This window comes from Molossus molossus, unplaced genomic scaffold (assembly GCF_014108415.1).
Source record: "Molossus molossus isolate mMolMol1 unplaced genomic scaffold, mMolMol1.p scaffold_m16_p_1, whole genome shotgun sequence".
Lineage (NCBI taxonomy): Eukaryota > Metazoa > Chordata > Mammalia > Chiroptera > Molossidae > Molossus > Molossus molossus.
Window position 1 is genome coordinate 799,363 of NW_023425344.1, and position 67,926 is coordinate 867,288.

The 67,926-nt window shown below is 58.5% G+C and overlaps 3 protein-coding genes across 5 annotated transcripts; 1 reads left to right on the top strand and 2 right to left on the bottom strand.

Annotated features, from left to right (window-relative positions):
- Nucleotides 1-5,560: 5,560 nt before the first annotated feature.
- On the bottom strand, nucleotides 5,561-17,829 carry LOC118642216 (stem-loop binding protein). The gene is made up of 8 exons (XM_036279826.1): nucleotides 17,771-17,829; nucleotides 17,556-17,681; nucleotides 15,291-15,395; nucleotides 13,076-13,135; nucleotides 12,649-12,786; nucleotides 10,938-11,087; nucleotides 9,883-9,967; nucleotides 5,561-6,470 (listed from the first exon to the last, which is right to left on the bottom strand). The coding sequence occupies exons 1-8, from the start codon at nucleotides 17,827-17,829 to the stop codon at nucleotides 6,354-6,356; spliced, it is 840 nt and encodes a 279-aa protein (XP_036135719.1). The 3' UTR covers nucleotides 5,561-6,353.
- Nucleotides 17,830-19,619: 1,790 nt separating this feature from the next.
- TMEM129 (transmembrane protein 129, E3 ubiquitin ligase) lies at nucleotides 19,620-24,511 on the bottom strand. The gene is made up of 4 exons (XM_036257677.1): nucleotides 24,105-24,511; nucleotides 21,697-22,171; nucleotides 20,824-20,983; nucleotides 19,620-20,686 (listed from the first exon to the last, which is right to left on the bottom strand). Exons 1-4 carry the CDS (start codon nucleotides 24,307-24,309, stop codon nucleotides 20,438-20,440), a joined length of 1,089 nt encoding a protein of 362 aa, XP_036113570.1. The 5' UTR covers nucleotides 24,310-24,511; the 3' UTR covers nucleotides 19,620-20,437.
- Nucleotides 24,512-24,953: 442 nt separating this feature from the next.
- Nucleotides 24,954-36,998, top strand: TACC3 (transforming acidic coiled-coil containing protein 3). 3 transcript variants are annotated; one of them, XM_036257656.1, is made up of 16 exons: nucleotides 24,954-25,008; nucleotides 26,359-26,521; nucleotides 26,690-26,832; nucleotides 28,447-29,370; nucleotides 29,921-29,996; nucleotides 30,198-30,354; nucleotides 32,471-32,523; nucleotides 32,876-32,979; nucleotides 33,652-33,739; nucleotides 33,998-34,084; nucleotides 34,466-34,542; nucleotides 34,645-34,688; nucleotides 35,325-35,485; nucleotides 36,144-36,250; nucleotides 36,323-36,443; nucleotides 36,641-36,998. In XM_036257656.1, the coding sequence occupies exons 2-16, from the start codon at nucleotides 26,360-26,362 to the stop codon at nucleotides 36,704-36,706; spliced, it is 2,370 nt and encodes a 789-aa protein (XP_036113549.1). In that variant the 5' UTR covers nucleotides 24,954-25,008; nucleotide 26,359; the 3' UTR covers nucleotides 36,707-36,998. The 3 variants fall into 3 exon arrangements, 2 of the variants coding, with proteins under 2 accessions (XP_036113549.1, XP_036113538.1); XM_036257645.1 differs by lacking the exon at nucleotides 24,954-25,008 and adding an exon at nucleotides 26,124-26,269; XR_004959192.1 differs by lacking the exons at nucleotides 24,954-25,008; nucleotides 34,645-34,688; nucleotides 36,323-36,443; nucleotides 36,641-36,998 and having other exon boundaries at nucleotides 26,124-26,521.
- Nucleotides 36,999-67,926: the final 30,928 nt, after the last annotated feature.

Here is a 67,926-nt window from a genome sequence, read left to right on the forward strand (position 1 = left end):
ACTGACATCCATCTTTCTGGTTCCGACAAAGCCAGCTGCCACATGGAGAAGCCCAACTGGCAAGGATCAGAGGACAACCTCTGGCCAACAGCATGTGAGGAACAGATCCTGCCAGCAACCACCTGAGTGAGCCCGGACATGGCTCCTTCCCCAGCGGAGCCTTCAGGGGAGGCTCTGGGCCCCTGACACCTTCTCTGCAACCCTCTCACGGCCTGGATGAGAGGACCCAACTCGCCACAGAAGCTCAGATAAGAAGCCTCCCTTGCAAAGCCACTGGGTTTGCAGAATGTTATGTAACGACAGATAACCAAGACAGCCTTGCTTTGCCTACCTTTGTCACCTCTGCCCAAGGAGGAAACGAAGGGTCCTTGGGAAACTCAAATCTGCTTTTTCCCTAGAGCACAACTAGCACGCTGGTGGCCTGTCACACCTGGACCCCTCTCAAAGTCGCATTCAAGGCCACTGGGGGGCATGCCACATAACCTCATGTGGCATGGTGTTCACATGGGCGAATATCGTGCACTGGTCCAGGCTCCAGGACCCCTCCAGGGGCAGACCCAACCACGTTTAAGCCTCCACGAAGCCACTAGGACTGCTCCGTGGTAGACTTCCCACTTCCCAAGTGCCTAAGTGATTCATCTTGACTGAAGACCATCCCTGCCCAGCCTGTTAACAATGTGCAGACTTTGTTGAGGCACTGAGCCAGGCCCTCTGACCGTAACAGCTGCCGCTGCCAAGTATTAGTAAGCAGGTAGCATTCACACTGTCCTTTAATCCTTAGAACCAGCCTATGAGGTAGACACTATTAGCCGGGTTTTATAGACGGGGACACAAAGCCCTGTTACACAGCTAGAAGAGACAGAGCTGGGGCTGGATGGCAGGTCTGCATTCCTCACCCCACAAAGTACCCTTGATGTCCAGGCCAGGGCGTACTCCTGGGCACCTTACACAGTCGGTGCCTTTGTTGGAACACCAGGCCTGAAGTCCCCTAGAGCCACTATCTGGAGCCTTTCTTCCTACACACCTACCCTGAGGGAGTGTTTTTTCAGAAAACTTTATATGCATCTTTTTCATTTTTGTTAAAAAGGTATGTAACTAAAAACTAGTTCTTTTTTTTTTTTTTATCCTCACCCGAGGACATTTTTCCATTTTTTGCACAGATAGAGTAGGAGGGAGAGAGAGGAAGAGAGAGAGAGAGAGAGAGAGAGAGAGAGAGAGAGAGAGAGAAACATTGACGTGAAAGGGACACATCAAGTGGCTGCCACCCGCACGACCAACCAAGGCCGGGGACAAACTGCAACCAAGGTACATGCCCTTAGCGGGAACCGAACCCGTGTCTCTCCAGACCGCAGGCCGATGCTCTAACCGCTGAGCCAAATCGGCCAGGGCAGTTCTTTTTTTTTTTTTTTGGTACGTGCCCCTAGCAGGAACCTAACCCGGGACTCTCTGGTCCGCAGGCCAACACTCCAACCACTGAGCCAACCCGCCAGGGCTAAAAACTGGTTCTTTTAAAAGCATGAAAGTTCACGTCATTTTAATTTAAAGTTATGGGTTGGGAGTTTATGCTCTGACACATCACTCAGCAATTAAGAATTTCTTTTCTGCCCTGGCCGGTTTGGCTCAGCGGTTAGAGCGTTGGCCTGCGGTCCAGAGAGACCCGGGTTTGGTTCCCACTAAGGGCACATACCTCGGTTGCAGTTTGTCCCCGGCCCTGGTCGGTCGTGCAGGTGGCAGCCACTTGATGTGTTCCTTTCACGTCGATGTTTCTTTCTCTCTCTCTCTCTCCCCCTCCCACTCTACCTGGGCAAAAAATGGAAAAATGTCCTCGGGTGAGGATAAAAAAAAAAAAAGAATTTCTTTTCTTTCTTCTCGGCTGGAGTCCACTCAAGCTGACATGTAATCTTCCAGTCCACGCTGGACCAACTGTGAAGTCACTGTGGTCAATGTAGGCCTGGGGCCTCGGTCCCATAGCTCCAAGCCATGGTGCTGTACCTGGCGGGCACACAACTGTTTGTATCTTCAAAGTGTGAGTTTTACCAAGTGGCTTACGTCCAATTAAAGTCTGCCCATGAAAAAGCAAACAAGTCCTGGCCGGTTTGGCTCAGCAGTTAGAGCATCGGCCTGCGGTCTGGAGAGATCCGGGTTCACTTCCCGCTAAGGGCACGTACCTCCATTGCAGTTTGTCCCTGGTTGGGTCGTGTGGGTGGCGACCACTCGATGTATCCCTTTCACGTGGATGTTTCTCTCTCTCTCCCTCCCACTCTATCTGAACAAAATATCGAAAAATGTCCTCGAGTGAGGATTAAAAAGAAAAAACAAAACAGCAACAACAACAAATAAAACAAAACCAATACACCTTGAGATTCTTAAACAAAAAATTAATACACAGCCTAATGTTCCAAAGGCCCACTTTCCACCCCCCATCCCTCCCCCCACACACATATAGAGCCAACCCTGGTTCCAGGAAGACAGCTCACAAATTCATGCGCAAAGCACTCACAGTTGGCCAAGTGCGGTAATGTAACTTTACCCAGATCTTTCAGATTCGCCTGCACGGAGGAAAAAGACACTGTAAACTCTGCATTTATTAGAAGAACCACTTGCCCTGGCCGGTTTGGTTCAGCGGTTAGAGCATCAGCTTACGGTCCAGAGAGACCTGGGTTCGGTTCCCGCTAAGGGCTTGTACCTCCGTTGCAGTTTGTCCCCGGCCCTGGTTGGTCGTGCGGGTGGCAGCCACTCGATGTGACCCTTTCACGGTGATGTTTCTCTTTCTCTTCCTCTTTCTCCCTCCCACTCTATCTGAACAAAAAAATGCCCTCAGGTGAGGATAAAAAAAAAAAATTAGAGAAGAACCACCCACTTGGGGCCAGAAATGCACTCTGGGTTCAGGCAGCGGCTGCTGACTCACCTGGGAGGCTCAGCGACGTCACCTTATCAAAGGGACTGAGGAATCGGCCACAATGGCCAAGAAGCTGAAAAAGCCGCCGGAGGACAGGATCCTGATGGACCAGCAGAAACAAGAATGGCTTCACAATACATGAGAAAAGGAAGTGAGAGGATGTAGGATGACAACCCTGATAAGCTGACCACGTCCATCTATACAAGGGAAGATAGGAAAATGAATCCCCAATGGGACCGAGATAGCAATCAGCTGGAATTGTGAAGAATTAATCATGCTGGACAAACTTAATTCAGTTCTGACACTTCTTGGTTCGATGTACAAGAGTCAAGAATAAAGACAACTCAATCCCAGCCTATTGGTTATTTGTAACTCATACAGAAAATACTAGATTATGTTAACAACATTAAAAGGCGAACACAAAAGCCTGAAGATTGATTTCTTGGGGCTTAAGAGCATTCCAAGAATTTAAATGCGAAGCAAAAGCTAGTAGCCAGAGCAGGTTCTTCTAGAACCTGAGTGAGATATGTCCCTGCTTGACCGCCCCAGCTGCTCACCTCAGAGGAAAGCCCACGCACACTGCAGACCCCAACTCTGACCTCTCACTCACCTGCTCCCGCAAGCCCAGCCTCTTTGGCTTAGTTTAAGGCCCCACATCACCCTCCACTACAGTCACTTAGTCTTCCCCAGGCCTCCAATCTCACCCTCGTACAGCACCAGCCCCAAGTCCAGAACCTCACGCTGAGATCGGCTCTCCTTGGATGGGTGGGAGCTCTCAGCCTGGAGACCTCTGAAGAGACCACGTATCTGCCCTCTTGTCCCTGGCCCCCGGGCACACACGCAGCAACATACCAGGGGAACTGTTATAGACGCTCCCGTTGGAAGCACAGGGGTGGGGAGGGGAGGACACACATGGAAGTGGTCTCTGCAGCCCCGGGGTTGTCAGGGACCTCCATGCCCCGGCCTGTCTGCAGCTGCACCGCTTCCATCCCAGTGCTCGCCGTGGCAACTAGAGGGCCCAAGTGCCTTCACTTCACACTGCCTGCCCTTTCCAGTCCAAACTGGCAGTGTTTTTGCCAATATAATTCTTTCAAAAGCTTCTGAGTCTCCTGTGAATCGTATTGGGGTTCATTTGACAAAAGCCACATGCATAGGTCTCCTCAAAACAAGCCCTTCTGTCTCGGGCTCCTGCTGGGAAAGAAGGTCACTCTCTCGGAAGCTGCTGATGGATGGACGCGCACCAGGACAGCCTTAACAAAGCCCGCCGGCCACAGCCTCGGCCAGACCGCGTCTTCTCGGCGGGCCTCCCGTCTCGGCTCTGCTCGGAGGCCTTCTCTGAAGCATTAGCCTCATTCACCCTCTGGAAAGGATGAGAACTGAGACTATCCAGGGCCGCTTCCACACAGGGACCACCAGCTTCTCTCCTCACCTTTGGGTGTCAGCGGCAGGCAGCCAGAGGCACCTTCAGAGCCATCCAGCCCTGCCCCCATTACCCAACACCACGCTAGCATCGACATCTCTGCTCTCCCTGCCCCCGCACCCTCCAGGCACCCACTGCCCAGCCTCCCAAACTTGAGGACTTGGCTGGCAGCCTGCACACCAGTCCCCTCAGGCCTTTGCACCTGCTGCCCTCTGGGGTGAGTTCTCTTCCCAACAGCTGTTCCTGCTGAAATGCCATCAGGCATCTCCCAACCACCCTATAGAAAATGGCAAGGTCCCCCCACCCAGTCACCCCTCGTCCCTACCCTCTTCTACTCCTAACCTTTAACCTGACACCGTATTTACTATCTTCTGTCCCCATCCAGGAACGAGTGCAGACTTTGGGGCGCCATTTCCTGCACGTCCCGTCTACTGGACAGTGCATTGTGATCAGAGGCAGGCTTCTGCCCCTCTGAAACACCTCGAACAAAGTGGCCAAAGCCCTTCGGCTCTTGGAGTTTAGCATCACTTCCAAGAGGGTGTCCTTGGGGGTGTGGCCGTGGGTTGGTGGCAGTAACTATGGGTAGAAAAGCCAGGTCCACGTGAGACTGTGAAAGACACCATGGGCCCTGGCCGGTTTGGCTCAGCGGTTGGAGTGTCAGCCTGTGGTCTGGAGAGACCCAGGTTCGGTTCCCGCTAAGGGCATGTACCTCAGTTGCAGTTTGTCCCCAGCCCCCGTTGGGTCGTGTGGGTGGCGACCACTCGATGTGTCCCTTTCACATCAATGTTTTTCTCTCTCTCTCCCTCCCACTCTATCTGAACAAAATATCAAAAAAATGTCCTCGGGTGAGGATAAAAAAAAAGACACCATGGGCAGGGTAGCCCCTCAGGACCTGGTCCAATACTCGCTCTGCGCCAGGGAGACTGTGCAGACAGGGAAAGACTGCCACCCCAGATGCCAAAATAGCATCAAACCCAGGTCCCTGGCGTCTGAGTGCTGGGCACACTGGATGTGTCTACTCTGGCTCCAGCCCCAAACCCATAATTAAGTAGGTCCTCCTCAGTGTGTGTGTGCGTGTGCGTGTGCGTGTGTGAGAGAGAGAGAGAGAGAGAGAAGCCAGGGCCACAATTCTGTCACTCTCAGGGCCAGGTAAGGACAGAACCTCACACGATCCTCCAAACACAAGAACTGTCTCGGCAGTTAGCCTATTTAGCAATGCAATAAATCAGTTAAAGGTTCTTTTTATTTTTGCAATCTCATTCCATACAAAAGCAATAAAAACATAACAACAGTCTTAACAAGAAGTTTACAACTGAATGTTTGAACAGAAAATCTGTATACATTATCATTTACAGCAATTTTACATGGTAAATTAACTGTGTAAAAAACGTTCTTTCTAAATCCCTTTGCTGCCTTAACTCTTGGAGTATAATCGGCAGAAGGCCTACCTGGTGCTGTTTACAAGCACCTGATTTAGACTGTCTGACTCACATAGGACCTATCACTTTAGTGACTTGACTATTCAGTGCTGTGTGTGGGAAAAAGACACCTTGACATATTGACAAAAGGCCAAAAACTAAGTTTCCATGAAGATATTAAAGGATCCGATTGTGAGAACACTCAGATACCAGTACAGAAAGCCGATGTGAGACTGGTCCCTGAACACAGTTAAACCCACACCACCCCCTGACAAGCAGCAACTGGATGTCTGAATGTCTGAAATATGGCGGGAAGCTAGTTCAATGTGCTTGTCAGGCAAACGTGGGGATGGTGGGGACTAAGCAATTAAGTCTGTTGTAAGATTGCTTCAAGTTTAATTTTCATTGCATTTAGTCGCATTTACGATTTAAAACATGCAGGATACACTCACTATACATAACATTGTTTCTGAAGAAAATAAGGCAAAGATGACAATTCACCATGTGACATAAACTATTCACAGGAGCTGCCCCACGACAGACGCACGACGCACGCTTGGCTGGCCCTTCACTTGGCCAGGGAGAGGGGCCTTGCTCTCTGCGGCCTCCGCACCAGTTAGCTCATAGCTGAGAAGTCTTTCAAAGGTTCGGTTAAACAAGCCTCCAAGTCAAACTCGTCCTCCACTTGGCAGTCCACGTGTCTGACCTTGGTGGGTGTGCCAGAGTCCATGTCCTAGAAAACAGAGGCATGGTCACAGCTAGTTCCTCACACCCGGGACCTGCAACCAGGAGCTAATCCCACTGAAGGAGCGAGGGCCACCTCCTATGGCCACAGCCTAAGACCGGTCATTACCAGCAGCAAAGGCCTGGGATGCTGGAGCGCATGAGAGAGTTCAAAACAACAGCTAATAAAATTCACAGATAAGCCCTGGCCAGTTTGGCTCAGCGGTTGGAGTGTCGGCCTGCGGTCCGGAGAGACCCGGGTTCGGTTCCCGCTAGGGGCACGTACTTCGGTTGCAGTTTGTCCCCGGCCCTGGTTGGTCGTGCGGGTGGCAGCCACTCGATGTGTCCCTTCACGTCGATGTTTCTCACTCTCTCTCCCTTCCTCTCTCTCTCTCTCCCACTCTATCTGTACAAAAAATGGAAAAATATCCTCGGGTGAGGATAAAAAAAAAAAAAAATTCACAGATAACATCAAAATGTATTTTAGCTGGGGCATGTCAAATTCCTATTCACTACCCACCTCCCTCCAAGTTAGAAACCAGTTGGCCCTTTAAGGCCCCCAAGCTGCAGCCACTCCACCTGACCAGGAGGAAGCAGAGCTGCCGCACTAGACCTGCATCGCTCTGACTCGCGATCAGTCACCCCAGACTACTGAGCACCTGCTCACCAGCAGAGGAAGAGCTGCCTCCGCTCCAGCAAGGGGGACCGAGGACAGCCCCTTCCCACCTCGGATATGCTACATACAAGGCACCGTAGAGTTCAGGTGTACACCATGCATGCTTTCTGTACATGCAGAGTGAATGCAGAGACCAGACGGCGCATGACAGTGGCTCTCAGGACACAAGTGAGCGTTTAGTTTAATATATTTCTGGTTGCCTTAATGAACACATTTCGCTTTTTTCATTTAAAAAGTTTAATGGGGCCCGGGCTGGTTTGGCTCAGCGGTTAGAGCGTTGGCCTGCGGTCTGGAGAGACCCGGGTTCGGTTCCCGTTAAGGGCACGTACCTCAGTTGCAGTTTGCCCCCGGCCCTGGTTGGGTTGTGTGGGTGGCGACCACTCGATGTGTCCCTTTCACGTCGATGTTTCTCTCTCTCTCTCTCTCTCCCCCTCCCACTCTATCTGAACAAAATATCAAAAAATGTCCTCGGGTAAGGATTAAAAAAAAAAAAAAAAAAGTTTAATGGGTCTGGCTGGTGTGGCTCAGTGGCTGAGCATCGACCCAGGCAGCAGGTCTCCGGTTCGATTCCTGGTCAGGACACCTGCCCAGGTTGTGGGCCCGGTCCTCAGTCGGGGGCATGCGGGAGGCAGCCAATCGATGTTCTCTCTCCTCGATGTTTCTCTCTCTCTCTCCCTCTCACTTTCCCTCTCTCTCTGAAATCAATAAAGGAAAAAAAAAATTTTTTTTAATAAATAAATAAGTTTAATGGAAGGGTCATACATTCAAATAAATTCAGGTTGTTAGAGTTTACAATTTAGGGAGTTTAAACCAGTTGAAGCCCAATGTTTATTCCAACTAAAACCAAAATTTTAAATGAATGTTTTTAAAAAAGGTCAACATCATGGGGGTAAAGGCAGGGAGACTATTCAAAAAAAAAGAAAAATCAAACTGTCAATTTAGAAGTGCAGCCCTTGCTTAAGTTCTGAATAAAAACAGAAAGGACCTGTTAAGAGAACCTGCTGGGCAGCCAAGGCCCCGAGTATGAACTGCGCACTGGCCAGCGCCGTCTCAGCGAGGCTGCCTGTCCTGCACCACAGCCCCGAGCTCCCAGTGCTGCGGGCAAAGCCCCACCCTCACAGCCCACAGGGGTGGTTAAGGCCCACACAGCAGACGGTCACCCGGTGCTCATGGCACTAAATCCAGCCATCTCGGAGCACCTCTCCGTGGTGACCCCAGGACCTGTCTCGCCTTTATGGTCTGGGGCTCCCCGCTCGCACCTGCACAGTCCCACCACCCTCAACCCCCAAGGTCTGCACGTCCTTCCCAACTTCTGAGACCATGAGCCACATGCACAGTTCTGTTCAGAATCGGCACGGAGTTCCTCTGCCTCTGCGGCAACACCAAGGACACCCCCTGCCGAGATATCTGCCTTTCTGGGAGCGTCCCGTAGTGAACCTCCTGTTTCTATTTCCTCGGCAACTTCCCCACATTGCCAGTATTCAAAACAGCCTGACAGCGGTATTCCTCACAATGTAAACTGTGTGTGCCCGTCCCTTCCTCCACTGTGAGACACGTGTGCCTCTTCTACCACAGCCCCACAGCCGGCGCACTGTGTGGTGCACTTGGTCAGAGCCAGGAAGACAGGGACCAGCTGGCCAGGGCGACCAGGGAAAAGGCAGGCGGAGCAGCTCTAGCTCGCAGGCCCCTGCACTGTGCGGTCCTAGTACAGGGTGACCTCAGAGACGTGACTGCTCCGCAGCCGACACTCATGTTTCCTAGTGTCTGACCTACTCCGCTCGCTGCGCTGGACACTCCCATGTGCAGAGACGAGAGGAGGGTCAGGGGGCCTGTCCCTGTGGACTGCTGACGTGGATCTGCCTGGACACATGCAGAAAAGTCTGCAGGAGCCCTGGCCGGGCAGCTTAGCTGGTTAGAGCGTCATCCCAATATGCCAAGGTTGCAGGTTCGATCCCTGGTCAGGGCACATACAAGACTCCACCAACAAATGCCTAAGCTGAACAAAAAGCTGATGTTTCTCTCTTCCTTCCTCTCTCTAAAATCATTAAAAAGAAAACAAAAAAGTCTGCAATAACATGCACCAAACCAGTAACTATGGAATTGAAAATGAGGCCATTTCATTTAAGTGCTTTTAATCTTGGAATTTTCCACTCAAAAACATGGAATTTTTGTGTGTGTTAATCCTCACCCAAGGACATTTTTCCATTGATTTTCAGAGAGAGTGGAAAGGAGAGAGGGAGGGAGAGACAGAGACACTGATGTGAGAGAGACACATCGATTGGTTGCTTCCCACACAACCCCATCTGGGGTGGGGATCAAACCTGCAACCCAAGTACATGCTCTTTATCAGGAATTGAACCCGAGACCTTTCAGTCCACAGGTCAACGCTCTAACCACTGACCAAACTGACCAGGGAGAAAATGGGGTTCTTCTAGAACTGGCAGCCACGGGGAAACTCCTGGGCACAGGCACCTGATGCAGCAACAACCAGCAGCTCACCCCTCGAACCCCTGCGGCCTGAGTGAACGCACAGCTGTGCCCGTACAGGTGCTGAACTGGAGGGGAATGGGTCACACACACTGACTCCACCTACCAAGTAAGGCCACGGCCTCGGACCGCATCAAACCACTCTGCCGGCTGTCCAGGGAGGGCGAGGAGCCCTCCTCACAGGCAGCCCGGTCACACTGCGCACCGTCCACAACGAGCCTGGCCCCTCACCGAGACGGGGCCAAGGAGAGGTACTCACCAAGTTATTATCCTGAGAGCTTGCCTGGGACTCAGAGCTGCTCTCTGTGGACTCAGTCTCCATCTCCCCAAGGTCCACGGGGTGTCTGTGAAATCAGACAGGCATCAGTCACCGACAACAAAGCGAGGAGACCCGCAGTGCAGGCAGTTCTCCAAGTCTGCTCGCCGGAAGCCCCATCAATATGCGCTGCCCCGAAGAAGAACCGTTCTCAGGGACTCCCACGTGCCGAATGAACCCCCGCCCTGCCAGGCAGAAGGGAGGCTGGTGGCAGTCCATGGCTCAGAGCCCAACCATGGGCCCCAGCTCAACCACGGCGGAGCTATGTTCACCCATGAGCACCCGAGTAAGGAGAAGCACCAATAAGCCCAATCTGGGGGGGGGATGAACTGTGACAGACTACACGACACCTCATCGCTACTCTTCCAACTTTTCACACGTAGAGTGGGACAGTGTTCTCACACTAGGAGAAAACCGGCATGCTATCTGCAAGGCCAAATTTACAAGCCATGTCAGAAGTAGTTTCAGACACAACATTTCTGATACGTTTCCCCAGCACTGAGCAGAAGTTCAAGCAACTGCACAGGAGACGGCAGTGCAAGCATCCCTCGGCCGCCTGCGACCGGCGTCCTGACCACGCAGCAGACACTCAGGCCTGAGAGCTTTCCAACTGGGCACAGTTTAAAACCAACAGGGAAAAGATAAAAACCTTTTCGAGTTAAAAAAATATATAAAATACCTACTTTCATAATTAAAAATAATTGCTCAAATAATTTTTAGGATGTTTATCTTAAAAACAAATGAACAGAACCCCATATATTTCTAGGTGTTCTAAGCTGTTTTCCCTAGCTACAAAAAGTGAATTCAGCCTGGGAAGCAGGCTCCTCCCCACACACCCCAGGGCCCACCCCTTCAGCTTTAAACACTCCTGCACACACAACCCACAGGAAGCTCTGACAACGGGCTGTCTGACAGCCTGCCTGGCACACAGGTGACAGAGCTATCCCAGTCAGGGCACAAGCTGCAGAAACAGAGGACAAGAAGGCAATAAGACATACATTTCTTGAAAATCACATCCTTCTTCAGCTGGAGGGTCCCAAAAATGCAGGGCCACCTTCCAGAGTTTGATCTGCTGGTCCCATGAGCGCCGACTGTACTTCTTGAATTTGTTGGGGGTCTTGGGATGAATGCCGGGTTGTCGAAGGTGCCTATGGGAGAGGCAGACTATCCTGGCACACAGCCCAAAGACTAACCAATTCTAAGGTTAGTATTGTTTTAAAAATATAGATCGGCCCTGGCCAGTTTGGCTCAGCAGTTAAAGCATCGGCCTGCGGTCCAGAGAGACCCAGGTTTGGTTCCCGCTAAGGGCATGTACCTCGGGGTTGTGCGGGTCGCAACAACTCGATGTGTCCCTTTCATGTCGATGTTTCTCTCTCTCTCTCTCTCTCCCCCCCTCCCACTCTATCTGAAAAAAATATGGAAAAATATCCTCGGGTGAGGATTAAAAAAAAAGTATAGATCAGCCCTGGCCGGTTTGGCTCAGAGGTCAGAGCGTCAGCCTGCGGTCCAGAGACCCAGGTTCGGTTCCTGCTGGGAGCACGTACCTCGATTGCAGTTTGTCCCCGGCCCTGGTTGGGTCGTGCGGGTGGCAGCCACTCGATGTGTCCCTTTCACATCAATGTTTCTCTCTCTCTCTCTCCCTCCCACTCTATCTGAACAAAATATCGAAAGGTGTCCTCAGGTGAGGATTAAAAAATTAAAAAAAAAAAGTATAGATCAACTAATCTTCTACAACGCAAGCAAAGTAATGGCCTAAAAAGCACCACCTCTCTGCCTGCTGCTCCTCTGCAGTCTGTGCTCCGGAGAGTGCACCTGAACCCCGACCCTACGCAGGAGGCGCCGCACTCTAGAGCGTGCCCTGAAGGAGCAGGAGCTGCCTTCCACGCGGGCACTGCGCACTGTGCTCAGGGAGACCTTTACGGTGAACTTCACTTGCTCCCAACCATGTTTTTTTTTTGTTTATTTTTTAATCCTCACCCGAGGACATTTTTCCATTCTTTATTCAGACAGAGCGAGAGGGAGAGAGGAAGAGAGAGAAACATCAACGTGAAAGGGACACATCAAGCGGCTGCCACCCACACAACCCAACCAGGGCCGGGGACAAACTACAACTGAAGTACATGCCCTTAACGGGAACCAAACCCGGGTCTCTCTGGACCGCAGGCCGATGCTCTAACCGCCAGGGTGCTCCCCACCATGTTTTTAACGACTTTAGGTTCACAAGACTCTGAGTCTTAAGAAATAAAATGTTTATTCAACATTATAAATGGCAAATGTGTTACTTTTAAAACCTCCTGTCCATCCCTGGACAATCTGGCTCAAAAGTTGGAGCGTCAGCCAACGGACCAATGAGTCATGGGTTCGATTCCAGCCAAGGGCACATACCTCAGTTGCAATTTGTCCCCGGCCCTGGTTAGGGTCGTGCGGGAGGCAGCCACTCGATGTGTCCCTTTCACGTTTATGTTTCTCTCTCTCTCTCTCTCTCTCTCATCCTCTCTCTCTCCCTCCCACTCTATCTGAAGAAAAATGGAAAAAAAGTCCTCAGGTAAGAATAAAAAAATAAAACCTCCTATCCCTGGTTTTCCCCTCACCAGCCCCTTCTCTGCTGACATAAGCAGGTGGCTCTGCTCCAGAGTCAGGCTCCACATCTAGGGTCTCCATAGAGAGCAACGCCCAGTGTGGCTGGGACGCACCCACGCGACGGCTCACCTGGGGACCTCTCTAATGTAGCGGTCATAGGCCATGGTGTTTTTCCCGTAGTTAATCTGCTTCTGTCTCCTCATCAGGACACTTTCGTCCGTCTCCAGGTCGGCTGGCACTGCGGACGAAGACGCCTTCGAATCACAACTGGAGAGAATAAAATTAACACCAGAACCAGACTCGCAACTCAGACCACTGTACAAGGGAACACAGAAGCACAGTGACGAGGGCTGTGCTCCGGGCTCCACATCAGATGAGCCCAGGACAGCCCACACCTTTGCACACACAGGAGTTAAGTGCACAACAGACACAACATTCCAGTTAGTGAAGAACGACTCATCATAAGTGCTAATGACAAACCACATCTGCTCACACTTTCTCGTTCACAAATTACAGGTGTATCCAATTAGAAAAGAAACAATAAAACGGCATTTACCTTCCCAATGATGATTTTCTTTCTCTTCCAAAGTCATTTATGAGGAGTTTTCTTTTGTATCTGGGAGCAAAATAAATGTTTGCTGTTTTTAGAAAGGCATAAAAAGTAACTGAACACTTAGTGCTTTCGGAACAATGCAGGACTCAAGCCTCCGAGTGGGGTGTCTGACGAGAGGAGCCGGGTAAGAGCATGTTGTCTTACCGTTCTGACCTCCCTTAGTCACTCCCTTTCATAAGAAGAGAAAGATTATTTGCCAAGGTCATAGTGAGTGCTTAAAGCGACCAGGTTCTGAGAGAAGCCTGCTGCCCACGGCCCTCAGCCCATGTGTAACACACGCTTCTCAAGGCCAAACAGACCCTAACGGTTTCAGACTAAGTTGTGATATCCTGATATCCAAGCAACACAGAAATGTACAACCCCCACACCCTGTAACCTTAGAAAAATCAGTAATAAAGTGTTTCTTCCTAACCCTCCGCTACCTGCTAAGGGCCCTGTGTGCCTGCGGGGCACCTCCCTCCTTCTCTATCTCGAAGGGCCGAGCCCTCCTGCTCCTCGTGGCTCCGCGAGGCACTCGGCTGCTTCCACAGCAGCTGCCAAGCGGCTTAGCAGAGACATGCCTGACACTGAGACCACGGACCACCTTGAGCTGCAAGTTCCTGCGAGTGTCTGAGAGATGTCACATTCACTGTGCCTCCCTCCACGATGTGAACTCCTCGGCCCTCCAAGTCTGCTGCAGTCCGGACACCAGGAGCAGAGCACTGGTCTACCTCCTGTGTGTCTGCCACGGCGCTGAGCACCCAGCATCCTGTGGAACTGCAAACTCGCCCTTGACATCACTTCCTGTAGGGCTCGTTCTCTCCAGGACCCCAGCTGACAAAGACTGGCTTCGGGTATGACAGAAACCCAAAGCTCAGACCACTGATGTGGTTGTGTCGGCCTCCATTCGGTACAGGGAGCTGCCCTCTCACAACCCTGCCCGTGGGAAGAAGGCAGACTGCCATGACCAGCAGGTCCAGGCGCCCGGCTGTAAATAAAGGCAGCACATTCCATCACAAAAGTGGATCAACAGAGTGGCCCCAAACAGAGAAGGCCTATTTTGCAAAGTACGACAATTTTCAGAGACAGGCCTGTGAGACAACCGAGGAAAAAAGAGGGGTCCCCCTGCATAGCACAGGAGCTGCAGATGGTCCCCCCTGAGGATGGCAGGGGCCAGAGCACACAGGTCCATTTAAAAGTTGTTTTAAGTCCTGGGAGCAGAGCACAGAAATTGCACAGACCAAGTCAAACAGCCTGACCTTACAGCTGACAGACCAAGGCCCACATAAATAAGTCCCTCAAAACATGAGGCCCACGTCTGTCAAGGCCACACACACTTTCATGGCCCCCTGACCAGTCATAACCAACCCCACATGTGGGTGCCCTTGCTATGCAGTCAGCTACCAATGCCACCAGCCCTGCAGCAGGGGGCAGGCAGTCCAGCCCTGCCCTCTGTTTACACTGAGGCCACCTGTTCCCCAGAATTAAGAACCAATGCACTCCTGGATCAACACATTTCAACTAATTATGAGCCACAACGTTTTACCTCAAAGTTCATCCAGCTGGTTTGCACAGCATGTATCAAAGTGGAGAGAGGCCCCAAAATACCAGTGAGAACATTATCAAGTGAGACAAGCACTGGTTAAGGAGGCATCATCTGAGCCATTATGGTTCAGGAAAAGGCCGTAGCCTGGAGTATGGGAGAATCTGGATACATGAAACAATTTGGAGTCCAACTGCAAGGGGTTCAGACTCCAAATCAGGGATCCCTCCCTGAGCTTTGGTCACTCCCAAACTGTTACCTGAGCCAGGTGTCAGTCATCTGAAGAGAGCACCTCCACAGTCTGTGGGGCTGGGAGCACCTAGTGTAGCAGGTTGGGGCACATCATGGTGGTCCTCTGCAATCTAGCTGCGGTCCGAAGGGGCAGCCACTAAGACACCTGTCCTCAAACCTCAGTGAGCACACTCACCTGGAGGCCCCACCCAGAGTGTCCCCTCCAGCAGCCCTGGGGGTAAGGGGGAAGCTGAGAATCTACATTTCTACTAAGTTTCCAGGAGTTGCTGATGTTGCTGGTCTGGGGACCAGAATTTTAAGAACCACAGTTCTAACACATCCCTCTTTTTAATTTATAATTTAAAACACAACAGATAACATTTCAAAGTGGTCTGAAATGTATACCTCGCAATTTCTTTGTTCACCCTGGTCCTCATCTCATCTTCTTCCACGGCACTCGCCCAGTCTGAACACCTGGCACGGGGCTTTGGGCCTTCAGGAGTGGTGAAGCTGCAGGAAACGGAAACGCACGCTTGAACCTGCCACACTTTCAGTTTCCTTTTCAGATCGGACACCAGGAAACGATCAGAGGACGTCTGGAGAGTGCCGAGAGGCTCTGGGGGAATCTCCACCCCAGACTCACTAGAGCTCACTGAGTTTGGGAAGTATGCTCAACGGCCTCTCTGGGCTTCATTCATTAAACTTTTTCTGTGCACCACCTTGTACCAGCATTGGCTAAATCCGGAGGACAAAGTCCACCGGTGGGGGAGGGGAGGGTTAGGCAGACAAAGTCAGCAAAGCACTGAGAAGGGTGCCCCAACACAACTCATTCTTTTACTTGCAAAACAAGGCACTCATTTGTTATACACTAAATAGATTCCTAATAATACACTTAAATAAAGATTCCTAATAATACACTTAATAAAGTTAAACAGAACAACCAACACCATGAAATTACTTAATAAACAGTAGCTACTATTTACTTTTAGATGCACACAATAGATTCAGAATAGAGCACATCGTAATTAAAACTGAAGGGCAGGGATGAGAATAGACACTCGTCCCTGCTGCATTAGGACTTCATCCACTGGGTCAAACTGACTCTAGGAGCTCAGTTCTATCTAGAACTGAGGGGAACCTCTAGCCAAGATCAGGCAATTTGAGAATATAAGGCTTGGTGCCAAGAGTTCTGGCAGTTAGAATTGCTGGGCTTTAAAGATTAGATATAAACTTACATTTTTATATTTCCTCCTCAATTTCCTATTGGCCACCACTGGTGTATCAAAACTAGGTTCACTTCAACTGCAGCAATAAGCAAACTTGTGTATTCTAGATGTTTTGAAAATGCGTAACAAATGATTATCCGTCTACATAATTATCCTTTTCCCCCTGAAGTTACCCACGGGGAGAAATTCAAACTGGATTTCTAGAAGTTAATTTCCAGAGTCTGAAAGTGGTTGGCAGGGTGTGAAATCAAGGAACCAAAAGCTAAACTGACTGAGTGACTGTCACAGACACAGAACCAAATGCAGGCTGGCTGTGGTTGGACACCAACACCCCCACTTGGTCTCCCGGCCACAACGAATTCCTAAACTTTTAAAAGTGCTGACAAACAACCTTCCGCTACATCTCACCTTCGGTAGAATCACACAGAACCTTTCGTGGATCTAAGACCCTTTCCTTAGACGGGGTACGTTCACCCACCTACCCTATCCTAGGACAAGAGTACTTTTGGGGAGAGGGCCCAGTGGAAGCAGAGCCTGTGCTCACACCGAGCTAACCGCCCTCCAGAGGGACACTTCCGCCCTGTGAGGGCAGCAGCTGGCCGGCTCCCCGGGACCTGCATGCAGCGTGCAGCCCCACTCTGGCCCCACCGGGGTTTCCCAGAGCAGATGGCAGGTGAAAGGCCCCAGACCAGGAGCATCCCCACCACACTGGGAAAGTCAGGAGACCCTGTGGCTGACCGGCGAGCTAGAGGGTACCCGTGGGGACACACCACCCTTACCTGCAGCTAGGCCCACTGGAGGCCTGCGGTCCGGAGCCTGATCTCCGCGTACCCCTGCGCCCGTCTTCCCAGCTAGCCCGAGGCCGCTCTCACACCTCTTCCCAGGTCACCCCACCGAGCCCAGCTCTGAACGCCTCCTACAGGCGCCAACCCCTCCCCTTTGCGCGCAGCAGGCGAGGCCTCCCACCCTCTCGAGACCCCATCAGCTCCCCGCGCCTTCCTGCTCACCTGGGAACCTCCACGCCTGACCACGGGGCCCTTCCCCAGCCGGGCCTGCTGCCCGTCCTCCCCGTCTCCGCAAAGACAAGCCACGCAACCCCGCGCCACGCAACCCGCACCTTGCATCGCCCTCCACGCCCCGCTGCGCCCCAGCGGCACAGCACGTACCGTGGGTCCCGCCTCGAGGACGCTCCGAACGGCTCTCCTACCTCGGCTCCGTCTGCCGGCACCGTCCGCCCGACTGAGCAGCAGCCCTCCCACGGGGCAGACGCCCGCCTGCGGGCCTGGCACCCGGACCCTCGCGGGACGCCCCCGAACACCGCGCCGCACGGCTCGCCCACCCCGCGGGGCGCAGGCACGAGGAGAGCGGGGCCCCGCCGCCCCGCCGCGGCAGGACCCGGCCGCGCTGCCCCTGCAGGGCCCGCCCCTCCCCGCGGCGCCCTCACCTGTCGGGTCTGCGGTCGCCCGCCGGCTTCGCCGGGCCCTCGGCGTCCTCGGCGCCCTCGGCCGTCCGGTGCTGGCCGTCGGCTCTGCGCTTGCGCCCGAGGCTCCATCGCGCGGGGGGCGGCGGGCTGCGGGCGAGAGGCCGCGTCAGGGCGGGCGGACGGGCCCGCGACGCCCGCCGCCCCGCACCCCTGCCCGGCCCGCGACCCGGCCTCACCTGGCGTCGCGGTCGCAGCGGCTCCGGTACCTGGGGGGGCTTCGCGGGCTGCTGGCCATGTCCGGGCGGCGACCACTGGCGCGTCCTCTCCCGCGACGCAGACAGACTGCGCGCCCCGCCCCCAACCGCCTTTATCCGCCCCGCCCCGCCCCGCCCTGCGCCGTCCCGCGCCCGGCCGGGCGAGACCATCGGGCCGCGGGGGAGCCCGCTCGGACGCGCGACGCGCAGGCGGCTGAGGAGGCGCGAGACACCGGGACGCTGCCGGCTGCGGACGGGTCGACGCCGCGGGGCTGGCGGCGCGCGCGCCCGGAAAAGGTCGCCTCCCCCCTCGGCGTGGAGGTGCCCGGGGCCTCGCCGCTGATTGGACGCGCCTTCGCGGGCGGGGGAGGGGCACTGGCGGGAGATTCGGCCGCGCGACGCGGGCGCTCGCGGGAGGCCAGCGGCTCGGCCCTCCCATTGGTCCCGGCCTGGGCGGGGACCGCCTACGATTGGCCGCCCGGGACGGCGTTCTCCGCGCTGGCGGGAAAGGGAACCCGGAAGGGGCGGCGGCGGGCAGCGCCCAGGGCGCGAGTCTGCGGAAGCCCGTGGGCCGCCCGCTGCCACTTCCAGCGCGCCCCGCGCCCACCCCGCCTGCACCCCGCCCCGCAGCGCCCTCGCCAGTGAGCACTAGGCCGAAGGTGGCAGGAAAACCGGACGCTCAGGGCGCTGAAACCTCCTCCACCTCTTGTGCTTTTGTTAATTTTTAAATATTGAACGTTTGGCTGCGCAGAGAGGAAGAAAGCAGGGAGAGCGTGGACTCGTTCCACTCTTTATACAACTCGTCTCGCACGGGATGAGGCCGGGCCGGTTCCCGCGTCTCGGTGGCTCGTGTGCACCCCTTTCCTGAAAACCTCGGGCCCGGCGACACGAAGGGGCAGCAAGGTGTGGGAAGCTCGCCCGTTCCCTGAAAGCCCGAGCGGCGGGCCCCGGCCGCCCTCCGGCCACCCGGGCCACCCAGGCCACAGTGAAGGCACAGGGTTGGAGGCCGACGCGCAGGGCCAGCGCCCTCGGGCCGCCAGAGCGCACCCGTGGGCGCGTCCAGAGGTCCTGGGCGCCCACCGCGCTCCTGGGGAACTCCCGCAGCCCTTCCGCCAGAGCCCCAGGCCCGCTCCCACAGGTGCCCTGGAAATGGGCTTCGGAGACCCCCACCGCCCCTCCCCACAGGCAGGAAACCGGAGGGGAAGGTTCTTACAGCACCTGCCTCCTTTTCCTTATTCTGAACAAAACACCCATGTTGAAGGGGATGGCTTCTCCAACTGTTACCAAAGCTTGAATATCAGGCAAAACAAAATATTCCACTTAGAGAAAGCATATTTAACTTCAGGCTAACATTTTATTAAATATTATATCGCTTAGCTACAATAGACATATTTATAAAACTAAGTAACTTCCTTTTGCAGTAGAAACCCCATACTGGCCCTCCCTAGGCAGCATCTGAAACTCCAAGCTGAGGCTGGGAATGCCTCCTGGCTGCCCCCTCTAATGCCTTCATCTGCTGAGCACCCCAAGGGCCCACAAATCCTCTGCTCCCAAATCCCGGGGGTTTGGCATACCTTGGGTGAGCTGGACCAGCTGGTCCATCACCCCTGCTTCAGGTGGCCAGTTTTGGTGGGGCTCAGGGTCACGAGTGTGAGGGCTCCAGCAGCCATGCCTCTCAGATCTGGGCCCTGGCACTGCCCTCCCCCCACCCCATCTGCACCCCCAAGAATTCGTAAGATACCCATAAGTTCCTTGACCACTGGATATGTCCCCTTCTGAACCGGGGGGGGGGGGGGGGGGGGGGGCTGTGAGGCTGTGGCCAGTCCTGTGCTACATCCTGACAAGCTTGTGTGGATTCAGGATGCCACTGTGGCACTTGGCCTTCAGCGGTTCAGTGCCTCCCCAGCCAAGGATCTAAAGCTTGACTCTTACCTGGACTCTTGGGGGCAGAAGGCACATAGGTAATGACCCTCCAGGGGATGAGTGGCCCCAGGAGCACACAGCTAAGGGATAGGTGACAGAGCAGCCAGTCCCTTGCCCAGCTCCTGATGGGAAGCCAGGGTCTCCGTGGGCAAGGAGCAAGCAGGGGCCACCTCATCCAGGAACAGCCACCAGGAAGCCCCAGGTGGGGCTCACCCTGGAGTGCATGCTAGGTCTCCCCTCCACTGGTAGGTTCTGCCCCAGGTCCTCAGAGCAGCTTTGTGGAACCAGCATCTGGCTTGGGAACAGAAGCAGGACTAACCACAGCCAGGCTTGGACGAATCTGGGTCTGGCATGTAACCAAGGGCAGATGTGCTCCATGAAATTAAGGCAAGAGGCCAGGTTAGGGCCATCTGGGGCAGACCCCAGGGTCTCTTAAAGACAGCGCGGGGGTCCCAGGATGCTCAGGAGATGGGCCCAGGCCGTGTTCTATGATCTGTACCCGCCCGTACCCAGGGGAGTGGGAAATGAAGGCAGGGCCCTGAAGACCCATCCCACTGCACTGCCAGCACTTCAGCAGAGAACGTCCTCGCTAAACAAATGCCTTCGTCCTTCTGTAGCTGGGTGAGGGCCCTGGGCCTGGAGACCCGGCTGCCCGAGGCAGCAGTGGGGGCCCTGGAAGGGCTGGCAGGACCCCCAAGGCCGCTCCCTCACCATGGCCTGGCCTACTCAGCGCACGGCGCACACATCCAGGATGCAGAAGCGTGCACGGCAGGTGGGGCAGGGCACACGGCTGGCCAGCCAGGTGTCGGGGCGCTGTGGGTCCTGGCGGCTGGCAAACCACTTGCCCATGCAGGTGAGACACCACATAGGGCGGCAGTAACACTGCTGGCACTCGCCCTCGGCCGCCTCCTGGCAAGTCTTCACCAGCTTCACACTGGCACGTGTCTGCATGCAGCCAATGCATGCCTCCAGCTCCTGCGGGTGGCCCAAAGGGGTCACAGGAGCCCAACTGGACACCCCATGGGATACCCCCCAACCCCGAGGACCTGGCCCAAGGGAGACCAGCAATGGGAAACCACCCCCATACCCCCTCCATCCCTGCCCAGCCCCACCTGGCTGCTAGGGACTGAATATGCGGGGTTGACCTCCACCAGGGAAGCAAACGTCTCCAGGAACAGGTCACCTAGGCTCTGGCGGATGACCACGTTGGCCGCACTGCGGATGGGCGCCCGGAGCTTTTCACACAACTCGCCATACTCCGTGGAGTTCAGCCTGCATGAAAAGGGGGTTGCTGGGCGAAGGCCACTAGACCCAGGCCCCTCTGTAGGGCAGGACCTTGAGCCCAGCTTGCCTGGCGAGAACGCTGGGACAGGCATCAAGGGAGGCCAAGGCTGCGCCATGAGGGTGACCAGGGTGCTCACAACCATACAGAACATGGAGGCTCAGGCCTAGCCCAGCTGCCCAGTGAAAACCAGCCAGCAAAGACAGCCCTAAGTCCAGAGACCACAGACCCAGCACCACCTGCTCACCCCCAAAGGATGCAGGGAGGATGGGAAGATTGCAGCTGAGACACACAGATGGCCCTTGACAGGTTCAGGATCTAGGCCTGTCCCAGGAGGGTCCCAGCAGGGTCCCACAGGTCAGGCATGGCCTGAACAATATGAGAGGACCTCAGTTCCAGCCTAAGTTTCAGAGGTGAGGCAGCCACCAAGCCTCTGTCCTGCCCAGCCCCCAAACATCCCAGTGTGCTTTCCTGAGAAGTAGCAGAGGCAGCTCAGAGGGCAGCGTGGGAAAAGGGGAAGCAGGGCACCTGTGGCGGCACAAGGGGAATGGAGCCAGGAAGGAGGCCCTGATCAAGGGTTGCACTGGAGGAGCCACTCCCACCCATCACCACCTCCCAGAAGGGCACAAAGACCAGAACCAGGTGCAAGCTGGGCACAAGGCCTCTGTGGAGCCCCCGCCCCGCCCGCCACAGGCACACCTACCGGATGTCAAAGGCCTGCACCCAAGGGTTGGTGCTGGCCACACGGATGGTGAGGAGCTGCACGGGCAGGTTCGAGTCTGGCGAGAGCTCATGCTGCTGTGACTCCGTCACAGTCAGGTGCACATCCTGCTGCTGGGCCACGTGCACACGGTACGTCGTCACCTTCATCACCCACGTATCTGTCACGATCACACGGGCTCCCGGTGCCCCTGTGGCAAACTTGTCGATCCGCCGGAACTCAGTGTTGACAGAGGAAGCGACAGCCTGCCAGCCCGACTGTGGGAGGGCATAGAGGGCCAGGGTTCGAGCCAACGGGTGGCGGGCCCACCGGTCCCAGGACCAGTAGTAGATCAGGGTGCAGGTGATGGTGGGCAGGGTCACTGCCAGAAGGAGAAAGAACCGCCAGGCCTCTGGGACCTGGCTTGGGGAGTAGAGCCGCTTTTCTGAGGCTGCAAAGCACATGCCCACGTAGTAGCCTGCAAGGGATGGAGTGGCCTCAGTAGAGGTCCAACTGACAGGCCCTCAACCTCCCCTGGTGGTACCCACCAAGGGCATCAGTGCTGTCCTTGCACCCCTCGTCCCTAGCCCTGGGCTGGGCCCTTTGCCCGGGTGAGTACCAGGTTAGGTGGGTCTCATCCACCTCCACAGCTGGCCTGGCTCAACCCTTGCCCACAGCATACCACAGGCGAGAGAAAAGCAGGCTTAACTTGCAACCGGAGTTTTACACGAGTACAGAAAAAAACTAGCAAAACCTCAAAAGGCTATTAAATACAAAGATCTTGTGTCACCCAACCCAGACCTGCCCACTGATTTCCCCTTGGCATCCTGACCTCACTCTCTGAAGAACAGATCAGAACTGGGACATTGCATGCCACATAGTAAGCAAGGAAAGATGGAGGCAGGCCACAATGACATGGGAGCCAGTCAGTGCCCGGCCCATGGCAGGCCAGACGGGGCCTATTTGCACGTTGAAATGAATGACATAGACAGTGAAGGGAAGCACTGGAAGGTTTACGACTGCCAAATTAATACTACACATTCGCTTAGTCAAGCCACTGCATTTTAGGGTAATCTGTTGTTGTTTCTTTTTCTTTCTTTTTTTTCTTTATTGATTTTAGAGAGAGAGGAAGGGAGAGGGAGAGAGAGAGAAACAGTGATGAGCGAAACAATCGATTGGCCACCTCCTGCATGCCCCGCACTGGGGATCAGGCCCACAACCTGGGTGAGTGCCCTGACCAGGAATCAAACCAGTGATCTCTTGGTGCATGGGTCAATGCTCAACCACTGTGCCACACTGGCCTGGCTGTTGTGTTTCAATAGATATTATGTCTACAAAGTTTCAAAGTTTTTCAAAACAAATTGAAAAAAAATAACACAGCCCTGTGTCTACCACAAGATAGGCTTCACCAACATTTTGACAGTTGCCAGATGGGAGGGGGGTTTGGGTGAAAAGGTAAAAGGATTAAGAAGTACAAATTGGTAGTTACAGACTAGCCAAGGGGATGTAAAGAGCACAGCACAGGAAATAGCCTCAATACTATTGTATTAACTGTGTATGGTGTCCGGGTGGGTGCTAGATTTACAGGGCCATAACTTCATAAGTTACATAAAGATCCAATCATTAGGTTGTACACTTGAAACTAATATAGTATTGTGTATCAATTATAACCAGAGGATAAAAAATACTATTAAAACAGGCTCCACCAACTCCCCCAGATGTGGCCTCCTTGAATCACTCTGCTCCGGGACAGAAAGCCCCTGTGCACTTCCGGCCTCAGCCCAGTCCTCTCCTGACTGCCCTCCACACCCACCAGGGCTGCTGCTTCCCTTTCAAGCTCAAAACCGCTCCCTGTGTCCACAGGGCTGCACCTGCTGCCCCAAACCAGGTTCCGCCTTGTAGCCTTCAGAGATCCCAGCCTAGTCCCCCAGTCCCGGAAGCAATTAGTTGACAGACTTCCCTTCCAGGGGCCAGCTACACCTGGGTCACTGCCCAGCGCCGCCCTGACAGCTGAGCGTCCTGACCACACACAGGCTTTCCAGTCTCTGCACCTGTGGCACCCCCCCACGTGATGTCACCCATCTCTACCTGCCCTTTCCACACCCACTTTCCAAGGCCACCTCCTCCCTCTGTTGGAATCGGTTCCCTGACGCCCCTCTCCTGGGAACTGCCGCCCACAGGACAGCACTGCCCCCGCTGCGCGAAGCATCCCCTCCTCGGGGCTCTGGCCCTGCGTTCTGCCATCTGCCAAGGACCAGCTGCAGCCATCTGGGAACACACGGGAGCTTGGCCCACAGTCTCTGGGGGCGACCCGGGGTCCCGGAACCCTCCCTCGACCCCTCTCGGAGGAACGCGCCCCGCGGCCGCCGCCTCGGGGGCCCCGGAGCCCCGCGGGGAGGGCAGGGGCTCACCGAGCGGCAGCAGGGAGTGGCACAGCAGCGTGGCGGCCGTGCGGCGCTGGTGGTAGAGCACGAAGGCGGCGTCCTCGCTGCCCAGCCAGCCCGACAGCAGGTTCTGCACCGTGAGCCCGGCCGAGTGGAACTCGGTGGGCGTGAACACGAAGCACACGGCGAGCACCAGATAGGCCAGGGTGAAGGTGACCTCGGGGCTGTCCATCGCGCCGCCGCCGCCGCCGAGACGTGCGGCGAGGCCACCGCCGCCCGCGGCGCGGGGAACAGGCCCGCACGTCCCGACCCAGCGAGGGCTGCGCCGACCGGGGCGCTCTGGGAGATGGAGTCCCGCCTCGGCCGGCGAGAGGCGCTCCAGGAAGTGGGGTCCCCGCGAAGCACTCCGGGAAATGGAGTTCCCGCGCCCCGCACCCCGCCAGAGGTTGTGCACGGCCCCGCCCCTCCTGGCGAGTGTTTAGCGGCTCCAGACCCGCCTTGCGGGCCGTGCTGCACCTGCCCCCACTGAACAGTGGAAACACTGAGACGCGGGGGGGCCGCTCTCAGGCCCCAGCCTTTCCGCGCCCGCAGCAGAGCCCGAGCCCCGGGCTGGAGGAGGGCCCGGCAGTCACCGCCGGACCTCGAGCAGCCCTTCCCCGTCACGTGGCCCGCAAGCCGCGACTTCCAACGACTTCCGGCTCCTGCCGCGCCCAGCCCGCCCCTCGCCCCGGAAGCACTCCCGCGACGCGCTAGGGGGCGTGGCTGGCCAGCGCGCCCTCCTATTGGCGTTGGCGCCCTGTGCGTCCTGCCTTCGACCTTGCGCTGATTGGCCGCGCGCAGCAACCGTCGGTATTTGAATCGGCGGCGGGCGGACGGACCCCGGGACTCGGCGCCTCCTGCTCCCTCCTCGGCTTCGCGCGCCGGCCGGCAGGTAAGGCGGCGGGCTCCCCGGCTCCCGGGCTCCCCGGCTCGGGGCTCCGCTCTAGCCTCCGGCCCCTACGGTGCAGGTGGACGCCGCCCACGCCCACCCCTCGCATGGCCCGTCCTCGGGGCGCCGCTGCTTCTCGCCTCCAACTCCCGGCTGGGCCGTCTCCGGTCGTCCTGCAGGACGGTCGGTCCCTCAGGCGCGGCCCGTGAGCCACCCCTCGGTCCCCGGGACCTCGTGCGCTCGGATTCCACACGCAGTGGCCCTTGGAGGCCCGTCTCCGCCGGCCCCAGCCCCAGCCTTTGTCCCCGGACCGGCCTCTCCGCGGGGAGTCGCCCCCCATCTCTGGCTCCCGAGCTTTCCCGGGATCCCCGTGGGCAGCACAAGCCTAAGCCGAACCGTGAGGCGACCGCCAGCGCTGTGCTGCCCCCTGCCCGTGCTACCCCAGTGCTCAGCCAGCAGCCTCCGAGGCCCCCTTGGTGGGTCTTTTCTGCTTCGGCCCCGAGCGCGCTGGCCTGTGGCCACGCCCGCGCCCCTGCTGCCGGAGCCGCCCTGCCCACTGCCCTCGGGCCGCGGGCGCCCTCCCAGGGCATCCAGTCCACACACCTCACACCCCACCTCTTCCCCGCCACCTGGCCTTGCCCTTTGAGCCACACAATGTCTGGGGACACCCCCCCCCCAGCAGGTACCCTGGTGTCCCCCCGCAGGTCCATGCCCAGGCTCTGGCGGCTCCTAGATTGGAAAGGTCATGTTGGTGACCACCACAAGGAGGGGGAGGAGGAAGAGGGCGCTGCTCTAGAACCTTCAGGGCCTGACTGGAGGCACCTGGAGTGTTGATGAAACTCCCGGCCCCTGTAGAAGCCCCTCCTCTCCCTCCGGGCCTAGTGATCCTGTGATCCGCCCCTCCCGCCCCTCCCGCCCCCTGCTGCTGCTTTCCTTCTCCAGCTCCTCTGGGCCAGGCCCTTCTGCTGCCCTCTCCGCTCCCCACTTTCCAGCTTAGCCTTTCTGTTCTCTGCTGACTTGGCCGCCTCCTCCAGCCAAGGCCCTTGGGGAGACGGCTTTCTCTGCCTCCGATTTTCTCCCAGGCCAGCCCTTACCTGTCTCCTGGCTTTTTTACCCACAGGGTTTGAGTGAGAACCTGGTCCTTCCTCCTGGCTGAAGGCCCTTCTAGGGCTTGGTCTTCAGAGGTGGCCGCACCCAGCCCCGTTGAGGAATCATAGTGCACTGAAGTAGAACAGGGACTGCTTGGCAGAGGACACTGCCTGAGGTGTGACCCTGCCTGCAGGGCCAGCTCTCACTGTCACGTCTGCGTCCGGGTGTTGCGGCCCTCACAGTGACACAAACCGTCTCCTCCAGAATGAGTCTGCTGATGTTCAATGACGAAAATGTCGCCGATGACAAAAGTGCAGAAAACTGCAACTTCCTGTTTTCACCACCGGAACTTAGTGGAAGATTGCCTGTTCTCCGTCTGTCACAGAAAGAAAATGTGCCACCCAAGAGCGTAGCCAAAGCTATGAAGGTGAGTGAGTGTTGGCCGTGTAAGATTGACCCTCTGTCACGCCTTAGGTCACCCTGGGACCTGCTTTCCTGGTGACTTAGCTGAGCTGGCAGGCAGAGTGCAGCAGAGCCAGTGCTGGTGGAAGACTTGAATTATTGAATAGGTGCTCCCTCCCTCCCTCCCCAACAGGTGACTTTTCAGACACCTCTGCGGGATCCACAGACGCACAGGATTTTAAGTCCTGGCGTGAGCAGCAAACTTGAGGCTTGTTTGGCTCTGGGGGACACCACTGGATTAGAAAACGCTCATCCAGTCTGGACCCAAAAAGAGAAGTAAGTGTTGGTGTATCTGATGTGCTGCGCTTGGTATCGTTGCTGACGGACTTGGCAGAACTGTTGTGCCTTGTCTGTCACCCCAGTTGGGTTTCTCTGGGTCTCTGCTCTGAGCTTGTGCAGTGTGTGGCCCAGAGCACTTGGCATCTCAGTGCCCTTGCCAACAAATTGGTCTCAGTTTTTGTTTCTCTAACTTCATAAAGTGTCCTGACCACGCCTCTGTTTTTTTTCATCTTTTTTCCACTGGGGTCTCCCTATTGCTTGCAAGTCAGCCTCATTTTCTTAACATCGAGCTCACAGGAAGATCTCACTTTCAGAGGCAAAGAAATTGTCTGTGTATAATCTGGTCAGAATCGTGGCGTAGGGAATTGAGTTTTAAACCCTTGACTTTAACCAGGGGGAGTTCCTTGGCAGCCTTACCAGGCATTAGGTGTTTGGCTTGGATGGTGATTAACTAAGCAAGTCAACAGCTGTTCCTGCCTCTGTCTGGAAAGGAGGCCCTGCTGGCAGCTCTTCTCCTGAATCAGGCTGAACGGACCCGACTGGGGCGCCAGGGACCCTCAGCATCCAGAGTCGGGAGGGGCCTCCAGGCACATTTTTGTTCTGACTTTTGCTGACTTGAGTTGTTGAAAACTTGCTTTTTGTCTTAAGTAGATTTCAGGTGTATAGAGAAAAGTACTCGAGCAAAATATCACTAACATAGTCTTCACTTAATTTGAGGAAAATATCCTCGGGGCTCCTCTCCTGCTTCCCTGTGGAAGCTTCTCAAACCTGAATCTGTTTCTCTCCCCAGGTTTTCTTGTTACTTTTCAACTTCACTTTATACATTTCTTTTTGAAATTCAGCTGAAAGAGATTGGAGTGATTCAAATGCTGTCCTTTTATTACAACTCTGGGAAGGAAGGGAAACCCAGCTGCTCAGATGCTGCCTCCTGGCTTCAGGGTCTGGCCTGCTCCGGGGCCACAGAGTCGAGGCTGGGGGACCAGAAGAGCACCTGGGGAAAGCAGCCTTGGGAGCCAGGCCCAGCTCCGGCTAAAGGCAGCCTCCTCGCCCTCCTCTCCTCTCCTCTCCTCTCCTCTCCTCTGTGAAAAGCTGACCCTCGTGTGCCCTGGCTGCCCAAAGGATATGTAGCTAGGGTCCTGACCCGAAGAGGAAAACAGGCTGAGTAACCTGTGTGTCCCCAGCTGGCCCACCAGTGGTGACTTACAGGAATACATATTTGTGAAAATTGATCCTGAGGAGAGGGTTCACTGAACGTTCTTTTTTTCTGTCTTTGGCTAATGTTTTCAGGGTAGACAAAAACCTACTTAAAAAGCCAGCCGGGGCCCTGACCAGTTTGGCTTAGCCGTTAGAGCATCGGCCAGTGGACTAAAGGGTTGTGGGTTTGATTCTCAGTCAGGGGCACATACCTGGGTTGCAGGTTTGATCCCCAACCCATCGGGTTCATGTGGGAGGCAACCAATCGATGTTTCTCTCTTCCTTCTTCCCTCCCACTTACATAAAAGAAAAAAATCAATGGAAAAATATCCTTGGGTGAGGATTAACGTAAATAAATAAATCTTTTTTTAAAAAGCCAGCGAGTTCATTAGTGTTCACTAAGTCTGTTTCTAAAAGCCAACAGTTCCCGGGGGAAGTGGACACCACGGGGGCTGGTGGAATTGCCCCGAAACCTGTGCTTGCTGATGCCCACCCCCCTGCAGAGGACGTGACACCGGCCTCCGAAGACAGGCCTTCCAGCGGGCCCGCTTCCGCTCCCCAGTCCCTCCTGGACCCCTCCAGCTGTCCCCACACCCCGGCGAGTCTTGAAAATCAGATGGCATCTCCACAAGGAACATCTGACAGCCCTGAGCAAGTCGTGGAGGAAAACCTTGGTTCTTACTCCCTAGAAAAAGCCATTACATCCACCTGTGAAATTCTAGAAGATGCTCCCAGCATCACAGCTGCAAACAGAACAGAGGACCCTCACAGAGCCGCAGGAGAAAGCTCAGAAGGACCCCTTGCTTCCTTGGCCAGAGCCCCTTTGCCGCCTGGTACTCACCCCAAAGCAGCCCTCGGAGAAGACCCCCTCGCAGACCTGCCTGGCGCCCTGGCCAGCCCTGAGGACACTTCTGGTCCTGAGAACACTGCCCTGGCCAGCCCTGAGGACACTTCTGGTCCTGAGAACACTGCCCTGGCCAGCCCTCTGAAGGCTGGAGGGGCCACAGCCCCAAGTCCTCAGAGGGAGGAGACCAGCGGCCACACAGCTGGCTCTCCGAGGAACGGGCCCATAAGGCTAGAATTTGACTTTTCTGATGATGCTGCCAGCAGAAGGCCAGGGCCACCAAGGAAACGGGGGAAGAGACCAGAGGCAAGGCCGGGAAAGGCCCCCGAGGAGGCAGACGAGGGTTCCATTCCTCCTTCCCAGGGGTCTTACCACCTAGACTGGGACAAGCTGGATGACCCAAACCCATTCGGAGATGGCGGAGAGGCTCGGCCCCCAGAATGCCCCCAGGGCAGGCCAGAGGGACCTGGGGCTGCGGGGGATTCACCTCTGAGCCAGTAAGTGCGGGTGGCAGAGACGGGATGGCTGTTCGGTGGTGCATGTGGGAGGGCCCGGGACCAGAAATGCCACTTCCATCCTGAGAAGGGGCGTCAGGGCAGGGGGCTATTGTGAAGTAGCAAAAGGAGCAGGCCCATGCCCTGTTCGGTCCCCTCCATGGGGACATGCCTGGAGAAGAAACTTCTGCAGCTCCTCAGGCCTGAGGGCTGTCAGCACCTTGCGTGTGGCTCTTCAGGGGCAAGGCCCGGGGTGCTGCTCGCTGCTCTGGGGGCAGCTGCTCAGTGCCCGTGCCCACACCTGCATGCAGAGTCCCTGACCATCCCCAGCTGCGTGCCACCTCGTAGAGGTGCCTGGATCTGGTGCTGCCACGAGTTAGAGCCCTCAGAGCTCCCACCTGCTTCGAAGGCCTTCGAGGCTCGGGCTCTCACGCGGGGGTGGGAAGGCTGTGCTGGCCCCAAGGCCTGCTTTCTAGGTGAAGGGTGCACAGGGCAGGTGACTGCTCAGTGCCGGGGGTGGGTGGGACAGGCCCTGTTGACCCCGACTCTTCAGGCAGGTGCCTCCAGCCTCCGCAGATAGCACACCTGTGATGCAGACCACAGCAGGGACCTCGGGAACGGTGGGCGAGGTACGGAGTGTGCGTGTGCCCGAGCATGAGCACAGCCTGGCACAGTCGCCACTGTTTACATACCGTAGTAAAAATAGAGGGAGGCCAGTGGTGACCGGGTGGGATACACGGCTGCCCCCACCCCCTGCTCTCATGCCCATCATCTTGATGAGACTGGGTGAGACAGAGGCCCCACCCAGGTGACCATTATCTTCCTTCCAGGAGGGAACCGTGACTTCTGCAGAGTCAGCTGCTGCTCCCCCCAGCAGTTCGGCCAGTGAGCCCACAGCCTCACCTGCTGACCCAGCACCCCCTGCTCTGCAGGGGCCAGAACCTGCCTCAGACCTGAGTGAGGAGCACTTCCGAGACCCAGCTGAGGGTGCGTTGTTCCTGGGTCATTATTCGTGTGTCCCTGCTGTCGGTTTTCCTGAAACATGTCCGTGAGCACGTGTGTTGAGTGGCAGTCGCAGGCGATCTTCCTACAGGCAGCTTGGTCCCCGACCTTAAGTGGCAAGAAACTGGTTTATCAGAAGATGGGCATTTCCAGGAGGTACTTGTGATGTGAAGGACTCCTGGAAATGGAAGTCACAGACTCAGAACAGGATGCAAAGGTCAGTCAGGCTGACAGTTATGAGTCCACGGACACCTGGGCCTCAGTGGTCATTGGAGAAATACTGTTGGAATTGAGACCCCCCACAGGGATGAGATGAGAGCTCAAACCTTCCATAGGGTACACGTTCGGTTAAGTTGGCATCTCTGCAGGGAGGTGGTGGTTGCTCACTGAAGGTGTGTTCAGTGGTTTCTGTCCTGGTTACTTGAAAACAGTAGGTGAAGAAAAGATGGGAAATGCGGGGGTGGGGTTCATCTGGCAGGACTAGCACATGTCCTCATACCTGGGTGCCAGAAGCCGTGGGGAGACCCTGCTAGGGCAGGCTTGCCACCCCCAGGGGACCTGAGTCACATGGGTTTTGAGTCTGGCCCCTCTCTGAGCATGCTGTCAGGTCAGCCCATGTCGTGATATGGCCCACGTGTGGACAGCAGCAGTGGGCTTCTGTGTGGCTCCACTTGCAGCTGTGTGGACATGCGTGCACACGTGGGGGTGGGGGTGCACATTTCCTCTGTCTTCTGGGTGTGAGTACCTGCTCCCACATAACTGTCTAGCTTCCTGAGGGACTGTGGACTTTTCCACGGGGTCTGCACCTCTCCCCGGGTTCAGGGTGGGCCCCTCTTTTCCACATCCTCGCCAACACTGCTGTCTGACCTCCCGGTTCTCGCCATCCCAGTGGGTGTGCAGCAGGTCTGTGTCTGTGACTCATGTTCCTGGTTGAGGGTGACAGTGAGCACCTTTCATGTACTTGCTGGTCTCGTGTCTCATGTAAAAGAACTTCTGTTCAGAGCCTTTGCCCTACTAGTCTGTCTTTTTGTTGTTAGGCTTCTTGTGTCTTACAGAGAAGAACCCCTGATCAGATATATGATTTGTAAAATCTCACTCATCCTGTGGGTTGACTTTCACCGCATTGACAGTGTCCTTGGGAGCACAGACGTTCACTTTGAAGTTCATTTATGTTGTTTATGGTTTTGGTTTCCAATCAAAGAAATCATTGCCAAAGTCAAAGTTGTGAAGGTTTACTGTTATGTTTTCTTCAGAGTGTTTTATGATTTTATTTTATTTTTTTATTTTTTTATTTTTTTTATCCTCACCCGAGGATATTTTTCCATTTTTTGTACAGATAGAGTGGGAGGGAGAGAGAGAAAGGGAGAGAGAGAGAGAGAAACATCGACGTGAAGAGACACATCGAGTGGCTGCCACCCGCACGACCAACCAGGGCCGGGGACAAATTTGCAACCGAAGTACGCGCCCTTAGCAGGAACCGAACCCGGGTCTCCGGACCGCAGGCCGACGCTCTAACCACTGAGCCAAACTGGCCAGGGCGAGTGTTTTATGATTTTAGCTCGCATACCTAGATGTTTGACTCATCTTGAGTTAACTTTTATATATGGCATGAGATACCCTTAGTTGTTTTACGCAAAGGTTTCGTTATCAGAAGCTGAAGGACTTATTTGGGGTAGTTTTAAATAGTGGTTCTCTACCTGGACAATTTAGCCCCAGGGGACACTTTCGGTTGTCACTCCTGGGGGTTGCTTCTCAGCACCTAGTAGTGCACAGCATGGCCCCACAAGATGATCTGGCCCCAGGTGTCATTAGTGTGAGGCCAGAAACCCCAATTTAAAGGTAAAGATCTTGGGGCCCAGGTCCTGGAAGAGCGGCTGGCAGGGTGGGCGCAGCTTGGTATTGGCACAGTCTGAGCACTGGGGGCTCTGGGGCTAAATCGTCCAGGTAGAGAACCATTATTTAAAACTACCCCAAATAAGTCCTTCAGCTTCTGATCACGTAACCTTTGAGGAAGCTGCTGGGCTGGCCTGTGTTCCACCGGGAAGCTCAGTCCGCCAGGTGTGGGGCGCAGGTGGCAGTGGTGTTGACGTGTTCCCCTCAGTCCTAGGCACGGGGGCCGACGTGGACTACCTGGAGCAGTTCGGGACGTCCCTGGTGAGTACCCGCACTTGCCAAAGCCTTACCTGAGGGTGTGTCTCCAGCCAGGACTTTCTTGAGAGCAGCTGTCACACCTTGGCAGCCTAGACGGTTCTTCAGGCCAAGTGCCAGGCTCTCTAGGCCTCTCTGGGCCTCTTCCTGCAGCCAAATTCTGAGCCTGGTCCCGCGGTCCCAGCAGAGTCGTATTCTGGGTCACCAGAGCGGACTCGAGAGCACCCTGCTCTGTGCTGGGTCAGTCCCGCCTTGGAGACAGCTCGGTGTGCAGTGATCTCAGGCCCTTGGGTCACCTCCCGCTTGGGGCTGTTGTCCGTCAGGGAGGACGGGGACCCTGCTGACGTACCGCCCTTAGTTTCAGGAGTCAGCCCTGAGGAAGCAGTCCTTATACCTGAAGTTCGACCCGCTCCTGAAGGACAGTCCTCAGAGACCGGAGCCTGCGGCCCCCAAGACCAGCAGGTATGCTGACCTCTGTAGGGGACTCAGTTTGTGGTAGGCAGATACCCGGTGGTCAGAGACTTCCAGACTAAGGGGGCAGTCGTGACTTGGCTTCTAAACAGCAGGCTCTGAGCTGACGCCTCACGTGTGAGTTTAAAAACAAAGTCAGGAGCCCTGGCCAGTTTGGCTCAGCGGTTAGAGCGTCGGCCTGCGGTCCGGAGAGACCCGGGTTCGGTTCCCGCTACGGGCATGTACTTCGGTTGCGGTTTGTCCCCGGTCCTGGTTGGGTCGTGTGGGTGGCGACCACTCGATGTGCCCCTTTCATGTCGATGTTTCTCTCTCTCTCTCTCCCTCCCACTCTATCTGAACAAAATATCAAAAAATGTCCTCGGGTGAGGATAAAAAAATAAATAAATAAAAAAAAATAAAAAGAAAGTCAGGAACTCTGACTCAGAATAGGCCCAGTGGTGGACGCCTGGGGAGCAAGACAGCCAGGCCTGGGGTGTGGGCACCGTGACACCTTCCTGCACGCGTGCACCTGGGTGCTTTCGCTCTAGGACAGCAGGGTTGCCAGGCGCCACAGGCCATGTGACCCCCCAATTCCTAAAATGTTGTCTCTTGCCCCATGGGGAAACCTGGGAACACCCTGCCCTGGAGGAACATGGGGTGTGTGTCCCTCTGTTCTGGTTTCAGTACCCAGGATGCCCACGCCCCTTCCTCGGGAAGCCCACCCGAGGCCACACTGGTGGACCTGGACTTCCTGGGAGCACCAGACCTTCCTGTGAGTGCTTCAGCCTTTTGTCTTGTGAAGAGGGGTGTGTGTGTGTGTGTGTGTGTGAGTGAAGGGCCTAGGTTTCACTTTCAGAGATCTCAAGGCTCAGAGGTCAGTGGGCTGGGGGCCCCAGGGCCTCTCCTTGTTTCTGGTCACTACCTTGCTGTCCTGCAACCTACTGCCTCTGAGGACCTGTCCTCCCTGATCACAGGGCAGGGCTGAATGCGAGAGGAGCTTGGGGCTCATCTGGTCTCTATCGCCCCACAGGTGCCCGGTCCCCCTCCGTGTGTCTTCGGGCCTGGGGGCCCTATCGTGGACATGCTGCAGTACACCCAGAAGGACCTGGACGCAGCGGTGAGGCATGGGGAGGGGTCACATCATGCTGCCCCAGCTTGTCGGCTGCAGCCCTGGGGTGCTGCCTGCCCTGGTGCTGCTGCAAGTGGGCGGGGTCCACTGTCAGGCCGTGTCTGCCGGCAGCTGCGCCCTGCCCCGGCTTCAGTGCCCCATGGCCCCTGCCCTGCTCCGAGCTGGCCTTCCATGAGGTGGTCTCTCTGCCACCCCCCTAGCTGCTCTCCCAGTCTCACTTGTAGCAATAGGCACCCCCAAGTCCACACAGACTTGGGGCCCATAACACACCTGCCCAGGAAGGGGAGCTTGATGGGCTCTCACTGTGTACCTGCCGGCCCATCCTGGTGATGTCCGGCTGATGAGGCACAAGGGATATGGTTTGTGCAGGTGGAGGCAACACAGAAGGAGAACCTGCAGCTGAGGAGCCGGTGTGAGGAGCTGCACCAGAAAAACCTGGAGATGGGGTGAGGCCTGCAGGGCTACCGGGGGTGGGGTGGGGGTGACCCTCTAGGTGGCCTTCCACGGCGCTCAGCCATGCCTCTCACACACAACTGACCCTCCCACAGGAAGGTCATGGATGGGTACGAGAGCTTCATGTACCAGGCGATGGGTAAGTGGGGCCCATGGGCTCCTCTTCCTAACACCAGCTCCCGCCTTGGCCCCCTCAGCCCCCAGCGGTAGAGCAGCCCAGACCGTGCAGAATAAGTTGGGGTCAGGGAGACGGTACGTCTATGTGCTGACACTCATCGGTCCCTAAGTTGGCCACACCTGAGCTAGCAGCTAGGGTCACAGCAGGAAAATAAATTGACAGGGTTCCTCCCACGGTTGCACATCCAACTTTGGCCTCTGTGGTATCAGGTTCTGGGTGTGTCTAGGCTGGGGCTGGAGGGTGGGGGCACCCTGCCTCTCCCCAGGCAAAGGACTCAGGCCCCAGCGGCCCCCAAATGTGGGGACAGGTGTCACCGTGGGCTCTGCTGTGGGGCCCTGGGTTCACACCCTCCCCCGCGGGTTCCGGTGGACCTGGTATTAAGGAAGAGCTGTGTTCCAGGCATAAGTGTCCCCCCATCCTGCTCTGGGAGAGCAGCGTGGAGAAGGGCTTGTCACCTTCCTACAGCTGGACCTCGGTGTGCTGTGACTCACCCTGCCCACCTCTCCTCTGTGCCACCGTCTCCTTCCTCCTCTCTGTCACCTGTGACACCAGAATGGAAGCGGCCCCCCTAACCCCAGGTGCTTTTCTGTTTCCAAGAGGAGGCTCAGAAACAGCAGGAACTTGCCAAAGCCCAGATCCAGAAGGTTCTGAAAGAAAAAGACCAGCTGACCGTGGATTTGAGCTCCATGGAAAAGTCCTTCTCTGATCTCTTCAAGCGATTTGAGAAGCAGAAGGAGGTGATCGAAGGCTACCGCACGGTAGGTGGGGCTATGCCCGACCTCCACAGTGGAACTTAGCTGGGCCGCCTTGAATCCCCACCTTGTCATGGCCTAGTGCCCAGCCCATTAGACCGGAGGCTGCCCAGCCCTCCCCAGCACACTGGTCCTTGAAACTTGGCACCTTGCTGAGCCTTGCACTGTGCCAGGGCTGAGACCAGTCTCGCCAGTGGGCCCAGGATGGGGTGTGGGCGCTGTTGTCCTGTGGAGGCCTGGGCACGTGAGCAGAGGAACTTCAGGGCACAGCCTGGAGGCAGGACCACACAGGTTGAGGGGTGCCCTGCTGACAGGAGGCACCAAGAAGCCAGCAGCAGCCTTTGGAGGAGGGCCTGGGCCTTCTTCAACCTTGGGGTCCCCAGGTGGGGTGTTCAGGAGTCCGGGCCAGACAGGCTAAGGGGACAGGAGGCGACGTTATCCAGAGGGGTCTGGGTCAGGCCTGGTGTCCAGGAGTGGGGAGGCCTGGACTGTGTGGAGGGGCCTTTTCCCAAAGAAAAACGGTGCTGCTTCCCTGAGGCCTTCCTCTGGGTCTCGGCGGCTTCGTGAACGTCCCCAGAGAGCTTGACAGGGCCCTGTCCGTGCCCGACCTGGGGCCTGCCTCCAGAGCAATGACTGGCAGCAGTAACGCCCGCCCTCCTTAAAGAATGAAGAGTCCCTGAAGAAGTGCGTGGAGGACTACATCGCCAGAGTCCAGAGGGAGGGCCAGAGATACCAAGCGCTGAAGGCCCACGCGGAGGAGAAGCTGCGGCTGTGAGTATGGGGACGCCCTGGACAGCTGGGGAGGGACGAGGGTGAGGCTGAGCCCGCTCTCTGCATGTCCAGGGCCAACGAGGAGATTGCTCAGGTCCGGAGCAAGGCCCAGGCAGAGGCGCTGGCCTTCCAGGCGAGCCTGAGGAAGGAGCAGATGCGTGTCCACTCGCTGGAGAAGGCCGTGGAGCAGAAGGTGGGTGCAGGCCTGAGGCCCCGGCAAGCGGGAGGGACGGACTGCTCTGATTGGGACCTGCCTGTCACAGGGCCCATTGGCTTGCTCGATCCCAGGCTGCACCGCGGCCTTGCTCCCAGACTCCTCCCCTGGCCGGGCCAGGGGCCAACAGGGCCGCATGTGAGCACTGGGAGATGGGCGTGACCTTTCTCCTGCAGGCGAAAGAGAACGATGAACTGACCAGAATCTGTGACGACCTCATTTCCAAGATGGAGAAGATCTGACCTGGGGTCGACCCTGCGCCCACCGCCTCCTGTCTGTCTGTCTGTCTGTTTGTTTGACTGTCTGTCTCTTAGAAGGTTTCATGTGCTTTTTTCTCTTCTAACCTCAGCTAGTTTTAAAACAAGATTGCTTTAGAAATAAGACTAAAGTTTTATTTCACTTTTGTGCTAAAGTTGGTTTCTTTTGATTACAACCAAGCTTTTGCCAGGCTGGTGTGGTTCACTGGTTGAGCATCGACCCCTGGACCAGGAGGTCACCAGTTTCATTCCCGGTCAAGGCACTTGCCCAGGTTGTGGGCTTGATCCCCAGTGGGAGGCGGCCATTCAATGTTCTCTCCATCCGTGTTTCTGTCTATCTCTACCTTTCCCTTCCTGTCTATCTCAATTCAATAAAGAAAAAATATTTAAGTAAAAACCAAGGTTTCCTGCTTGGGCTGAATCCACCATGGCCACTGTGCCCCCCGTGCCTTTGCTTCATCTCCGCCAGGGGGCAGCAGCCTGCTGTCTCCTCCTGAGCACAGATCAGAGACCAAGGGACTGAAGTTCTCATGCGAGAAGCAAGCAGAAGGGTGGTGGCCTGTGTGGACTGGGGAGGCCGCAGCCCTGTGAGTGGAGCGGTCCCTGAGGGGTGGCTGAGGGATTCGGCAGCCGTGGCTAATTAGCACCCATACCAGCAGTGTCCTGGCTGCTGCGGTGGCCTCGTCCAGTCCCTTGGAGCCTGAGACCAAAACACTCCCCGAGGGAGAAGGTCTGTCTGCCCCGTAGACTTCAGGTTCCCAGCTGGACTCAGGACCTGAGCCCATTCTTCCAGGGGCGGCTCATAGGCCCGGGTTCCAGCCAGCAGCTGGGATGAGGGCTCCAGGTTCTGCTCTGGAGAACCCCAACCAGAGCAGGTGTTTGCCGCTCGTGACAGGAGCTCTGAAAGCTCCTAAGAAAATGTCTCAGACCCTGGCAGGTAGGTCAGTTGGTAAGAGAGTTGTCCCAGTTCACCAAGGTTGGGGGTTCAATCCCCAGTCAGGGCACGTATGGGAATCGATGAATGCATGAATAAGTGCAATGCAAATTGATGTTTCTCCTTTCTTCTCACTCTAAACTTCTTTAATTTAAAACAAAATGTCTCTGGGTGAATACCTGGTTCCACTGGGCGTCGGGCCGCATCCCAGGGCCTGCTGCACAGGAGCCTGTCCTACTTGCTCGCTGGACCCTTGGACCCTTCCTCCCTGACCATGTTGTACAGGGCATGGGGCCCAGAGGGGTGCACTTACAGGGTAGTGGTGAAGCCCTGGGACAGGTGCAGGTGATAGTAAGGGTACCCCAGGAGCCCTTCTGAACTGGGCAGAGACTTGGCCTACAGAGGCATCACGGGCCCCCAGCACCTGGACACCCAAACCAGCATAGATGACTAGTCAGTGCCTTAAATCAGACTGTGGGACTTTGGGGAGGGCCTGTGTGGGGGTGGCCTGGGGCTCTGCACTGGAGGGGTAGGGACAGCCCTCTTGGGGTTCAGCGGGCCCCAGCCTGTCTAGGAGACAGGGACTTGAGCAGAGCAGGCAGTGAGGGCACCTGATGTGGCAGAGCTGCTCCTGTGTCACCTGGGCACAGTGGTGGGTGTGGGGGCTCCCTGGGGGCGGGGCCCTTCCAGGGCCTGCAGTCTGGCCTGGGAGGCTGGGGTCTCCAGGCTGGCCTCCCAGCACAGGCAGCGCCCGGAGCTGTGTGTGGCCCAAGCAGCCAGTCACAGAGGGGAATCCATTGCCCATTTTCCTGATGAGCAAACCAAGTCCCAGAAGCCACAGCCAGGTGGGCCAGAGGCACTTGGCTGGGGCAACAAGCCATGCCGCTGTGACACCCTCTCTGGCTTGTGGGCCCCAACCCTCCTGGCTTGCCTGAAGGTGGGACGAGAGTCCTCTTCCTGGTGAAGGTGGCACAGAAGCCACAGCCACATTGGGTCCCCAGCCGGCACACCCCAGGCCCACTCAGGTGCTGCCACCCTCCCCTGTGGTCCGTCCTTCCTCAGAGCCTTAGGGTTGGGTCCCCAGCCCTAGCTCTCTATTCTGATGCCTGGCAAGCACCCAGCCTCCAAACGTGTGCCTCCCAGGGGACTGGGCAATGCCCCTCTGGCCGGGAACTCAGCCTAGCTACATGTGTGCCACAGTCGCTTAATAAATGCAGCAGCGAGCTTCTGGGTAACAAGCTTCTGGGGTGCAGTCCCCTTGCCTCAGGCCCAGGCGAACAGGCAGAGCCCTCCTTCACCCCAGGCCTTGCACAGAGCGCCCCTCCTGCCCCTCGGGCCGCGCTCCTGCACTGTGGCTCCTGAGGACTGGCTGCTCACACCTCAGGCTTCAGCTTGAGCAGCTCCTTTCTTTGAAGCCTCTCCAACAAGCTTCGCCCACCGAGACCACCCTGAGCCCCTGATTAGCGGCTGGGAGGTAACCCGGACTGCGCGCTGTGCAAACAGAGGTCTGCGCTTGGCCTCCCCGTGCGCCCAGCGGTACAATCGGGGACCTCACAAATCTAGCCTTGGCTCCCACGCCCTCCGAGACCGCCCGGGCCCTCCCCTCCCCCTAAATCCCTCAGCAGGCTGGGAGGAGCTGAACCGCTACCCGGCCTTCCGACCGCCTCAGTGGTTGGGCGGGACTCCGCCCCCTAACTCGTGTGGTAGGCGTGGTCGAACCAGGCCTGTCTGGGCGGGGACCGGGGCGGGGCGGATGCGCAGCTGCTTCCACTGGCTGCAGAGCGCTGGGCGGTGACCGGGAACCTGCCCCTGAGAACCGGAGGTCCTGCTCTACTGGGCGCACGGACACACTGGAGATCTAATGGCCGGAGGGGCGGGGCACCCGTGCTGGGCCAGTGGGCTGGAGCACTAGAACGGGCGTCGAGCAGCTAACAGGGCTCTGGCGGCTTCCAGGCCGGGGCGCAGGGGCCGGGCAGGAGAGGCCGGGTGGAGGCGAGCGCCCAGCTGTGCCGGAGCTCAGCGTTGGGCCGCAGCGAGCGCAGGCTCCGATGCTGAGCGGTCCCTGCAGCGGCCAGGCCCGGTGCGGGCTTCCCACTGTAAAGGACAAACACATGCTATGTGAACGTACAGTAAAAATTTTCCCATTAGGCCGACCTTAACGCCTGGACTTTAAGACAATAGCAAGAACTAGCAGCCAGGGTTAATAGCTAACCATTGCATGGTGCAGACCGAAACTGCTTGCTCTCGGGCATCACGGCTAACTGCAGATACCAGCTTCTGTACGAGCTTGCGTGCTCGCAAACCTGTAGCCCAGGGCTAAGACCACTATATAAGCAACCCTCTCCCTGAGCTGGGGCTGCTCTCTCCTCTGGTAGGATGGGAGAGTCGCTGCGCGGCTAATAAATCTCCTTTTTTTTATATTTTTAATCCTCACCCGAGGACATTTTTCGATATTTTTGTTCAGATAGAGTGGGAAGGAGGGAGAGAGAAAAAAAAACATCGACGTGAAAGGGACACATCGAGTGGTTGCCGCCTGCACAACCCAACCAGGGCCGGGGACAAACTGCAACCGAGGTACGTGCACTTAGCGGGAACCGAAACCGGGTCTCTCTGGACCACAGGCCGACGCTCTAACTGCTGAGCCAAACCGGCAGGGCTAAATCTCTCTTAATTTGAACCCAGTTCAGAATCTGAGTTTGGTTTGTCTGGTTGGTCTACAACACCGCTCTGAAAAGTTGACCGCAGTCGAGCAGCCTACCTGGGAGGACGGTGCAGCAGCCTGGGAGAGGAGGAGCAGGAGGCCCGAGCCAGGCCGCCAGGAGCCCTGGGAGGCGGAGGCCGCAGCGCAGCCGGGGATCGGAGGGGCTGGGGCGCCGACCCGGTCTACTGCGCTCCACCCCTGCGCTTCTGCCAGGCCGGGTAACAAGGCTCCCCTCCCGCAGGTGCCATTGCAGGACCATCGTGGGCAGCGAGTCCGCGCGCACCGCCTGGGCACGATGTAGCCCGTGCCCCCGCGGGGGGCTCCCGGGCTATAGCGTTCTGCGTGGCCGTGGCAGTCGTAAGGGGCGCCGCCTCGGGCACCCCGGGCTCGGAACAGCACGTTGTGCGGAGTGGCAGGTAAGGAAGGACCGATGGATACAGGGGAGGGGCCGGGCGCCCGGGCAGGCGAAAGCATCATGGCCCGGGAACGGGCACCTAGTAGAGGGGGGTGGGCGCCGATCTGTGTGCGCCGGAGGACGATGTGGGCTGGCACCGCGGGACCAGTGTCCTGGTTTCTGTTGCCGTTCCTCCCCGGGTACTCGGCCACATCAGCGCGGCAGTATGTGGGGCGCCTGGAGCGAGGCTGTGGCAGGAGCTGGGCACAACCGTGCCGCCAGCGCCCCGCTCCCGCGCTTCCCCAAGGGGGCGCAGTCTGCCCCAGGCGCCGTTGGGAGGTGACGGGGGGCTGCGTTTCCAAGATCCCTATAGTTGTTCTGCGGGTTCTGTCCTGATGGAAAATTTCTGGTTTTGGTGCCGCTCCCCCCACACCGCTGCGGGTCCAGTTCAGGGCCAGTTTCGGCCAAAGCGACGGACAGAACTTTGGAGGGAGAATATGGGAGTGTGGCAGCCCGCGCGGCCAGGCCTTTGCTCCCCAGTGCCCTGCATGTCGGGCGATACCTTCCAGTGCACCGGCTACCCACCCTGCTCTAATGCGCTGCGGGTGGAGGTGTCTGCCCCCAAGCGGTGCGCGCCACAAAGGGATAGAGCCCATATCCTAGGGACGTGGAGCCACGGGACCCGGCTGGTGCTCAAGGTCCGGCGGGAAGACGAGGGTCTCGAAGCGGGCCAGGTCTAGGGGGCTGACGCGGAGGAGGGCGGGGGCATGTCTGAGGCTGTCCTAGCCCCGCACCCTCCGCGGCCCTCGAGGTGCAGCGCGCCCACACGCTGAGCCCGGCCCGGTGCTCCCGGTACTGCTGCCCTGCACGCCCGCCGCCGGGATCCGGGCGCAGCCACATCCTGGGCGCAGACGAGGGGCCTGTGTGCACCCTGCTTGCAGTCGGGCGGGCGCGCGGAGGGAGGCCCTCGCACGGGGAGCTCACGCCCCACCTGGGCGGACCCGAACAGCCCTCCTTTGTACCTTGGCGCGGCCACAGACGCGCAGTGATGGCGGGCGCAGCGGCTGCCTCGTGGGGAGGTGTGAGCGCAGCGGCTGCGGGCGCGCTGTGCCAGCGACGCTTTGGCCACAGGCAGGACGCAGGCAGAAGACGGCCCACGCCCATTCTCCGCTGACAGCGGCAGTTCCCCGGAAATATGTCATTTTTTTCATGAATGAAAGTGGGCCCTGCCCTGGCCGGTTTGGCTCAGCGGTTAGAGCGTCGGCCTGTGGTCCCGAGAGGCCCGGGTTCGTTCCTGCTAAGGGCATGTACCTCCGTTGCAGTTTGTCCCCGGCGCTGATTGGGTCGTGCTGGTGGCGACCACTAGGTATGTCCCTTTCCAGTCGATGTTTCTCTCTCTCTCTCTCTCTCTCTCTCTCTCTCTCTCTCTCTCTCCCTCTCTCCCTCCCTTCCTCCCTCCCTCCCATTCTATCTGAACAAAGAATGGAAAAATGTCCTCTGGTGAGGATTAAAAAAAAAAAGGGCCCTGCGCTTGAATGTGCATAACAATCAGAGGCTGGTGGGAGGTCCCCCTGTCTCTAGAGCCAGCCCCAACTACACATGCTTCTAGGGGAGCCCAATCAGCTGCAGCACGGGAGCCCCTGATTAGCATTCGAATTCTAATTCAGATAAAGCTATTACTCCCCAAACCAGGAAATGTCACCTAGCCCCAGGGCAGGGGTTGGAGTCCTGACTCCCCTGGACTCAGGGGTGTGGGGGGGTAGTGGCCCCCTCCATCCCCCTTCCGGGAACTGGCAGTGCCTACAGGTTCCGTCCTGGGACACAAAATCTGTGACGCCTCCATCAGATGCGGGTCTTGGATATCGTGACCAGAGGACACTCAGGGACAAGGGAAAGAGACTAGAGCCTTCCCTCTCTATAAAAGTGTCATCTCCTCATCGCCCCTCGACTCCCCCCCACTCACCCACTGTAGAGCTGGAGAAACAGGTGAGTGGACAAGTCAATAAACTTAATCCGGTTCCTTAAAGAGATGGGCTGGGCAGTGAACACACAAAGTCCTGAAATTTCCAGGGGTTGCAGCTGGCACTTTCCCGGGGTCATAAAGTATGAACCAGAGCTGGCTGGGGTCAAGGACGGTGGGGAAGGTGTCCTGCCGCTGGGCTGCCCTGGCCACCGCAGGCCCCACCAAGGCAGCCTTTCTCCACATGGGGTCATGTTCTCCCTAAGGAACCCCAGCAGGTCCCCACCAGGAAGGGAGGTTGGTGGGAGCAGGAGGCTGCCCCCTGCAGTCTGATCCGCCCAGCCAGCAGGGGTCTCCAGCGTGCAGAGCATTCCCGGAAAGAAACTGGCTGCAACCTCCTGCCTCCTCCTGTGCAGGGCTGGACTTTGAGCCTCCAGGGCCTCTGGGTGGTTCATTAACCTGGGCTGAGCCCCAGGCTGGACTTGTGGTCTCTGAGCCCCCACAGTGCATCCAGGAGCACCCCTCCCTCCAGGCCCTCTGTTCCCACATGGGGTCTGTTGCCCTAAGAATGTCCAGCCTAGGAAATGCCTTGTAAGGGTTAATTGAGGCAAACTGGCAACACTGCCAAGAAGCAAATCTCCATGAGAAATGCTCTGGAGAATGGCAGTTTGCAGCTCATTTTATACTTTAGAATCGAGGTAGGGAGATCCCTGAGGCTGGGTAAAGAGTAAAGCGGAGAGGGGTGCTTTCACGTTGGTGGGGGCCGGGTAGCTAGCATTCCCAGCACACAGGGAGGTATGCCGGCACCAAGGTAACAGTGTGGTCTCGGGTGTGCCTTGGAGGGTCTGGAGACAATTGCTCTGATATCTCAAAGGCATGTTCTCTTAGATGCACAAAGATACACAGTTTCAAAGGTCAAGATTGACCTTTGTCAGGGAAGCTGCAGGCCTAGGACATGACTACCCGCCGTGACTGCTTTAAGTTAGGAATTTATACCTCCGGACCACCCTGTGTGGTTCCTTGGTGTCTGGCCTGTCTCCCCTGAGCTTGTCAGGTGTTTGGTTTTTTTTTTATCCTCGCCCGAGGACATTTTTACATTTTTTGTTCAGATAGAGTGAGAGGGAGAAAGAGAGAGAGAAACATTGATGTGAAAGGGACACATCGAGTGGCTGCCTCCCGCCCGACCCAACCAGGGCTGGGGACAAAGTGCAACTGAGGTACGTGCCTTTAGCAGGAACTGAACCCAGGTCTCTCTGGACCACAGGCCAACACTCTAACTGCTGAGCAAAACCCACCAGGGCACTTGTCAGGGTTAGTATGTAGCTCCTTTTTTGTCCACAGGCTCCATTTTACAATTGAACCTAAGAGGAAAGAGGGGTCTCCCTGAGGAGGTGGGACCAGTGTACCCAGGCATGGATTTGGGGGGGAGGTCCCCCACAGATCCACAGGTCTGAGTGACTTAGAAGTAAATGAGCTGTGAATGGAACCTCTTCGGGCTGGGAGGGAGGGGCCCCCTGACCCCAGGCCCTGCTTGGGAGTCAAGGCTGCCAGCGGCCACCAGGCTCAGGGTGCCCTCCTGGAGCCTCGGTTTCCTCACCTGTCCAAGGACACTGCTGATGGAAGGGTTGTTGGAAGGATTTGGCTGGGTTATCCTGTAAGCCCTCATTAGCCCTCCCCACCACCGGGTCCCCACCCCCTTTTTTTCTGACCTTATTATGAAACTTTTCAGAATGTGTCCAGGTGGGGAGGCCAGAACCTTTGCTCAAGGGCTCAGGATCCCCCTGAGGTGCCTCCCTCGTCAGGATCTTTTAAAGCTTGCACTTTGTCCGGCCGGTGTGGCGCAGCGGTTGAGTGTCAACCCTGCACCAAGAGGTCACCAGTTTGATTCCCAGCCAGGACACATGTCCAGGTTGTGGGCCCAATCCCCAGTTGGGGGCATGCAAGAGGCGTCCAATTGATGTTCTCTCTCATCGATATTTCTCTGTCTCTCTCCCTCTCACTTCCTCTCTCTCTAAAATCAACAAAGGAAAAAAAATTTGTTTAATTTATTTTTTGAGGTCAGATAGAGTGGGAGGGAGAGAGAGGAAAAGAAGAGAGGTAGAGAAACAGCAATGTGAGAGACACACATCTACTTGGTTGCCACCCGCACAACCCCAACTGGGGCTGTGGACAAACCATTACTGAGATATGCACCCTTAGCGGGAACTGAACCAGGGACTCTCTGGTCCCCGGGACAATGCTCTAACCGCTGAGCAAATCACACAGGGTGAACAAAAATTTTTCTTAATAAAAATAGCCCTGGCCGGTTTGGCTCAGCGGTTAGAGCGTCGGCCTGTGGTTGAGAGAGACCCGGGTTCGGTTCCCGCTGAGGGCATGTACCTCGGTTGCAGTTTGTCCCTGGCCCTGGTTGGTCGTGCGGGGACAGCCACTCGATGTGTCCCTTTCACATCGATGTTTCTCTCTCTCTCTCTCTCTCTTCCTCTCCCTCCCACTCTATCTAAACAAAAAAAATGGAAAAATGTCCTCGGGTGAGGATAAAAAATAAAAATAAATAAATAAAAAATGTTTCTTAATAAAAATAAAAAAGATAGTCCTGGCCGGTTTGGCTCAGTGGTTAGAGTGTTGGCCTGCGGTCCAGAGAGACCCGGGTTCGGTTCCCACTAAGGGCACGTACTTCAGTTGCAGTTTGTCCCCGGCCCTGGTTGGGTTAGGCGTACAGGAGGCAGCCACTCGATGTGTCCCTTTCACGTCCATGTTTCTCTCTCTCTTCCTCTCTCTCCCTCCCACTCTATCTGAACAAAAAAATGGAAGAATGACCTCTGTGAGGATAAAAAAATAAAAATTAAAAAAATAAAGCCTGTACCTGGCAGCCTGTCCCCCACGGGGAGAGCAGCGCAGAGTGTCCGCACCCCAGAACTCGGCTTTGTTCCTCTGAACACCGCAGCCCAGGGCTGAGTCTGATGCCTGTCTGCATGTCCCCCTGACTGACACCCTCCATTCAGCTGTTGCTGGGTCTCCCTAGGGTCCCCATGGCTCAGGGTGGGCCCTGTGTATTGGGTCTGCAGGGGCAGAGACTCTGCTGGGGTCTTTGACCTGGTCTGGGAGTCCCTGGCTTATGTAGGCACCCAGCGGGGCAAGGTGGTGGGCAGGTAGGGCTCAGCCCCTCACCCCCAATATGGCAGGTGGCTGCCAGGTGTTGCTGGCCTGGGGGTGCTCTGTGTCCCCCCTTCCCACCCTCCTGCTGGACCAGGTTGAAGCAAATACTTGTGCAGATGGCTTGACCTCCCTTCTGCCCAGGTCTTCTGGACAGCAACCCAGTGCCCTTGGCCTATGGCCTTTCCTGGGGGCACCTGGCTGGTTTGATGTGCTGGGGCTTGGCTGCTGCCTGTCTGCATGCGCGCACACACACACATGCACACACACAAGCACAGGCGTTTTCTCGAAGGTGTGTCCCCGTGTCGTCGGCATCTGCCAGAGCACTGGGGCCAAGCTGGCCATGGGGACAACCTGGTATGGGGGCCACATCCCCCAAGCTGCGTTCTCTTGGGCAGAGAGCTGGCCACTGCTGGTAGGGCATCATGGCTCACGGTGGGCCCAGTGGGGGGTGCACTCAAGAGCAGGACTCCTGACAGCAGGCGGCTCCTTGGCGAGCCAGTGGCCTCTGCCCAGCCTCGGCAAGTTCACCCTGCAAACAGCTGCCTCCTCCAATTGGCGAGGTGCAACCCTACATGCCAGCATCCGGAGGCTGGGCCCGGGTGGGGGCAGGGCCAGCTCTCCCTCTGGCTGCTGGGTGCCTGCCTGCCCGAGGCTGCGGGGTCTAGCCTGCACTCTGAGCTCCACAAATCCTGCAGAGAACACCCACCCTTCCCTCCCCAAGCTCAGCGGAAACCTCCTTGGACAGGGCAGCCGCACCTGGTCACTGTGTACCTGGAAGGCCATGCCAGCGAGGGTCTCTGCCTCGATATCCCCATCTGTCAAACAGGGCTGATGACAGGGCTGGTGTGAGGATTGGTCCCCAGGGCTTCTCTGTCAGGAGCCACCCGTCACCGCCAAATGCAGTGCTCCGGTTCCCAGTCACACGGACGTGGGTCGTCCCCACCCATGTCTTGGGGAGATCTCTGGCCCGGGCCTGGATGGTGTCTATAGCCTCCAGGCAGCAGACGTCGAGGTCCCCACTACCCGCTGCACCCAGCTGGCCTCTCTGACTGGTGCACTGGCGGAGAGCATGGCCGAGGTTTGTCCATGGGTGACCTGTGCAGGGACCAGCCCGGGCAGAGGGAGGTCAGGCCTCCAGGGGGGCTCTGGCTGAGGCTCAGGACAGGGCTTGCCGGGGCTTCCTGGAGCAGGCGATGGGCCAGCAGGACCCAAAGGACAGGGTATTCCCGGGAGGGCGAGGCTGCCCACTGGAGGGTGGAGGGTGTGACTGGGGCTGGCCCGAGGGCCCGGGCCTGGATTCCTAATTCAGCCTGCGGAGCCGGGCTTGTTTATTCTTGGCAGGAAGGCTGGTGCTGGGGAGTGGAGGGGGGGAGTGAAGCCTTTTCAAAAAATAATAATAATAAAAACGCTCATTTAGAAGGCTCCCAAGACGTGCTGAACTCCAAAAGGGTCCTGGAAAAAATGCTGAGAAGGTTTAAGTGTAAATGGACCCAAAACATCATAATTAAATTTCCCTTAAATTTACCAGAGTTTGGGGTCAAAGAAAAAATAAAACTTAGGGAAAATACACTTGAGGTTTCAGGCAAATGCCAAGTGCTTAGGAAAATAGATTTCTGAGCTGCTCAGCGGCTACCGGCCTGGCCCCCGCCAGCCCAGCCCTGCCTAGGAGCTGTGGCAGCCTTAACCCCTCCCTGGCCGTCTCTGGTCACCTCCACACTGCCCTCATTCCCGGGCCCACCCCCAGCCCCACTCTCCCCACCGGCTACCTCCTGCCCTGCAGAGTGGGCTGGTGCCAGGCTCCATCAGGAACGGGAGGCCTCGCACCTCCAGCCTGGGCCAGAGCCCAGGGTGAGCCCCAGCCTTCACCTCTCCTCCCCCACCCTGCCGCCACTCTTCTGTGTCTCCTTGCTTTGCTCAATTGGGAGCAGCCACATTTTCCAAACCCGAAGTCAGGATTTGAGGTCTAGTGGTCTGAGTGAACCAAGGGGCAAAAGGCCAAATTCTTTGAACTGGGGCTATCACAGTCCATCTAAGAAGACAGCCTTTAAACAGCACGTAGTTCGTGGTATTGCCCTTTTTGCTCAGCCTGCCAGGAAGCTCAGAACTAAAATTAAGGATGTTCTACAGCAGCCAGTGTTGGCCAATGAATTTTGAACTATCTCCTTTAATCTACACTCTTTAAAATTCCATTCCTGGCCCTGGCCAGTCTGGCTCAGCTGTTAGAGCGTCGGCCTGCAGTCCTGAGAGACCCGGGTTCGGTTCCCGGTAAGGGCGCGTACCTCGGTTGCAGTTTGTCCCCGGCCCTGGTTGGTTGTGCGGGTGGCAGCCACTTGATGTGTCCCTTTCACATCGATGTTTCTCTCTCTCTCTCTCTCTGTTCCTCTCTCTCCCTCCCACTCTACCTGAACAAAAAATGGAAAAATGTCCTCAGGTGAAGATAAAAAAAAAAAAAAAAGACAAAAAATTCCATTCCTGTTATAATGGGCAAATCCATTGTGCTTTTTATTTTAATCCTCCTCCAATTTTCTAAGAATAAAATAAAAAGACAGAAGTTACCCACAATCCACAACAGCTACAGCCTTTCTCAAATCTGCTCTTTCTTCTTTGTAGGGAGTGAATCAGCCCAGCCCAGCTCAGTAGGTCACTACCCTGGTGTCCTACTCTGGCCCCTGGGGCCCACCCTGGGGCCCACCAGCTGGCAGGTCACCAGTGGTTTCCAGAACATGGCATGTGCCTTGGGAGGTGGCGAGCTGCCTGGAGGAGATGGAGCCGCCCCCTGGTGGTCCTGAGAGCCTCGTGGGAGAGGGAACGGGCAGAGGAGACTTGAAGCAGGGCTCCGGGGCCCCTCTCACCATGCGTCAGGGCAGAGAGACTCTTCCAGCAGCAGCACCATCTCTAGGCCAGGCACCCCCTCCGGAGGGGAGCTGAGCAGGGGCTCCCTTGCCCTGGGTTCCAGGCCTGGCACTGGCCTGGACAGGCACCTATGGGCACGTGGCAGCCGCCGTGGCCTGCAGGAGGGCTGTGGATAGCAGGCGGGATGTGGGTTCCAGACCACACCAGCAGGGGCCCATGGCTGAGCACACCCCCCTGCCATGTCCCCAGCATCAGCCCAGGCCTGGCAGGGGGAGGTGGGGAGGGTAAACACAGGAACAACTAGCCCAGGGCACACTGCACCCGCTTCCCTCCCACGGAGGCCATTTAGGAGCTCAACACACAGGCCCCAGCAAGCCGGGCACGGGCTCTGAGTCACCAACCAGGCCGGGCTGGCCCGAGCTGCCCTCAGCCCCCTGACTCGGGTCTCACCCTTGGCCTCCCACACTCACCCTCCCTCAGGAACCCTGTGGGTGTGGCCGTGGGAGATGGGGGGCCTGCAGGGAGTGTGGGCAGGGAGGTGTGAACCCTGAGGGGTGCCCTGCAGCGGGGCTGCCAGCCGCTCGGACCCCTGCACCACCGCACTGGCCCTCATCCCTCCGTCCCGCCTGGCTCCCCTGTCCAGGGGCCCAGCGACGGCCTACCTCATCAGGGTGCCATGTGACGCCGCAAGGGGTCTTGGGGACAATGGCTCATCAGAGGGGCTATGACAAAACAGTGGCTACTGATGGCTTGTTTGTGGGAGCATCACCGCAGCCCGGGACACGTGGTGAAGGCGGTGCCACGGACAGGCCTGGCCCCTGCGCCAGGGAGGAGAGCCTGTGACACCACACCAGGCTCCCGGTGAAGATGCTGACTGGGAGACAGTAGTCGCAAACAGTGACATTAATTTGTCAATAACGCTAACAACACCCTGGCCGGCGTGGTTCAGTGGTTAGAGCGTGGGCCTGTGCACCGAAGCGTGGCAGGTCTGATGCCCAGTCAGGGGCACTACCTGGGTTGCAGGCTTGATCCCTGCCCAGTTGGGGCATGTGCAGGAGGCAACCGATCGATGTCTCTCTCCCCCACCCCTTATCCCTTCCACTCTCTAAAAATCAGTGGCACGCCCCAGGCCCACCCTCCCCTGTGGTCGGTCCTTCCTCAGAGCCTTAGGGTTGGGTCCCCAGCCCTAGCTCTCTATTCTGATGCCTGGCAAACACCCAGCCTCCAAACGTGTGCCTCCCAGGGGACTGGGCAATGCCCCTCTGGCCGGGAACTCAGCTTAGCTACATGTGTGCCACAGTTGCTTAATAAATGCAGCAGTGAGCTTCTGGGTAACAAGCTTCTGGGGTGCAGTCCCCTTGCCTCAGGCCCAGGCGAACAGGCAGAGCCGTCCTTCACCCCAGGCCTTGCACAGAGCGCCCCTCCTGCCCCTCGGGCCGCGCTCCTGCACTGCTGCCCCTGAGGACTGGCTGCTCACACCTCAGGCTTCAGCTTGAGCAGCTCCTTTCTTTGAAGCCTCTCCAACAAGCTTCGCCCACCGAGACCACCCTGAGCCCCTGATTAGCGGCTGGGAGGTAACCCGGACTGCGCGCTGTGCAAACAGAGGTCTGCGCTTGGCCTCCCCGTGCGCCCAGCGGTGCGATCGGGGACCTCATCAGTCTAGCCTTGGCTCCCACGGTCTCCGAGGCCGCCCGGCGCCCCCGCCCTACCCACCCCTTGTAATCCCTTCGGCGGGCAGGAGAGAGGTCTGCAGGAGAGCTCGCCTCCTGAGCGCTCCAGGGGAGGGGCGTGTCTCCGCCCCTTATGCATTTGATAGAGGTAGGAGTGGCATGGGGCAGGCGGGGCGGGGCGGGCGTAGGCGTGGCGGTCGCGGGCCCGCCCTCACTGGCAGCGGAGCGCAGGGCCACCAAGTCCAGTGAGGGGATTCCGGAAGGACGCACGGCCTCACCGGCGAGCTGCCAGGGGGCAGACATAGGTCCGGCGGGCAGAGAGGGGAAGAAAGAACAGTGCACCAGATCGGTGCGCGGGGTCGGGCGGGCTGGAGGGGTCGAAGCGAGCACACGGCGGGGCCAGAGCACGCGGCGGGCTCGGATCCCGAGGGGTCCCTGCAGCGCGGCCCGGCCGGGTCGCGGGCCTCCCGCTCTGGAAAGTTTGCCGCCGCCGCCGCCCTGGGAGGGCTCTGCAGCAGCCAGGGAGGGAAGGGGGAGGAGGGAGGGACCGCCAGGACACCCGCTAGCTATGGGTGGCGGCGGCAGCGGCGGGAGGGGCCGCCGGGGATCGGAGGGGCCGGGCCGAAGGACCTGGCCACTACTGTTTCTGCCTCTAAGCGCACGGCCTGCCCGGGTAACAAGGTGCCCTCCTCCTGCAGCCTCCGGAGCGGCGCCCTCCTCCCGCCGGTGCCAGAGCCGGACCATGGGAGGCATGCCCCCGCGCACCGCCTGAGGACGCCATAGCCCCCGCTCCCGCGATGGGCGCCCCGGCTTGGGCTCTCGCCTTGTGCGGGGTCGTGGAGGTTGTCTCCTGTGCCACCTCGGGGTCCTTGGGTGTGGAGCAGCGCGTCGTGGGAGAGTGACAGGTAAGGACGAGTACATGGGAGGGGCCTGGGACCCGGGCCGGCAGAAGCCCGGGTCCGTTCCCGGGTACCTCGGTGGATGGGGGCCGCCAGTCTGAGTGGGCCCGAGGACGTGCCGGGGACTGGCACTACGGAGCCTGTGCCGTGGTTTCTGTAACCCTTCCTTTTCGGGGATTGCGGCCAGATCTGGCGCGGCAGTTAGAGGGGCGTCTGCAGCCGCAGGGTTACCACCCAAGTGCGAGGCTGCAGCGGGACCTGGGCACCGCGGTGGCGTCCGCCCCTCCCGCCCCGCGCTTCCCCCGGGGGCGCAGTCGGCCCCAGGCGCCGGCGGGAGGGCGCGGGGGCTGCGTTTCCACGAACCCTATTGTTGTTCTGCATTGACGGAAAGTTTCTATTGTTTGGCCACTCCCCCAAGCCCCCTTCTGGCCCCAGTTCAGGCCAGCTTCGACCATAGCAAGGGACCAGACTTTGAAGGGAGGGTATGATGGTGTTGTAGCCTGCGCGGCCCGGCCTGTGCCCCGCAGTGCTCTGCTTGTTGAGGCGATACCGTAAGCGCCTTCGTCTACCCGCCCTGCTCTCTTGCCCTGTGGATGGAGGTGTCTGCCCCCAAGCGGTGCGCGCGGAACGCCAGGCAGGCGCCAGGAAGTGATAGAGCGGATATCCTAGGGACACGGAATCTCGGACCCCGGCTGGTGGTCAAGGTCCGGCGAGACGTCCAGGGTCTCCAGGAAGACCCGGCCCCTGGTGCTAGGGCAGCGGAGCGTCGGGAACATGTCTTTGACCCGGGCTCCGCCCCAAGAAGCCCCGGGTCCTAGAGTTGCAGCACTAAGTCCCTGCCAACCAAACCGGGCGCTGTCGGTGCGATCTCCCCAAACGCGTGCTGCCAGGCTCCGTGACGCAGGGCATAGACTCGTGGCCCGACTGACAGGCAAGGGGTGTGCGTCCCGTGGGAACAGTCACCCCCGGGGCACAAGAGAGGGGTCTTTTTGCACCCTGCCTCTTGTCCGGCAGGCGCGCGGAGGGCGGCCTTGGCACCGTCAGCTCACGCCCCACCAGGGCGGACCTGAATAGCCCCACCTTTGTACCTTGGCGCGGCCACAGACGCGCATTGATGGAGGGCGCCGCGGCAGCCTCGTGGGGAGGTGTGAGCGCAGCGGCTGCGGACGCGCTGTGCCAGCGAGGCGGAGGCCACGGGCAGGACGCAGGCAGATGGTTCCCGCCCCTCCTTAAGCCCCCCGCGCCCCTTTCTCCGGCGGCGGCTGCAGCCTCCCGGAACAATGTCATTTTTTTATGAATGAAAGTGGGCCCTGCGCTTGAAAGTGCGTGTCATTCGGCGGCGTGACAGAGGCTGGTGGGAGGTCAGCGCGCGCTTTTAGCGCCTGCTCGGGCGGCCCCCGCTTCCAGGGGAGCCGAATAAGTGGCCAAGGAGGGAGCCCCGCATTAGCATTCCCATTCCCTTTCAGATAAAGATATTACTCCCCTTGGCCAGGGAATGTCAACGGGCCCGGGGGAGGGGTCTGGAGGCGGGGCTGCAGACCCTCCCATGGCCCCTGTGGTGCTCTGGGGTAGGGCCTCCTCCATCCCCCTTCCAGGAGCTGGCAGTGCCTTCCAGATCCAGTCCTGGGACACAACCTGTGACAACCCGACTGGATGTGGGTCTTGGTCATAGCGACAGGAGGACCCAAGGGACAGGGAAAGGGGACCAGGTCCTTCCCTCTGTAAGAGTGTCCTGTCCCCCCACCCCCACCGCCCAGTAGAGCTGGAGAAACAGGTAGTGAGTGGATAGGTCAATAAACTTAATCCGGTTCCTTAAAGAGATGGGCTGGGCAGTGAACACACAAAGTCCTGAAATTTCCAGGGGTTGCAGCTGGCACTTTCCCGGGGACATAAAGTATGAACCAGAGCTGGCTGGGGTCAAGGACGGTGGGGAAGGTGTCCTGCTGGACTGCCCTGGCCACCGCAGGCCCCACCAAGGCAGCCTTTTTCACATGGGGCTGGTGACCACTCCACCTCAGTGATGGGCTCCAGGACCCAGGCAGGAAAGGCTCCTCCGGCCCGAGGAGCTGCTGGGTGTCTCCTCTTCCCTCTGCCCGCCAGGGGGTTCAGAGCGAACGACCTGCCCAGTTGCCCCCCCTGCCCCTCTTGGGACCACACACTCCTGGTGCCCCCACTGGCCCTGGCCATCTCCAGCTGGGCTCCGGTGTTCCCGTCTGTGTGGGCTCAGGGACACTGAGGGTCACTGGCAGGGCTGCCTTCCTGAAGGGTCCCCCCTCTCTGCCCCTTTTACCCCGGGCACCTGGGAGGCTCCTCTTCCCAGCGTCTGTTCTCACTGCCCCCACCTGGCCTCAGCGCCCTCCTCTGTGAGGTGGCTACAGGGACAGCAAGCCGGCAGGGAGGGGGTGCCTTCCTCTTGGGGGTGCCCCCCCAACTCCCCACAGGAAGAATGCAGCCCCCACCCTGGCTCCAGAGAAGGAGGAAAACAGTTAGCCTCAGGGTGGGTTTGGCAGGGGCAGAGCCTCCTGGCTATCATGTCACTGCCTTGTCACCCTGTCTCCACCTGCTGCCCTTCAGGCCCTGGGTGGCTGCAGAGGGTGGCTCAGGGCCTCATTGATTCCAGCAGGCACCCGAGTGATTGCAAGGCTCCTGGTTCTAGGGGTGGCTGTGCCCGGCCTCCTGGTAACTGCCTGAGGCTGGGCCCTGCTTGTCCATCTGCTGAGCTTCCTGACCTGGCTGACCCGGCCCTCTGCCCGCTGGGTGGGTGGGTGCCCCCCTAGGAGACACCTTCTGTTCTGAAAGCTGTGGGGCCAGTGGGTGGCACCCTGGGGGAAGTGGATGGGAAGTAGAGGGGACATGTGGCCTGGCTCTGAGGTTGCCAGGTGGTGAAGGCCTACACGTGCCCCTTGCCAGCAGGGGCCCCTTACTGGACACGGCCTGAGCGGATGGAGAAGAAGCTTCTGGCTGTGCCAGCTGCCAACACCGTGCGCTTCTGCTACCCGGCCACCGGCAACCCCACCCCGTCCATCTCCTGGCTGAAAAACGGTCAGGGAGTTCCGAGGCAAGCACCCCATGGGGGCATTAAGGTGGGCTGGGCCTCCGGGCTATGGTGGGGCCACACCTGCTGCCGGCCGCCCGCTGATCTGCATGTCTGCCCACAGCTGCGCCACCAACAGTGGAGCCTGCTCATGGAGAGCGTGGTGCCCTCGGACCTCGACAACTACACCTGCGTCGTGCAGAACAAGTTCGGTCACATCCGGAAGACCTACACCCTAGTAAACTGGGTGAGGCCCGGGGCTGCCAGGTGGGCAGTGGGAGCCAAAGCCGGGCAGCCCCTAAGCCCCTGTCTGCCTCCAGAGCGCTCTCCGCACCGGCCCATCCTGCAGGCCGGGCTGCCGGCCAACCAGACGGCCATGCTGGGCAGCGACGTGGAGTTCCACTGCAAGGTATACAGCGACACGCAGCCCCACATCCAGTGGCTCAAGCAGGTGGAGGTCAATGGCAGCAAGGTGGGGCCCGACGGCACGCCCTAGGTCACCGTGCTCAAGGTGGGCACCGCCCTGGGCTGGCGGGAGCAGGGATGGCTGGGTATTCCAGGCTGGGGGGCTCTGCTGGGCGCTGCCCTGCCCAGGAGGTAGGGGCCGAGTCCCAGCTCGCCCTCCAATGAGTCTTCAGTTTCCCTCTCTGCTCTCAGGGCTTACTGAGCCCTGGAGACAGGCTTGCAGATGGCCCCCTGGGTGGACTCACTCTAGGGCCCCTGCCAGCAGGTGGCAGCTGAGCGCACCCAGCAGCCTCTGGGTCTGGGAGGCTGGGCAGTGGTCCTTGGGCTATGGGTTGGGAGGGGGTTGGGCGTGGTCTGTGTAGCTGGCCACCCAGCCTGCCTCTCTGGGCCTTGGGGCAGGACAGCCTCAGCTTTGTTCCCATGGTCCCAGGGTGGGGGCCACCCGAGTCGGGCGGTTGCGACACTTGCAGCCCAAAGAGAAACATCTGTTTAGAGACAGACAGGCCACTGGGGGTGGGGAGCAGGGGCTCAGGCTGAGAGCAGGATCCGGACACAGCTGGGGAGGCCGCCTGGGCCTGACGGGTGGTGTCTGCACCCTGGTCAGCTCGTGCGCTGTCCGTGGCGTCACAGCAGGCCCAGCCTGAGCTCCAGGGGTGGGCAGAGCACCAGCCTGGAGGGCCTGTGGGGTGCCTGCCAGGTCCCTGCTGTGTGCTGGGGAGAGTGGATGCAGAGAAAGCTGTGAGATGCCTCCGTGCCTCCTCCAGGCAGCCTTCCTGGCTGGCACAGCCCCATTCATTCCTTGGGGGTCTCCCACTTCCTGCCTTGGAGCCTCAGGGTCTGGAGATGCCCTCCTGGCAGGGGAGCGGGAGGGACGAACTGCTCTGGTTGGGACCTGCCTGTCACAGGGCCCTTTGTCTTGCTTGATCCCAGACTGCACCGCGGCCTTGCTCCCAGACTCCTCCCCTGGCCAGTCCGGGGGCCACCTGGGCTGGTGTTGCCGCGTGTGAGCACTGGGAGGTGGGGGTGACCTTTCTCCTTCAGGCTAAAGAGAACGGTGAACTGACCAGAATCTGACAGCCTCATTTCCAAGATGGAGAAGATCTGAGCTGGGGTCCGCCCTGTGCCCACCGCCTCCTGTCTGTCTGTCTGTCTGTCTGTCTGTCTACGGTTTCTTGTGCTTTCTTCTCTCCTAACCTCTGAATGTTTGAAAACAAGATTGCTTTACAACAAGACTAAATTGCCTTGGTCAGGTGTCTCAGTTCGTGGGAGGGATGTCCTACATAAGGTTCTGGGTTCGATTCCTGGTCAGGGCACAAACCTAGGTTCCAGGTTTGATTCTGGGTCAGGGCAGGTGTGAGAGGTAAGCGATCAATATTTCTCTCTTTCTCTCCCTTCCTCTCCCTATTTTTTTATTTTTTATTTTTTTTGGTTTTTTTTTTTTTTTTAAGAAGAAGGGAGAGGGAGAGAAAGAGAGAAACACTGATGAGAGAACATTGATGGGCCACCTCCTGCATGCCCCCCACTGGGGATCGGGCCCACAACCTGGGCACGTGCCCTGACCAGGAATCGAACTGGTGTCCTCTTGGTGCATGTGTTGATGCTCAACCACTGAGCCACACCAGTCAGGCTGCCTTCCTCTCTCTAAAATCAAGAAACATATCCTTAGTTGAGAATTAAAAAACAACAACAAAAAACACTTACAGAAACTGTGGTTTAATGAATACTAAATAAAGTTTCTTTTGAGTTCAGTGCTGAAGTTGGTCTGTCTTGATTAAAACCAAGGTTTCCTGCTTGGGCTGAATCCACCATGGCCGCTGTGCCCACCGTGCCTTTGCCTCATCTCCGCCAGGGGGCAGCAGCCTGCTGTGTCCTCCTGAGCACAGATCAGAGACCAAGGGACTGAAGTTCTCATGTGAGAAGCAAGCAGAAGGGTGGTGGCCTGTGTGGACTGGGGAGGCCGCAGCCCTGTGAGTGGAGCGGTCCCTGAGGGGTGGCTGAGGGATTCGGCAGCCGTGGCTAATTAGCACTCATACCAGCAGTGTCCTGGCTGCTGCGGTGGCCTCGTCCAGTCCCATGGAGCCTGAGAATAAAACACTCCCCGAGGGAGAAGGTCTGTCTGCCCCGCAGACTTCGGGTTCCCAGCTGGACCCAGGACCTGAGCCCATTCTTCCAGGGGCGGCTCATAGGCCCGGGTTCCAGCCAGCAGCTGGGATGAGGGCTCCAGGTTATACTCTGGAGAACCCCAACCAGAGCAGGTGTTTGCCGCTCGTGACAGGAGCTCTGAAAGCTCCTAAGAAAATGTCTCCGACCCTGGCAGGTAGGTCAGTTGGTCAGAGAGTTGTCCCAGTTCACCAAGGTTGGGGGTTCAATCCCCAGTCAGGGCACGTATGGGAATCGATGAATGCGTGAATAAGTGCAATGCAAATTGATGTTTCTCCTTTCCTCTCACTCTAAACTTCTTTAATTTAAAACAAAATGTCTCTGGGTGAATACCTGGTTCCACTGGGCGTCGGGCCGCATCCCAGGGCCTGCTGCACAGGAGCCTGTCCTACTTGCTCGCTGGACCCTTGGACTCTTGGTCTCTTCCTCCCTGACCACGTTGCACAGGGCATGGGGCCCAGAGGGGGTGCACTTGCAGGGTGGTGGTGAAGCCCTGGGACAGGTGCAGATGATAATAACGGTACCCCAGGAGCCCTTCTGAACTGAGCAGAGGCTTGGCCTACAGAGGCATCACGGGGCCCCAGCACCTGGACACCCAAACCAGCATAGGAAGTAACTAAGTTGACTAGTCAGTGCCTTAAATCAGACTGTGGGACTGTGGGGAGGGCCTGTGTGTGGGTGGCTGGGGCTCTGCACTGGAGGGGTAGCGACAGCCCTCTTGGGGTTCAGCAGGCCCCAGCCTGTCTAGGAGACAGGGGCTTGAGCAGAGCAGGCAGTGAGGGCACCTGATGTGGCAGAGCTGCTCCTGTGTCAGCTGGGCACAGTGGGGGTGTGAGGGCTCCCTGGGGGCGGGGCCCTTCCAGGGCCTGCAGTCTGGCCTGGGAGGCTGGGGTCTCCAGGCTGGCCTCCCAGCACAGGCAGCGCCCGGAGCTGTGTGTGGCCCGAGCAGCCAGTCACAGAGGGGAATCCATTGCCCATTTTCCTGATGAGCAAACCAAGTCCCGGAAGCCACAGCCAGGTGGGCCAGAGGCACTTGGCTGGGGCAGCAAGCCATGCCCCCGTGACACCCTCTCTGGCTTGTGGGCCCCAACCCTCCTGGCTTGCCTGAAGGTGGGACGAGAGTCCTCTTCCTGGTGAAGGTGGCACAGAAGCCACAGCCACATTGGGTCCCCAGCCGGCACGCCCCAGGCCCACTCAGGCGCTGCCACCCTCCCCTGTACTCGGTCCTTCCTCAGAGCCTTAGGGTTGGGTCCCCAGCCCTAGCTCTATTCTGATGCCTGGCAAGCACCCAGCCTCCAAACGTGTGCCTCCCAGGGGACTGGGCAATGCCCCTCTGGCCGGGAACTCAGCCTAGCTACATGTGTGCCACAGTCGCTTAATAAATGCAGCAGCGAGCTTCTGGGTAACAAGCTTCTGGGGTGCAGTCCCCTTGCCTCAGGCCCAGGCGAACAGGCAGAGCCGTCCTTCACCCCAGGCCTTGCACAGAGCGCCCCTCCTGCCCCTCGGGCCGCGCTCCTGCACTGCGGCTCCAGAGGACTGGCTGCTCACACCTCAGGGTTCAGCTTGAGCAGCTCCTTTCTTTGAAGCCTCTCCAACAGGCTTCGCCCACCGAGACCACCCTGAGCCCCTGATTAGCGGCTGGGAGGTAACCGGGACTGCGCGCTGTGCAAACAGAGGTCTGCGCTTGGCCTCCCCGTGCGCCCAGCGGTGCGATCGGGGACCTCACCCGTCTAGCCTTGGCTCCCACACCCTCTGAGACCGCTCTGCGCCCCCGCCCTACCCACTCCCTGGAATTCCATCAGCTAGCTTGGGAGAGCAGAGCCTCAACCTCGCCTTCCGACCGCCTCACGGGAGGGGCAGGTTTCTGTTCCTGAAGGAATTGGGTGGGCGTGGCCGAACCAGGCCCAAAAGGGCGGGGCGAGTCGGAGGCGGAGCCGCTTACATTTGCTGCAAAGCGCTGGGTTGTGACCGGGAACCTGCCGCTGAGACCGTGAGGTCCTGCTCAACTGGGCTCACGGACACCCCGGCGATCTAATGGCCGGAGGGGCGGGGCGCACGTGATGCGCCAGCGGGCTGGAGCGCAAGAACGGGCAGCGAGCAGCTAACAGGGCGCTGGCGGCCTCCAGGCCGGGGCGCAGGGGCCGGGCAGGAGAGGCCGGGTCGAGGGAGCGCGCAGCTGTGCCGGAGCTCAGCGCAGGGCCGGAGCGAGCGTGGACTCCGATGCTGAGCGGTCCCTGCAGCGTCCATGCCCCGTGCGGGCTTCTCGCTCTGAAAAGTTGGCCGCAGCCGCTGCAGCCTACCTGGGAGGACGGTGCAGCAGCCTGGGAGAGGAGGAGCAGGAGGCCCGAGCCAGGCCGCCAGGAGCCCTGGGAGGCGGAGACCGCAGCGCAGCCCGGGATCGGAGGGGCTGGGGCGCCGACCCGGTCTACTCCGCTCCACCCCTGCGCTTCTGCCAGGCCGGGTAACAAGGCTCCCCTCCCGCAGGTGCCATTGCAGGACCATCGTGGGCAGCGTGTCCGCCCGCACCGCCTGAGCACGATGTAGTCCGTGCCCCCGCGGGGGGCTCCCGGGCTTAGACTATAGCGTTCTGCGTGGCCGTGGCAGTCGTAAGGGGCGCCGCCTCGGGCACCCCAGGCTCGGAACAGCACGTTGTGCGGAGTGGCAGGTAAGGAAGGACCGATGGATACAGGGGAGGGGCCGGGCGCCCGGGCCGGCGGAAGCATCATGGCCCGGGAACGGGCACCTAGTTGAGGGGGGTGGGCGCCGATCTGTGTGCGCCGGAGGGCGACGTGGGCTGGCACCGCGGGACCAGTGTCCTGGTTTCTGTTGCCGTTCCTCCCCGGGTACTCGGCCACATCAGCGCGGCAGTATGTGGGGCGCCTGGAGCGAGGCTGTGGCAGGAGCTGGGCACAACCGTGCCGCCAGCACCCCGCTCCCGCGCTTCCCCAAGGGGGCGCAGTCTGCCCCAGGAGCCGTTGGGAGGGTGCGGGGGGGGGTGGCTGCGTTTCCACGATCCCTACAGTTGTTCTGCGGGTTCTGTCCTGATGGAAAATTTCTGGTTTTGGGGCCGCTCCCCCCACACCGCTGCGGGTCCAGTTCAGGGCCAGTTTCGGCCAAAGCGACGGACAGAACTTTGGAGGGAGAATATGGGAGTGTGGCAGCCCGCGCGGCCAGGCCTTTGCTCCCCATTGCCCTGCATGTCGGGCGATACCTTCCAGTGCTTCCGTCTACCCACCCTGCTCTCATGCCCTGCGGGTGGAGGTGTCTGCCCCCAAGCGGTGCGCGCCAGGAAGGGATAGAGCCGATATCCTAGGGACGTGACGCCACGGAACCCGGCTGGTGCTCAAGGTCCGGCGGGAAGACGAGGGTCTCGAAGCGGGCCAGGTCTAGGGGGCTGACGCGGAGGAGGGCGGGGGCATGTCTGAGGCTGTCCTGGCCCCGCACCTTCCGCGGCCCTCGAGGTGCAGCGCGCCCACACGCTGAGCCCGGCCCGGTGCTCCCGGTACTGCTGCCCTGCACGCCCGCCGCCGGGATCCGGGCGCAGCCACATCCTGGGCGCAGACGAGGGGCCTGTGTGCACCCTGCTTGCAGTCCGGCGGGCGCGCGGTGGGAGGCCCTCGCACGGGGAGCTCACGCCCCACCCGGACGGACCCAAACAGCCCTGCTTTGTACCTTGGCGCGGCCACAGACGCGCACTGATGGCGGGCACCGTCCAGCCTCGTGGGGAGGTGTGAGCGCAGCGGCTGAGGGCGCGCTGTGCCAGCGACGCTTTGACCACAGGCAGGACGCAGGCAGGAGACGGCCCGCCCCTCCTTAAGCCCCCCGCGTCCCTTTCTCCGGTGGCTGCTGCAGCCCCCCGGAACAATGTCATTTTTTTATGATGAAAGTGGGCCCTGCGCTTGAATGTGGTAACATTCAGAGGCAAGACCGAGGCTGGTGGGAGGTCCGCGGGCTTCTAGAGCCTGCCCCAACTGCACATGCTTCTAGGGTAGCCCAGTCAGCTGCAGCACGGGAGCCCCTGATTAGCATTCGAATTAGAATTCAGATAAAGCTATTACTCCCCAAATCAGGAAATGTCGCCTAGCCCAGGGGCAGGGGTCTGGAGAGCTCCTGACCCCTCCCCTGGACTCCTGCAGTGCGTGGGGGCAGTGGCCTCTTCTACCCCCCTTCCGGGAACTGGCAGTGCCTACAGGTCCCATCCTTGGACACAAAACCTGTGACGCCTTCATCGCATGCAAGTCTTGGTCATCGTGACCAGAGGACACTCGGGGACAAGGGAAAGAGACCAGGGCCTTTCCTCTCTATAAAAGTGTCATACCCTCACCCCCCCCCCAACCCCCCTCCCCGCTCCCAATAGAGCTGGTGGAACAGGTAATGTGAGTGGATAAGTCAATAAACTTAATCCGGTTCCTTAAAGAGATGGGCTGGGCAGTGAACACACAAAGTCCTGAAATTTCCAGGGGTTGCAGCTGGCACTTTCCCGGGGTCATAAAGTATGAACCAGAGCTGGCTGGGGTCAAGGACGGTGGGGAAGGTGTCCTGCCGCTGGGCTGCCCTGGCCACTGCAGGCCCCACCAAGGCAGCATTTCTCCACATGGGGTCATGTTCTCCCTACAAACCCCGGCAGGTCCCCACCAGGAAGGGAGGTTGATGGGAGCAGGAGGCTGCCCCCTGCAGTCTGACCCGCCCAGCCAGCAGGGGTCTCCAGCGTGCAGAACATTTCCAGGAAGAAACTGGCTGCAACCTCCTGCCTCCTCCTGTGCAGGGCTGGACTTTGAGCCTCCAGGGCCTCTGGGTGGTTCATTAACCTGGGCTGAGCCCCAGGCTGGACTTGTGGTCTCTGAGCCCCCACAGTGCATCCAGGAGCACCCCTCCCTCCAGACCCTCTGTTCCCACATGGGGTCTGTCGCCCTAAGAATGTCCAGCCTAGGAAATGCCTTGTAAGAGTTAATTTGAGGCAAACTGGCAACACTGCTGAGAAGCAAATCTCCATGGGAAATGCTCTGGAGAAGAGCAGTTTGCAGGTCATTTTATACTTTGGAATGGAGGTAGGGAGATCCCTGAGGCTGGGTAAAGAGTAAAGCGGAGAGGGGTGCTTTCACGTTGGTGGGGGCCGGGTAGCTAGCATTCCCAGCACACAGGGAGGTATGCGGGCACCAAGGTAACTGTGGTCTCCGGTGTGCCTTGGAGGGTCTGGAGACAATTGCTCTGATATCTCAAAGGCATGTTCTCTTAGATGCACAAAGATACACAGTTTCAAAGGTCAAGATTGACCTTTGTCAGGGAAGCTGCAGGCCTAGGACATGACTACCTGCCGTGACTGCTTTAAGTTAGGAATTTATACCTCCGGACCACCCTGTGTGGTTCCTTGGGTGTCTGCCCTGTCTCCCCTGAGCTTGTCAGGGTTAGTATGTGGCTCCGTTTTTGTCCACAGGTTCCATTTTACAATTGAACCTAAGAGGAAAGAGATCTTTCTGAGGAGGTGGGACCAGTGTACCCAGGCAGGGATTTGGGGGGGAGGTCCCCCACAGATCCACAGGCCTGAGTGACTTAGATGTAAATGAGGTGTGAATGGAACCTCTTCGGTCTGGGAGGCAGGGGCCCCCTGACCCCAGGACCTGCTTGGGGCTCAAGGCTGCCAGCGGCCACCAGGCTCAGGGTGCCCTCCTGGAGCCTCGGTTTCCTCACCTGTCCAAGGACACTGCTGATGGAAGGGTTGTTGGAAGGATTAGGCTGGGTTATCCTGTAAGCCCTCATTAGGTCTCCCCACCACCATCAGGTCTCCCCCCCCCCCCATTTTTCTGATTTTGTTATGAAACTTTTCAGAATGTGTCCGGGTGGCGAGGCCAGAACCTTTGCTCCAGGGGTCAGGGTCCCTCTGAGGCACCTCCCTTGTCCGGCTCTTTTAAACCCTGTATCTGGCAGCATGTCCCCCACAGGGAAAGCAGGGGCGAGCGTCCGCACCCCAGAACCCGTCTTTGTTCCTCTGAACACCCACAGCCCAGGGCTGAGTCTGATGCCTGTCTGCATGTCCCCCTGCCTGACACCCTCCATTCAGCTGCTGCTGGGTCTCCCTCGGGTCCCCATGGCTCAGGGTGGGCCCTGTGTATTGGGTCTGCAGGGGCAGAGACTCTGCTGGGGTCTCTGACCTGGTCTGGGAGTCCTTGGCCTATGCAGGCACCCAGCGGGGCAGGGTGGTGGGCAGGTAGGACTCAGCCCCTCACCCCCAATATGGCAGGTGCTGCCAGGCGTTGCTGGCCTGGGGGTGCTCTGTGTCCCCCCTTCCCACCCTCCTGCTGGACCAGGTTGAAGCAAATACTTGTGCACATGGCTTGACCTGCATGCTGCCCAGACCAAACCGGAACCAACTGCTGTTGCCCTTGGGCCCGGGCCTGGGGCTGAGGCTGTGGCACCAGCCTGTCTCAGCCTTCTGGGGGGTCTCCATGGGCTCTCAGCACTGGTGGTCCCCACAGGTCACAGTGGCCAGGACTGCGTGGCCAGAGGACAGGCCAGGTACTCTCAGACTGTGGGGTCCCCAAGGACACAGACTCTAGACACTTCCGACACCCTCCTGGTGGGCACTGGACTAACCAGGATGCCTGTGGTGGGTGGGCAAAGTTGGGCCTGTCCAGGGAGCCAGGCACCGGTGTGGCCAGAGGGGCAGCTGGTCCCTCGAATCTAGGCCATGCGTCGGCAGAATGACAAGTAATGGAGCGGCCGACCCAGCTGGGTGGGGGGAGGCCTGTGCAGCGGGACCACCCAGCCCTGGCCTGGGCCCTAAGCCCGGGCTGCCCGCCTGCACTGGGCATTGTCTGGCCCTGGCAGGGAGGACTGGGGGTGGTGGTCAGCCCGGCCAGTGGTGTGCCCCAGGGTCTCAGGCCTCGCTGGCCTCCTGGGAGCTGGGCAGCCACTGGTGTGGTGAGGTGAACCCCCGGCTTGGCTCTGAGGGCTCCTCCTCTGACATCATTCGCCCCCCAGCTTGTTGTCTTCATCTGTGAAATGGGGGTCCCAGGCCCCTTCCACTCAAATGCAGAATGGGTTTGCATTTCTAAACGACAGAACAGTGCGAGGAAGAAGACTTCCTGCCCCTGAGGTCGGATTTCAGTGTCCGTGGTGGCGCCGAGTGGAGGGCAGCCTCACCTGTTCCCTGCTGGGTCCTGAAGGCAGAGTGTCCCTGGGGCCGGGCCCCTGGGCAGGGCTGACAGTGATGCCCCAGCCATCTGCAGGGCGGCGTGCGGGCCGCGGGCTCTGGGTGCAGACCCTTCTGTCGTCCAGAGTCGCAGGCACCCTGCCCAGCCCGGGGCCAGGACAGCATCCGGCTGGCCCACCCAGGTGTGAGGGCACCGGGGCAGGTGTCAGGTGACAGCTGTGGGCCAGTGGACTGAGAGCTTTGGGATGGGGAGGGCGGTGACCCAAACTGTCCAGACAGAGGACCTTGGCCATGGGGCGTCAGGGATGCCGGGTTTGGGCACATTGACTGTAAAGGGGGTGCTGCCTGTATTCCCAGCGCAGGCTGTGGGTATGAGGCCAGTTGGTGACAGCACCCAGACATCTTGGCCTGGAGCAGTAGCAGGTGGACTCAACCCAGCATGGAGGGGCTGGTGAGGAGGGGCGGGTGGGGCCCTCTGAGTCTGGTGAGCCGGCAGGTGAGGAGCCATCAGGGAGGGGAGCTGGTGAAACCCTAGAGGAGGAAGTGTCCGGGGAGAGGGGCGCGAGACCAGGTTTGGGGCTGGTGACCACTCCGCCTCAGTGATGGGCTCCAGGACCCAGGCAGGAAAGACTCCTCCGGCCCGAGGAGCTGCTGGGTGTCTCCTCTTCCCTCTGCCCGCCAGGGGGTTAAGAGCCAACGGCCTGCCCAGTTGCCCCCCCTACCCCTCTCGGGACCACACACTCCTGCTGCCGGCCGCCCGCTGATCTGCATGTCTGCCCACAGCTGCGCCACCAACAGTGGAGCCTGGTCATGGAGAGCGTGGTGCCCTCGGACCGTGGCAACTACACCTGCGTCGTGCAGAACAAGTTCGGCCGCATCCGGCAGACCTACACCCTGGACGTGCTGGGTGAGGCCCGGGGCTGCCAGGTGGGCAGTGGGAGCCAGAGCCGGGCAGCCCCTAAGCCCCTGTCTGCCTCCAGAGCGCTCTCCGCACCGGCCCATCCTGCAGGCCGGGCTGCCGGCCAACCAGACGGCCGTGCTGGGCAGCGACGTGGAGTTCCACTGCAAGGTGTACAGCGACGTGCAGCCCCACATCCAGTGGCTCAAGCACGTGGAGGTCAACGGCAGCAAGGTGGGGTCCGACGGCACGCCCTACGTCACCGTGCTCAAGGTGGGCACCGCCCTGGGCTGGCGGGAGCAGGGATGGCTGGGTATTCCAGGCTGGGGGGCTCTGCTGGGCGCTGCCCTGCCCAGGAGGTAGGGGCTGAGTCCCAGCTCGCCCTCCAATGAGTCTTCAGTTTCCCTCTCTGCTCTCAGGGCTTACTGAGCCCTGGAGACAGGCTTGCCGATGGCCCCCTGGGGTGGACTCACTCTAGGGCCCCTGCCAGCAGGTGGCAGCTGAGTGCACCCAGCAGCCTCTGGGTCTGGGAGGCTGAGCAGTGGTCCTTGGGCTATGGGTTGGGAGGAGGTTGGGCGTGGTCTGTGTAGCTGGCCACCCAGCCTGTCTCTCTGGGCCTTGGGGCAGGACAGCCTCAGCTTTGTTCCCATGGCCCCACGGTGGGGGCCACCCGAGTCGGGCGGTTGCGACACTTGCAGCCCAAAGAGAAACATCTGTTTAGAGACAGGCACCGGCCACTGGGGGTGGGGAGCAGGGGCTCAGGCTGAGAGCAGGATCCGGACACAGCTGGGGAGGCCGCCTGGGCCTGGCGGGTGGTGTCTGCACCCTGGTCAGCCCGTGCGCTGTCCGTGGTGTCACAGCAGGCCCAGCCTGAGCTCCAGAGGTGGGCAGAGCACCAGCCTGGAGGGCCTGTGGGGTGCCTGCCAGGGCCTTGCTCTGTGCTGGGGAGAGTAGATGCAGAGAAAGCTGTGAGGTACCTCCATGCCTCCTCCAGGCAGCCTTCCTGGCTGGCACAGCCCCATTCATTCCTTGGGGTCTCCCACTTCCTGCCTTGGAGCCTCAGGGTCTGGAGATGCCCTCCTGGCAGGGGAGCGGGAGGGACAAACTGCTCTGGTTGGGACCTGCCTGTCACAGGGCCCTTTGTCTTGCTCGATCCCAGACTGCACCGCGGCCTTGCTCCCAGACTCCTCTCCTGGCCAGGCCGGGGGCCACCGGGGCCGGTGTTGCCGCGTGTGAGCACTGGGAGGTGGGGGTGACCTTTCTCCTTCAGGCTAAAGAGAACGGTGAACTGACCAGAATCTGACAGCCTCATTTCCAAGATGGAGAAGATCTGAGCTGGGGTCCGCCCTGTGCCCACCGCCTCCTGTCTGTCTGTCTGTCTGTCTGTCTACGGTTTCTTGTGCTTTCTTCTCTCCTAACCTCAGAATGTTTGAAAACAAGATTGCTTTAAAACAAGACTAAATTGCCTTGGTCAGGTGTCTCAGTTCGTGGGAGGGATGTCCTACATAAGGTTCTGGGTTCGATTCCTGGTCAGGGCACAAACCTAGGTTGCAGGTTTGATTCTGGGTCAGGGCAGGTGTGAGAGGTAAGCGATCAACATTTCTTTCTCTCCCTATTTTTTTATTTTTATTTTTTTGTGTGTTTTTTTAAAGAGGAAGATGGAGAGAGAGAGAGAGAAACATCGATGAGAGAGAACATTGATGGGCCACCTCCTGCATGCCCCCCACTGGGGATCAGGCCCACAATCTGGGCACCTGCCCTGACCGGGAATCAAACTGGTGTCCTCTTGGTGCAGGGTCGACGCTCAACCACTGAGCCACACCAGTCAGGCTGCCTTCCTCTCTCTAAAATCAAGAAACATATCCTTGGTTGAGAATTAAAAACAATACAAAACATTGTTACAGAAACTGTGGTTTAATGAATACTAAATAAAGTTTCTTTTGAGTTCAGTGCTGAAGTTGGTCTGTCTTGCTTAAAACCAAGGTTTCCTGCTTGGGCTGAATCCACCATGGCCGCTGTGCCCACCGTGCCTTTGCCTCATCTCCACCAGGGGGCAGCAGCCTGCTGTGTCCTCCTGAGCACAGATCAGAGACCAAGGGACTGAAGTTCTCATGTGAGAAGCAAGCAGAAGGGTGGTGGCCAGTGTGGACTGGGGAGGCCGCAGCCCTGTGAGTGGAGCGGTCCCTGAGGGGTGGCTGAGGGATTCGGCAGCCGTGGCTAATTAGCACCCATACCAGCAGTGTCCTGGCTGCTGCGGTGTCCTCGTCCAGTCCCATGGAGCCTCAGACCAAAACACTCCCCGAGGGAGAAGGTCTGTCTGCCCCGCAGACTTCGGGTTCCCAGCTGGACCCAGGACCTGAGCCCATTCTTCCAGGGGCGGCTCATAGGCCCGGGTTCCAGCCAGCAGCTGAGATGAGGGCTCCAGGTTCTACTCTGGAGAACCCCAACCAGAGCAGGTGTTTGCCGCTCGTGACAGGAGCTCTGAAAGCTCCTAAGAAAATGTCTCCGACCCTGGCAGGTAGGTCAGTTGGTCAGAGAGTTGTCCCAGTTCACCAAGGTTGGGGGTTCAATCCCCAGTCAGGGCACGTATGGGAATCGATGAATGCATGAACAAGTGCAATGCAAATTGATGTTTCCCCTTTCCTCTCACTCTAAACTTCTTTAATTTAAAACAAAATGTCTCTGGGTGAATACCTGGTTCTGCTGGGCGTCGGGCCACATCCCAGGGCCTGCTGCACAGGAGCCTGTCCTACTTGCTCGCTGGACCCTTGGACTCTTGGTCTTCCTCCCTGACCATGTTGCACAGGGCATGGGGCCCAGAGGGGTGCACTTGCAGGGTGGTGGTGAAGCCCTGGGACAGGTGCGGTGATAGTAAGGGTACAAAGGAGCCCTTGTGAACTCTGCCTGCTGGGCATCATGGGGCCCCAGTCT

Coding starts and splice junctions, on each gene's coding strand:
- LOC118642216 (XM_036279826.1), bottom strand. CDS start 17,829: ATGGCCAGCAGCCCGCGAAGCCCCCCCAGGTACCGGAGCCGCTGCGAC. Junction 12,787..13,075: donor AGAAAATCATCATTGGGAAG/GTAAATGCCGTT, acceptor TATTCTCTCCAG/TTGTGATTCGAAGGCGTCTT. Junction 9,968..10,937: donor GGATGTGATTTTCAAGAAAT/GTATGTCTTATT, acceptor CTGATTTCACAG/ACACCCCGTGGACCTTGGGG.
- TMEM129 (XM_036257677.1), bottom strand. CDS start 24,309: ATGGACAGCCCCGAGGTCACCTTCACCCTGGCCTATCTGGTGCTCGCC. Junction 20,984..21,696: donor GTGCAGGCCTTTGACATCCG/GTAGGTGTGCCT, acceptor CTTTTCATGCAG/GCTGAACTCCACGGAGTATG. Junction 20,687..20,823: donor ATTCAGTCCCTAGCAGCCAG/GTGGGGCTGGGC, acceptor GGCCACCCGCAG/GAGCTGGAGGCATGCATTGG.
- TACC3 (XM_036257656.1), top strand. CDS start 26,360: ATGAGTCTGCTGATGTTCAATGACGAAAATGTCGCCGATGACAAAAGT. Junction 29,997..30,197: donor CCTCGGGAACGGTGGGCGAG/GTACGGAGTGTG, acceptor TCTTCCTTCCAG/GAGGGAACCGTGACTTCTGC. Junction 32,524..32,875: donor AGCAGTTCGGGACGTCCCTG/GTGAGTACCCGC, acceptor TACCGCCCTTAG/TTTCAGGAGTCAGCCCTGAG.